We start from the raw sequence: 72,089 nt of genomic DNA on the forward strand, positions 1-72,089 counted from the left end.
AAAACAATCTTGGTAACAGTTGCTAGGTTGTTATTAAGAACTAAATCAAACAAAAGCCTAGCAAGGTGGGAACATTTCCCGTATCTCACACAGCTTGAAAACTACCTAGAGAAATCTGGTGCCTAAAGTATAATGTTAATGTCTAAACCTGGGTGTCTAAAGGTATGGCAGAAAGAAAAAAAAATCTTCTTTGCACCCACACTAGCACTAGAGCACCATGGTATCAATTTCATTTCAGTGAACATCTCTTCTTATAACAAATCCCTATTATCCTTCCTCTTTGGTCACTGAGCTAAGAAAAAGGCCAACTGGTTCTCAGAGAAAAATGAAAGCCTGTCAAACACAGAACACTTTGATCCAGTGAGAAGATGGTCAAGGCGGCTCTTAGTGTGTTGTCCAAATGCCATTTTGTTCTCAGCAGTTAATATTTATTATCCCACAGAACATTCAAGCAGCCTTAGAAGGACTTACTAACCAAGTCATGGTCCTTCTCTCTAAGTGTCTCTATATGAAGGAATCATTTGACTCCTAATCCCTCTAGAGGAAAACTTTTATTAGGTGGATCTCTCCTTCTGTCATATGGGTCCCATATTCAAGCTCCTCAGGTCTGGTAGATAGAATCTTTATCAGCTAAACCATCTCAAAGGCCATGTTATAATGTACACATTTCAAATCCTAAGCTTTAAGTATTTACCATCTTGCCTTGTCTATTCAGTATAAGGATTAAAGTCAGGGCACCCTTCATTCTAGCCAAGCATTCTTCCAACTTTATCTCCATCCGAATCATCTATTTTATTGATAAGATAATATAGTAGTAACTTATAAGGGCACTTGTCACTTTGCCGAAGTAAACAGGTTATGTTATTTAAATCAAGTAGCAACTTAAATTCATATGCCTTTGTTATCTTTTTGCTGAGTATAAAAGATAAATGGTTGTATTAGCATGGTTAATTTTTGTTCCATAATTTTTGTTCCATAATTGAGAATATATGTTATAGTGTAATTATTCTAAGAATAGAAATTCAGTGAAGAAAATTTTATATAACACACAAACACACACACACACACACACACACACACACATATATATATATATAATTTTTTCCACAAAACATACATTATATATGAGAAGAACTACAGTAAATTTTGAGGATGAAAGCAATGACAATATGTTGGCCAAATTATGAAGGACCTTTTCAAAACTACACTATTTATTTTTATAATTTGTCTATTATGCTTGATTGATATAGAACCAAGTTGAGGAATTCTTTGTGTGTGTGTGTGTGTATGTGTGTGTGTGTGTGTGTGTGTGTGTATGTATGTGTGTACACATGCATGTGTTCATCCATGAATCTGACAGCCAGATGTGAGCATTAGGTAGACATCTATCACTTTCTATACTTCTTTTTGAGAGAGAATTTCTCACCAATCCTGGACATTAGTGATTAGATCAGTATAGGTGGCCATTAAACTCCAGAGTTTTGGACACGTTTCGCTCCCCAAATGTGAAGATTACAAGCCTGTTCCAGAAAGCCTGGTTTATAAGGTACTAGGAATCACACACACATACTATAAAAGTGATTTGGTAACTAAACTGATTCCTCATATCCTCAAATAAATTCTTTCTGAGAAAAAACAAATACCAATGTAGTTTATATGTTATCTTGGAAATCAAGATTGAATTTTATTAAAGAATCCATTCTGTGTTTCAAGGCCAGTATCCCCTTTTTCTATCTTTCTTTACTACTTTGGTTTGGAACGATCAGTTAGACCACTTTTTAAAAAATGCAGATTTAATCTGTGACATTTTATTTGTGTTATTAGATTTCATTGGAATTAATCTTCACTGGAATAATGACAGAGAATCATTGCCTCTACATTCTGACCAGAGTCACCTTCTATTTTCTTAGCTTACATGAAATAGCTTGAAAATCCCGAGTAAAAAGACATTCCTAAAGTACATGTTCACATATGTAATGATGGATAAGTAATTATTTCCCTAAAAGATATATGTCTACCCCAGAAATGAGTCTCAATCATTGAATCACATTTAAGAAAGTTATAACACAGAGATCAAACAAATATTCATACTTATATGTATATATATACATATATATATATATATATATATATATATATATATATATATATATATATATATAATGTACCATAAACTTCAAATACTTTATTTAATATAGGTTCAGCCCCTATATATGAAAAAATAAGTATCACAAAAAAAATCAAGAATTCACTGTGATGTTTCTCCTGATAATCTAATGTTATACATTTTAATGTTTTACTCTGTGTGCTTTATTTGAAGATTCAATGGGTTAAGACTGTAGTCAAAAGGAAAGTTGAGATAACCACATCTATTCCATGCAGAATAAACTAGAAGCCCTTGATAGAACTTAGATACCCTGGGCACAACTGTGATATCAGGCATAGCTAATAGATGGTAAATGGGGAGGGGAAGATGGCTAAAAGGACAGCATCAACAAATTTGTACATATTTCAGTAATGACTTTATTATTAAAATGATAAGCACAGATTAAAAAGTGGTTGAAGTTTTGATTTGTTTTGTTTTTTTTTAATACTGATTGATTCAAGTTGCTTATAGCTGTTAGTGAAAGATTCTGTCATCCTTTCCACTCAGAATTCATTCTTAGCATTCATGGAAGTGAGATGACAATAGGCTATATTTTATCCCTTCCATAAACAAAACCGTGGGTGTCATGAATAATTCAATCTATGTTACTTGATTATGTTCATATTATTTATACATTTTTATATCATTAGACATGAACTTTTTCAAGATTTTTACCAACAGCATTTGTTTTGTATATTATGATTTATATCTATCAAATTGTAATAGTCATTATTCCTTTAATAATTAATATCCTCTCAATAGTTATTTTTTGATTCCCTGAGCCATATCATGTAAGCCAATCTAATAATCCCCCTTTTTATATACAGTCATTCTACCAATTTTGTTTCTCTAGAGAAAACTGATTACTTTAGAAGGTGTCTAAAAACTTCAAAAGTACCTCTCCCTTGATGAGTTCTTCCAAGTCAAGATCGAAGTCTAAATGTGGATGTTGCGAGAACATATAGCAGAATTTGTAAGTCCTCTAAATGTAGACACCTACCATCTATTCTAGCATGTTTAAGATGTTGTATATGTATCGCAGATATATCTAACTTGAAAAAAAGACAGGGCAATGACAACACTTTGAGAGAGGAGGTTCAGACATCATTTTGTGACCATCACTTGAAACAATAAACAGTGTGCATTTATTGGGTAGATTGTCCTGTTCTGTAAACTGTACTACCACCTTTCTCCTGCATTTGTAGAAAGTGTATCCTGTGCATTTCAAAAATCCTTGTCTCTGATCCTTCTATCATGCTGCTAATTCTACTGTTAACACGAGAAACAGAGTTCATGAGCCATGAGATGAGCATTTACTTAGTATCCTGGCCTCTGAAGAGCTTTATGTCTGGCTCAATATTCTGCTCTTTTTACTTTAAATTTAATACTTTTGAAAGAGAAAATGTACATTTTCATCTTGCACTGATTCTTGAAGCTTATGGGTTGATCCTGCTTTTGCATCACGAATGAGCTTTCTGTTCCTTACAGTATTCCATTTGGCAACTTTACATGCATTTTTTGAAAAGACAGCTTATATATCACTTTGTCTCTGAAAATTATTCTGAGTCCAAAACTCCATCTCTAGAAGAAGCTGTGGAAATGTTTTCCTAAGAACCTTAACTTTTTTATCACTTATAATCAACTTTGTAAGAAACTATTTTACTAAGATTATTTTTGTATTCAGGTCTCTTCACAATAAGATGAACGTTAAAAATATGATTTATTGATTATTATGGACTTTGTAAAAGTTCCAATATGGCAGGTAAAGCATAAATGTATTAAATATCTAATTGAACATAACCAATGAGTATATCATCGCCTTTGAAATATTAAGAGCATATACCTTAAAATTATTTTTAAATATTTTTATTTACATTTCAGCTTCCATGCATGTATACCATGACACACATATGATGGTTAGAAGGAAACTCTTGGAAATGGATTCTTTCCTTATATCGTGAATTCTAGGGCTCACTTAAGATCCCAGGCCTTTGTAACAAGCACCTTTCAATACTAACTCATCTCACTGGCTTACCACTGTAGATTTCAAAAATTGTTAAATACTTTGGCTAACTCCTTGCTTGCTATGTTATTGTCAAAATAAACACACAGTCCATAATATTATCACTTGAAACTGAACTCTAATTTTTAAGCTTGTATCACCTGAGACAACGAGAGCCATCAGCTTACCTTTTCCTGGAGCATTTTTCTGTTTGTCCTCATTGACCTATCTTTCTGATCATATTCCAAGCTTGATCCAAATCCTTCAAGAAGTTTCTATGGCAAAAGAAACTAAAAGTCACAAATCCAGAGAAGTCATATGTGATCATGATTTTTAACTATTAAGCACAGTCAATAAAATATCATGATCCTTTAATTTAAGTTGCATTACACACATCTATTATGTTGGTTGTGGCAAGATGTGTGCATATATCCAAACTCATCAAATTGAACTTATAAGTATGTAAGTTCTTACCATACCAATTAAAACAGAAATAAACTACTAATATATTCATATAATTCAGTGACCCTTAGATAATGGATTCCAATGAGGAAAGACATATATCTTTCAAATAGATATGCTTCTTTATTTTTTCCTGATATACTGGGAAATTTAAGAAGATAATAAAAAATCTATTGATTTAATCTGGGACTATGATAAGGAAAGAGTCTAACCAGCTAATCAACTTAGGCCACCATTAGGTACATTAAATAAATATAGTCACAAAGCAAGTATAATGGTTAAATTGTTGAGCTGTCAAAATGATGGCAAACAAAAATGAGATAGATTAATTAATCCATAGCTAGATTGGTGAAGAATTTGAGGAATAAAATTAACATAATTAATTTTTCCTAACTAACCTGGTGAAGAATTTGAGGAATAAAATGAACATAATTAATTTTTCCTAACTAACCAATATAATCTTCTATGCAGGGATTGTCCTTTTTTTTTTTTTTTTTTTTTTTTTGTAGTTCCTTTCTGTCACTAAAAGAAACCATTACATGACAATGCCCAGTGCTAATACAGTTGTCCTTTCTGAATTCATCATATTTCTGGTATCTCTTCTTGCTTCAAAATGTTTTATTTCTGACACCATGAAAGGTCTAGAGATTGTCTCTTAGTCAGTAAATCTAAATTCAAGTCTCTTTATCTTCTCTTATCTATACCTCGTTGATAGGACTAAGGTATCATACAACAAGCCTAAGTGAGCACACTTAAAAATTAATTATGGAAAAAAACTACAAAACTTTGAAGCAATTTACTTTCTTTTGTATTGAGTAATTTTTGTTGACAAATCTATACACGTATATAGTACAATGTTCACTCTTCACCTTCTAACCTCTCTTATGCACACCCACTCTTGCTACCCTCTGCCCCTCCTTCTCCTGCCATAACCTACTCCTGAAATGCCTCTTTCAATCATTAATAACTTTAACTTTGGTTCTGTGACCTACAGATCTTTAACCAGAGCCATTGTTTGCCCTTGGGTTTGGAACTAATTGAATGAGTGTACAGCTGAAGACAATGGCTGCCCTTCTGAGGATATCAGTCTTGGGTGGTTCATCAGAGATAGGTAGGGCCCTTGGAATTACTAAAAGATACGTATTTGGCTGCTGACAGTCTTAGTTTTGTGCAGGCATCTGCACTTGCTCTGAGATCATTTTAAAACTTCTTTCTTATAGTCTGAAGGGAGCATTTCAAAGTTCTTCCTATCTCCAAGATCTTGTATTATTTCTGTGTCATCTTTGACATGTTCTTGGGGGCTTTAGAGGGTTGTATAAAAAAGTCCTGTTAAGGGGAACAAAATACTCATGGGAGGAGATACAGAGACAAAGTGTGAAGCAGAGATTAAAGGAAAGACCATCCAGAGACTGATCCATCTGGGCATCCATCCCAAATACAGCCACCAAACCAAGACATTATTGTGTATGCCAACAAGCCCTTGCCGACAGGAGCCTGATATTGCTGTCTCCTAAGAGGCTCTGCCTGTACCTGACAAATAAAGAGGTGGGTGTTCTCAGCCAACCATTGTACTGAGCAAAAGGTCCCCAACAGAGGAGCTAGAGAACGAACCCAGGGAGCTGAAGGGGCTTGCAGCCCCATAGGAGGAACAACAATATGAAACAAGCAGTACACCCAGAGCTCCCAACCAACCAATGAGTACACATGGAGAGACCCATGGCTGCAGCTACATGTGTAGCAGAGGATGGCCTTGTTGGACATCAAAGGAAGGAGAGGAGTTGGTCCTGAGAAGGCTCTATGCCCCAGTATAGGGGAATGCCAGGACAGGGAAGTGGGAGTGTGTGTTGGTGAGCATGTGGAAGGCAGGATAGGATAGGGTGTTTTCAGAGGGGAAACCAGGAAAGGGGATAACATTTGAAATGTAAACAAATAAAATATCTAATAAAAAATAGTCCTGTTAAAGGGAATCATGCAGCCTTCACATATTCTAAACTCCCTGGGTATTCCAACTTCCCTTATGTTTTCCCTTCATCTGAGAAGCACCAGGTCCTGAGTATATCTTTGCAAGTATCTGCAGAAAGCAACTGTATTCTGCTTTAATTGATGCCTGATATTTTTTCCTGACAAAGAAGTTTTTCCTTCCTTAATTTTCATTTTACAATTGTAATTTTTTTATATATTCATTTACTGTCCTGTAAATTGGGACCATGCATGTTCCATGGCACATGTGTGGAAATCACAGGAAAAGTTCATAGATAGTTCCCTCCTTCCATGATATGGTCCTTGGGACCAAACAGGGGTCTCAGTTAACAGAAATGTAGGGCTGTCTCTTTCTCTTACTAAAGCACTCTTCTGCCTGACATGTGTTTCTAACAGGTCTTTCCATTTTCTGTGAGGCTAAACTCTGCTTTTCTTTTCAATATTAAAATGTCTAGCTACATTGTCTCCCATGGGAAGAAAACATCAGAGAATAAGTATTATGTAGCAACAAATATGTGTGTCCTTTACAGGGAATAAAAACTGATGGTAATGTCAACATCTGGTTAAAGAAGCAGGTAGCTTCCTGTCTTATTTTGCATTTAATCCATCAAAAGAATTCTTTTTCTTTCAACACAATTGGAATAATTTGATAACTCACTGTATCTTCTATTGTGGGATATGATTTTCTGTGTGTATAATAAGAAAGAAAACTCACTTTGGAGTTGAAAAGTAAATTATTAGGTATGCATGGTATTTTGTTTTCAGGGCATAAATGAAATATAATTAGATAGCAGGTTACTTTAATAGCATTTAAAACTGACTGAAAACTCATTACAAAGAACCAAGTGGTCAGTTGCTCTTCGTATTTTCATTAAAGCAAACTGGCAGTGGGAGGAAAAAGTTAAAATAGAAACATTATACAAGTGTGGTCTTAAAATAACTTTAAGGGTGGCATATAGAGAACATCAGATCCATTTATTCTACACTTGGTGACCATGTGTCACTGTGCCTGCAGAGGTTCTTCTACCTTGTCATTCCTGCAAATGGAACTTTTAGGTTGCTGGGCTTTGTGGTAAGTGTCCTTACCCATTTACTATCTCCCTGGTCTGTCTACATTATAATCCTATGAAGTTATATTGTGTTGGCTAAAATGAAATGATATCTGAACACAAGTAAACACTCAGCTTTGGACACATGAATAATTTACTTTTTAAATTTGAAAATATTTTATTTTTCAATATGCTTGTAAGTAACATGTGAAATCCATTATTCATTTCCATAATGAAGGTTTAATGGTCATATAAGGTTAACTGATAATTTGGAGTTCAAAAAAGTAAACAACAGCTGATCACCAGATCTAGAAGTAATATGACTTAATTATATCCTATTTATTGACTTCAGTATATTAGGCAAAACCATCTGGAAATCCATAACACAATGTAGTCAGCTCTCAATCCATAGGAAGAACTTCACAGATACCTATGCAGCCCAGTAACTCAGGAGCAGCTGTCATGGGTAGCCACTTGATAGGACTGGGAAGAGAATGTAAAGCCTGCATTAATTCCGTCTGAAAGCCTAGATAGAGAGAATTTGTTCTGTTTGGGGTCTTGTCTTCTCATAAAGTCTTCTGAGCCTCACAAATCCTAGCATGTGCCTCACTGCTACTGAGAATAGAATTGTAGAATTGTATTCTCTGCATTTCTCCAAAGGGATCATTTTAGGCTCAGATTATGTCCTTTGAGGATTTGATCTTGTATATCCCTCCTTAACTCTCCAGTTCTTAGGGGCTCCTGAAAGGTTTTCCTTGATGTAGTATTATTCAGGGCTGCCTTTTCTGCACCAAGATTGAAAGAGGTCACCTGGAAACAATTCATTGTAAATCTTATGTTCTCTCTGCAGGCATGTTTTCATAGATCCTCTACCTTTTCATTACATAAAACAAGTCATGTCTGGTTTTGATTTAATAGGACGAAGAACAGCTCACAATCAATAGAAAGGAAATAAACAAGATGGCCATTCATAGAAACAATCTTAAATCAAGGTCTCAAAGACAAGATTTCTCTCTTCTTTTCACTGAAATGTATTATTTAATTATTTAAGGATTGTTTTAGTCTATCTTTACAATCACACTATGTGAGACTTTAGTGTTTATGTTACTAATTTTATTCAGATAAATTATTTAAATATTTTGATGTAGACATCCCTACAAAATGGAGTCTGAGGGAATAGAATTGTTATTTGTCATTTGCTAAATACAGTGTCAAACTGTAATTTAAGATAAATGCCTGGAAGACAGCTCTGCATTCATGAGAGTATTTTTAGAAGTGTTGAATTAAATTTCATATTCTCAACACTTCTGTAATCTTTCCAGGAAGCATGAACATGTGAGAGACACAATGTGGACAGAGCTGTGATGGTTTTGGAAGCTAAAGCACAGTATGATATTATCAAGGGAATTCACATGATGAATAATACTAATAACTAGAAAATTCATCAGCAGGGATGTGTCAAGATTTGGGATAATACTAACATTTCTGAAACTACAGGTGAATCAAAATAATATTTTCCACTTAAAATGTGCCTATTGTGTGTGAGGGACCTGCATGTGCCCAAAAGCACAGTTTGAGGTCATAGGACTTGAGCAATTTTTGTCTATCATGTAGATTACAGGAAATGACTATATTCAGTGAGGCATCTTTCTGGTTCCCAAAATTTAATAATAAATTAAGCCATCTTAGAGTTTTATTTTGTACATTCTAGAAAAAATAAGAAATGGGTTTATATGGAGCAATACTTTCTTCAGAATGTTAGATACACATGATACACACACACACACACACACACACAGAGAGAGAGAGAGAGAGAGAGAGAGAGAGAGAGAGAGAGAGAGAGACTATTCCTGTTCATGTATGTGCATGAGTTGCATATAGACAGATTCAACCAAACATCAATCAAAAATGTACATTTAAAAACTTGTGTTTTGGCATGGGAATATAGCTCCATTGTAGAATACTAGCCTAGTACTATTTAGATTTGCAAAACCAAACATTAAAAGAAATGTCTAGCTCTGGAAATCTCAATACATATTCCAATAACTTTTATTTAAATAATGCATTGGCATAATATTTGCATTTTAGTAGACATGTAAGTAATCTAGAGGTGATTTATGGTTTATGGAGAATGTAGATATGTTCTGTGAAAATACCACATATTTTATGTAAGGGACTGTAGCATGCTTAGATTTTGACATCTACAGAGCATCCTTGATGAAATGATCTATGAACTTTAAGTGCCAGTTTTATACACTTTATTATGGTTAACTTGATGTGTCATTTCACCAGAACCACAGGGTATGAACTTTATTCCAAAATTTTCAGGGAGGAACATGTTAGGATGTTAACATGTACTCTCCACATGGTCATGGAACAATTTCCTTAGAAAAAGAGAGCTCTTCATCAGCCTGGGAACAATTTAAGTCAGAAACACTGCTTTTCCGGGTTTATCTGAAAACTCAGATTTTGCAGAAACTTGGAACTTTGCACCCTCCATAATCTTTCTTATAAGATCTATGAATAATATCATCATATATGTATGTATATGTCTGTCTATCTTCCTAGGTATCTATAATCTATCTATTCTGAATATTACAAAATGTGTAGAGTGTACAAGATTCAATCTGAGTTATCAGCCATGAGTGGATACATGAAGAAATCTAGAAGAATGTGCACAATGGTATGAATACTCAGCCATCCCCACGAAAATATTGACATTTGTCCGTAATATGAGTGAACTAGGAAGACGGGATGCTAAGTAAACTTGCTCATGTGTAGAAAGACCAATACTGTTCAATCTCCCACATGTGTGGAACCTTGCAGAACAGATCTCAGCTATAGGGAGAGTAGGATCACTGTTGTCAGAAGCTGTGGTGGGGAGTTAGTATGGAGGGATGTGGATTAACTGGTAAAGAGTTTCAATTATATGGAAAAAGTAATTTTTCAGATCTACTACAGCATCAAAAATATAGTTAAGTCACACTAAAATTGTTTGGACATTAGAACCTTAATATTCTCACCACAGAAGTATGTGAGATAGTTGCACTGTCAACACACTTGACATGATCCTCTCAAATTACACACACACACACACACACACACACACACACACACACACACACACACACACAAATATTGTATTGCATACAATAAATATGAACTGTTCTTTGTCAAGTTGATTGTTTCATCAATACCTGACAGAAATCTGTTAGATATAAGAGTGAACACTTTATTATCATTTGTTTACTACTCTGTAAAACATTTCAATTTTGTCTTTGAAAATACTATTTGAATAAAACAATATTCTCTAGAAAGTGTGAGAAAGATGTGGAAGAAGGCAGTTTGATAAGCACAGGTTGCCCAGTTCCTTACCCCAAGCAAGGGGAATAGTCAGGACTAAGTACCTTATCTTCGCTGAAAACACCTGAAGATTAGGATTTGGTGCTTGTGAAAATGTACTTATACCAGGGAGAGATAATACATGCACTTAGAGGAGAGTGTTAAAATGCACACAACCATTGCGAATGGTCATTTGTAGGCTAATGCCCTGGAAAAAGAAAATTAATGTCAATTCTACTGTGTTTATCTACTCCTTCACGGCTAAAAACAAACCAGAAATGCAACATGTTAATTTTCTTTAGCTGCCCAAACCAATGTTTCCACTCCTCACACATATTTCAGCTGCTTAAATGGAGTTCACACAAGTTTTGGGATTGGCTATATATTATTTTTCTTGGACTTTATTATTAAAATTTATTATAAGTTAAGAAAGTCTGTATATATCATAGCTTGCAGACAGATGTCAGAAAACAATAGGCAGGGTTCAGTTCTCTCATTCTGTCATGTGGTTCCTAGGGGATGACAAGTTCCTTTACCTACTGAAGCATCTCTCCAGCCCACTGTTTTCAATGAAGATACCTCTGTTGAAATTGCAATGATATTTGAAATCGGAGCAAGTTAGAAGTGCTCCCTAATTTTCTGAGGAACCACCAAACTGACTTCCAGAGTGGTTTTACCGGCTTGTAATCTGCCAGCAATGAAGGAGTGTTCCTCTTTCTCCACATCCTCTCCAGCACTTGCTGTCCCCCGAGTTTTTGACCTTGGAAATTCTGACTGGTGTGAGGAGGAATCTGAGGGTTGTTTTGATTTGCATTTCCTTGATGATTAAGGATGCTGAACATTTCTTTAAGTGCTTCTAAGCCATCCGGTATTCCTCAGTTGAGAATTCTTTGTTTAGATCTTTAACCCATTTTTAATAGGGTTATTTGGTTCTCTGGAGTCTAACTTCTTGAGTTCTTTGTATATATTGGATATTAGCCCTCTGTCAGGTGTAGGGTTGGTGAAGATCTTTTCCCAATCTGTTGGTAACTGTTTTGCCCTATTGACAGTGTCCTTTGCCTAATAGAAGCTTTGCAATTTTATGAGGTCCCGTCTGTCAATTCTTGATCTTAGAGCATAAGCTACTTGAGGACCCAGAATTGCCACTCCTGGGCATATAGCCAGAAGATGCTCCAACATGTAATAATGACATATGTTCCACTATTCATGGCAGCCTTATTTATAATAGCCAGAAGCTGGAAAGAACCCAGATGTCCCTCGACAGAGGAATGGATAGAGAAAATGTGGTGCATTTACACAATGGAGTACTACTCAGCTATTAAAAACAATGAATTTATGAAAATCTTAGGCAAATGGATGGAGCTAGAAAATATCATCCTGAGTGAGGTAACACAATCACAAAAGAACACAGATAGTATGCACTCACTGATAAGTGGCTATTAGCCCAAAAGCTTGGAATACCCAAGATACAACTCACAGAGCACATGAAGCTCAAGAAGAAGAAAGACCAAAGTGTGGATACTTGATCCTTATTTTAAAGTGGATCAAAACACACCTGGCTCACAGTCAACCAACAGAATGAACATAGTGCCCCCAGTGAAGCAGCTAGAGACAGCACCTAAGGATCTGAAGAGGTTTGCAGCCCTGTAGGAGGAACAATAATATGCTCCAACCAGTTCCCCCAGGGCTCCCAGGGACTAAACTACCAACAAAAGAGTACACATGGAGCTACCCATTGCTCCAACTACGTATGTAGCAGAGGATGGCCTTTTCAGACATCAATGAGAGGAGAGACCATTGGTACTGTGAAGCGTCAATTCCCCAGTTTAGGGGAATGCAAGTCAGGAAATTGGGGTGGATGATAAGCAGGGGGAGGGGGGATGGGATATGGGATTTTCAGTGGAGTAACTTGGAAAGGGGATAACATTAGAAATGTAACTAAAGAATGTAGATAAATGTAAAAAAAATCTAAGAAAATAGTGCTTACCAAAATACACGAAAAAATTCATATTTTAGCAGACTCACCCCAATAAAAATATAAGACCAGACACCACTACCTGTGTTCATTTTACATCATTGTAAACAAACCAGTTCATCTCTATTTTAACCACAAAGAAGAGTCCTGCTTTGATGTATAATTTATCTGTTATCAATTCTTTGGGCTGCCCTTTTACAATTTTTCTACTTGTTATTCCATAGCATATCTGAATTACAAAGCAGGCTCTGATTCCTGTGTTGACTTCTGATAAGAAAAACAGATGAACCCCTGTTCCCTTATATAGCCATGCTCTTAGTCCTTACAAGAGACAAAAGAGAAAGTTGCTGTGAACCAGATACGGATACTTTTCTTCCTTCATTTCTGACCTTGCTGAGTTTTTCTCTTGGGATCTTAGGAGTCCATCATCAATTTGTTTGTCTTGTAGAAATAATAAGGCTTCTACTGTTTGCTTAGGATTGATCACTTATGCAGTTTGTTCTCAGGATCTCTCTTATCAGACCTGGATATCATATAGAACACACCAGAGGATATGTGGCACACTCTGACGAAAACAGTATTCGCCATCATGATCCACCATTAATACAAGATAAATATACAGGAGGCCCATAAGTTCTTGACATTGGGAAAAACTTATTTGCTCTTTGTGTGGTGAACAATTTGTTGCCTTAATAGCATTTTGGTTCCCATCATTGATCTCTGAGAACAGTTTGGTCATCTCCTGTGGCATCTCTTTCTAAATAGTTCAGCAATGAGTAATATTTCTAAAATGCACATAACTTACTCACAGTCAGGTTTGCTGTTTCTCAGAATCCTTTAGAGGAAATTACCTCACAAATACACAAAGACTGGAAACAGTTAGAGATTTCTGGTAATATATTAGAACTGAAATGTCCCCTAAAGTTCCACATGGTAAATTTATGTTCAGTGACTGGGTGTAGTGATTTGGGGAGGTAATTAAACTTCTAAGATGTGGTACCTGGCAGGTGATATTGGGATACTGAGGGCAAGGTTTGGAAGATAAGAACCTTGCCAAGTTTCATATGTGAATCTGTTCCTGTTCAGTGTCATGTGACAAAGCAACTGCCTAAAGTTACCATTACTATAGACTGAACTGCTATTGGCACCAGCCCCTCCCTAAAGGAAATTTCCCACCTCTAAATCAGGATCAGAAAACATACACAAAGCTTCAAGAAAACTGTAGTGAATAGAATTCCAAAATGTAGCCTACACTCATATTTCAGAGATGGGAGATCACAAAAGCAGACAACCTGACACATCTCACATCCTGCATTTAGAAAAACAGCTTCTAGCCCTGGAAAATCCAAGTCTTCTCCTATGCGCCAGTACAAAAGCTGATTCTCAGATGCCTATAGGCACTGTCTTCTGTACTGGGATGCAGAGGCACAGTTTGAAGATGACAACTTCAACCTCTGATTGAGCTGAGTGTTCTTTCATTTTTCTCTGCTTGCTTATTACTTGTATTCCTTACCGTGGTTCACAGAAAACTTTATGAAACTGAGTCAAAATATACTTTTCCACTATTAAGTTGTTTCCATCAGGTGTTTGGTCCCATTATCACAACTATACCTAATGTCCACCCTGCCTCCACTCCAGGTCATACAGACTTATAGCTTTAAGCTCTTTAGGAGACTAATGGACAAGGAAATATTGGTAGAGATGGAGAGAATAGAGGCAGCTAGATTTCATAATATCCAGTTTGTGTGTGTGTGTGTGTGTGTGTGTGTGTGTGTAAGTGTGTGAACACACTCACACACACACAAAGAAAGAGAGCAAGAAACATATAGAGACAGATGCAAAACAAGACAGAAACAGAGACACAGAGAGACAAGAGACAGACACAGAGAGAGAGAGAGACAGAGAGACAGAGAGACAGAGAGAGAGAGAGACAGAGAGAAAGAGAGATCTAACACAAAGGCATTTACCACCATCTCTTTGAGATGAAACACACACGGTTTCAATACTACATTGGAAGCACATATTTTATATTTGTTTTCTTTTACCCTACTTTTATTCCAAATAAACTAACATTTTATTAGAAAAATAAATTTTCAGTTAATTATATATATATATATATATATGTTTGTATTTGTATGTATACTTGTAAATGTACTTATATGATGTCTATGTACATGTGCATGTATAATTTATGTACACTCAATGCTCTTTCCCTTTCCTATAAATTACTTTTACCTTCTCAAAACACCACAAAATTCCTGTTATCACAGATAAATATTATAAAGAAGATTATAGTCTCTCTAATTCCTCTTTAGAATATGAAGAATGGTGATAATATGGAAGGAATTAATAAATGTCAATATTGGCAGTAGAAACCTGCATACCAAAATTTATTAAATGTATTTTCTAATATGAATTATATTGAAGAGCAAAAAACCATTTTGTTCACTGATTTCTCACATGAAGAATGGAGATTTGATTTAATAAAAATATCTACTTGCTGTAGAATCACAAACCTGGAATCTGACACTTCAAAATCTTGAATCAGGTGACCAAGGCAGGAAGATGACCAGTTCCAGTTCAATCAACTTAGGCTGTCTCACGGAAAGATGCACAAAGCACAGACTGCCCCCCCCACACACACACAACATACACAGACACAGACACACACACATACACACACACACACACACAGAGAGAGAGAGAGAGAGAGAGAGAGAGAGAGAGACAGACAGACAGACAGACAGACAGACAGCAGGGCAGGGTAGAGACAGAGAGACAGAGAGAGACAGAGAAACAGAGAGACAGAGACAGAGAGAGAGCAGGAGGGAGAAAGACAGACAGAGAGAGACAGAGAAAGAGAGACAGAGAGAGAGACAGACAGACCGACAGATAGACAGAGCGAACAAAGGAAACCCATGAAACCTACTAAGATGATAGATACTATAAATGTATTTTAAATAAAACATATCTAAACTCAGCGATGCCTCCTCTACTATATTTTTCTTTTTGCTTGTTCTCCAATTACACCTGCAATACTTCCTACATTTTCTAATTTACTTTCAATAATGAAACTGCTATTCTGGAGTGATCTATCACACATTTAATAAATATCGAGTGCTTTGTTCCTCTAGATTAATTTTATTTATTTGCTCAAGAGATAAATGAGCAGCCTACCTCTGCACTTATTTTGCAATACTGAGAAATCTCATGAATTTGCTCTGAAAATGTAAAGGAGCTATTGTTTCCAGCTGTAAGGACAAGAGGAAATAAGTTTGAATGTTTTGTTTCTGATCCCACTGTTCTGAATTCCAGTGATTTTTTCTTTGTCTCATTTCCTGAACCCCATTACCTCACATGGTTTAGGGTTACTTTTTCTATAATCTTTGAGTTTGCTGCCTCTAGACTTACTATAGCTGCTCAACTGCTCAATATGCCCTCTTTTGTTATTTGTCTACTTAACATAGAGAAGCTCAGATAAATGATGCAAATAACCCCAATAAAAATACCTCAGACTTGTCCAAAGGATGCCTTTGAGTTCTGACTCAAGATCCTTCTACATGAAAAGGAAATAGTATATAGATTAGTTTTTTTTCATTTCATTTTATGATTTCCTGCCTTCTACTCCTCCTGAGTGAAATAGATTTTTTTTGTTCCAGGGCTTTGAGGTGTGTCGTTAAGCTGCTAGTATATGCTCTCTCCATTTTCTTTTTGGAGGTACTCAGGGCTATGAGTTTTCCTCTTAGCACTGAATTCATTGTGTCCCAAAGATTTGGGTATATTGTGTGTTCATTTTCATTAAATTCTAAAAAGTCTTTGATTTCTTTCTTCATTTCCTCCTTGACCAAGGTATCATTGAGTAGAATATTGTTCAGTTTCCACGTGTATGTGGGTTTTTTGTTGTTTTTGTTGCTATTGAAGACAACTTTTACTCCATAGTGATCTGATAGGAGGCATGGGCTTATTTTGTTCTTTTTAAATTTGTTGAGGTTTGTCTTGTGACCAATTATATGATCAATTTTGAAGAAGGTACCATGAGGTGCTGAGAAAAAGATATATTCTTTTGCTTTAGGATAATATTATATATATATATATATATGTTAAATCTAATTGGTCCAAAACTTCAATTAGTTTCACTGTGTCCCTGTTCAGTTTCTGTTTACTGAACAGTCCACTGAGGAAAGTGCACTGTTGAAGTCACCCACAATTATTGTATTAGGTGCAATGTGTGCTTTGAGCTTTAGTAAAGTTTCTTTTATTAATGAGGGTACCCTTGCATTAGGAGCATAGATGTTCAAGACTGAGAGTTCTTCTTGGTGGATTTTTCCTTTGACCAGCAAGAAGTGTCACTCAGAGTCTCTTTTGATGACTTTGGGTTGAAAGTCAATTTTAACTGATATTATAATGGCTACTCCAGCTTGTTTCCTGAGACCATTAGCTTGTAAAATTGTCTTCCAGCCTTTTACTCTAAGGTAGTGTTTGCCTTTGACCCTGAGGTGTGTTTCCTGTATGCAGCAAAATGTAGGGTCCTGTTTATGTGTCCAGTCTGTTAGTCTATGTCTTTTTATTAGGGCATTGAACCCATTGATATTAAGAGATATTAAGTAATAGTGCTTATTACTTCCTGTCATTTTTGATGTTATTTTTTAAATTTGATTGGTTATCTTCTTTTGGATTTGATGAAAGAAGGTTACTATCTTGCTTTTTCCAGGGTGAAGTTTCTGTTATTTGTTTTCTAGTCCTTCTTTTTGTACAATATATATATAGGAGGTGCATGCATGTCCAGTATATGAGTAAAGTTCAGGGAACAATTTTAAGGAAGCAGAACTTACTCCACAACTTCCACCGTGTTAATAGCTGAGCAGTATGCTGTTCTACATTTTGTCTTGTTAAGTGACTAAAATGGGGCATGATAGCAAAAAACATCCATATTGAAGTGTGGCCCCAAAGTATTGGTATGCAAGTTCAAGCATAAACCATTGGATGTCCATTGGCTGGATATCAATCTTCTCTCCATTGTAGCCTCCAAGCTAGTAGCATTTTATTTAAGTGATTCAGTATGAGCTTTGCCAGAGTAGACAGTGTCAAGTGAAGTTCTTGACCTATTTGGCAGAGAACTATTAGGTGAGTGATTCTTCTGTGTATTCTGTGGATGTGTGGCAAAATCAATCCCTTTACTCAATCCCAAGTGTTTCATTTAATCTCCAGAGTAACTTCAGTAGCAGACATCTTTTAGATATATGCTATCTTCTGGCTCCTTTCATAGTAACAGGCTAATGCTCTATGTGGATATCCAAATATAATATGTGGATATTTTAAAATATTTCCACAGTCCAAAAACTGAGAATTGTTCCTGTTTATCTGTTTTACATCTTAATCAGTTCACTAGCTAAGAAATTAAGATTCAAAGGCATAGTTAAAATAGATATGAATTAGCATTTTAATTATACACAGACTATGCACCCTTAGAACCTGTTGAGGGGAGAAAGCACTTTGCTTGCTGTTCACACATAGTTTGATTAAAGTGTCAGTTTTTGCAGCTTGTCTTTTACTTGTTTTGTAGGTCTCATTTGAGCCAGAGGCCTGTGGCTGGGCTGCTCCTATAATCTGGTATCTAACTGGGCATAGATCGGTGATACTGAGTGCTAAATGCTAGAGAAAATAACGCATGCCTGTGGTTGCTTGTCTGTCAAAAGCTAGAAAAAAAAAAAAACAGTGTAACAAGAGACCACATAAGAAGACTCACCTTCTTCCCGGTAACAATGTTTCAAGAGTGTTGTTTTGGTGATCTAAGCAATGGTTTAGACAGTGAGGTGACTTAGCAGATTATATACACATACCTATTAAGGGCCTTGATTTCTTGGATTCTTGGACACACATAGTAGAAGAAGAGAACCAAGTTCCACAAGTTATTCTCTGACCATCATCAGAATAACGTGTGTGTGTGTGTGTGTGTGTGCATGTGAGATAGCTGATAGTTTGTCAAACCACAATCCAGTAGAGTGGCTACTCTAGAAATATTAGAATTTTGTGTCTGGTTCATTAGCATCTCATCTTCCATCTACAGAGCTTAGCTGCACTAAGTTTGTGTTTAGAGTAAAACCATACTGACATTGTCAACAAGCTGTGGCCGCTGCATCTGCCAAACACTCACTACAAGCACAGTAAATGTACCCAAGTTTTCATACAGAGCCAAAATTCCTTCTCCATCTTTCTGTCAGATGGATTTTCCAGTAATGTTCACTTGAGTCAAAGTAGGAAATTCTACTGCTGAAGTAATAAGTAATTTTAAACATAAGGTAAATTTCACATCATTTACATACTATTTATGAATTTCTGAAGAAACACTTTAAATGTCTTTAAATCAACATTTACTCTGTTACACTATGCTACTTACATATTGTCAATAGAAAAGTAATAGATCCATAGCAATTTATTTCTTATGATCAACAATCCTTGAAACTGCTGATTTTATATAGACTAAAGCATTATTAAAGTGTTTTTTAAGATTACTAGGACAGAGGAGTAGGAGGAGCTTGATCCGGGAATGGGCAGAGGGAAAAGGGCTTATGGGACTTATGGGGAGGGGGGAACTGGGAAAGAGGAAAACATTTGGAATGCAAACAAAGAATATAGGAAAAAAAGAACCAAAAAAAATCATTGATTACTTCCTGCATTTTAAAACATTTTTTTTCTAAAAGAAATGCAAGAACAAAAATGGAACAGTGACTGAAAGGAATCGCTGACCAGTAACAGCCCGACCTGGAATCCATACCATGGATGGTTACCGTACTCTGACACTATTACTGATGCTATGTTGTGCTTGCAGACAGAAGCCTGGCATGGCTGTCCTCTGAGAGGCTCTATCATCAGTTGGCTGAGACATGCAGACACTCATAGCCAAGCACTGGCAGAGGTCTGGAACTCCAAGGGAAAAGTTAGGATAAGGATTGAAGGAACTGAAGGATTTGGCAACCCTGAACAGTGTCAACTAACCATGACCCCTGGGAAGGCCCAGAGAGTGAGCCACCAACTCATACAGGGGCTGCTCCCAGGTACCTGGTAGCATATTTCTGCCTTGTATGACATCATTTGGAGAGGATGTACCTAATCCAATAGAGACTTGATGCCCCAGTGTATGGGGAAATGGGGAGGCCATGTGGGCATACTCTCAGAGGCAAAGGGGAGGGGAAATGAGGGCAAGAACTCTGGGAGGAGATCAGCAGGAACATTTGGAGTGTAAATAAATAAAATAATTGAATAAAAGAATAAAATTAAAAAAAAAACAAATTTTATGAATACAGTGGGAATCTTCGTCCATTGTCAGCAGTTTATTTAACTCTTATTTATAAACAAAGCAAACAAACAAACAGATAGAAAAATCTCTTTGGTCATTAGTGTTACAATGATCAATAGCAGGGCATTTCAAAACAATTTAAGTACATTTTATATTTTGTAATTTTGGAAAATTCCATCAGTGACCACTATATTTATGTTACCATTATCCACTCCTCTGCCCATTCCAACTTCTCTCATTTCACACCAAGTCCCTTTCAAATGAATGATCATCTCTTTATATTTACTTATTGTTCACATACACATACACACAGATACACACACACACATATACACATACACACATACACACCACACACACACAAAGTTGACTCTCCATTTACTCTTGCTTTTGTACTAACTTTATAATATATTTTTACTATCTGTTCTTGTATTCCTCCATTTGTAGATTTTATTTCATTACCATGGTGTCTTTAAGAAAACTAGTATAGGGTTCAAAATATGGCACAGATGCTCTTGCAGAGAACCTGTGTTTTTCTTCCAAGGACCTGTGTGGTAGATCATGTACATCTACAATATCAGTTTTAAGGTATTCAAATCCCACTTCTGGTCTCAGCAGATAATGGGCACACATATAGTATACAAAAATACATGAAGACAAAATACTCATATACATAAAATAAGAGTAACAGATCTTTAAAAAATGTGGAATATTTTCCCTAGAAACTAGGGAAAAATGAGGTGGAATCTTTGACATGACTGATTTTAATGTCTCTAAGTAATTAGTTAAGTTGTGCTTGTCTCTCCCATTACAAGCTTATTACACAGGCTGATGAAAAGATGACTGTTGTGAATGGGTATTTAGGTCATTTCTGATAAAGTTAAATGTGGTTGTCATTTCAATTGATCCATCTGCATTTTTTCAGAGTGTTCATCCATCTCTTGGACTACTACATTCAATAAGTCCTACAGGAAATAATTTTAGAGAAAATGCTTTCTCACATTAAACGGCTTTGGATTCTTATTTCCTGCCAAGATATATAAGAATATATTTGATAGTGTTAATTTCATGCTTCATAATTATTGAGTTTCCTTGGGAAATAAGTATTTAACTAATTCTCAAGTAAATGTATGGGTTCTTTGTACCACAATGGAGACAATTAGTACTAATAACCTTGTTATTGTCTTGGTTTTATATATATATATATAATTATTCAATATTCAGTATCAGATTATAAAGTTATTCTGTTATTGAAATATTAAATATGCTTCAAGAACAGTAGGAAAAATGGTTCTGAATATGATAACAGTTTATTAAAATGCAGAGTGATAGATTTAACATACATCCTATTTATATTTTAGGAGAGAAAATGTTAGAAAATAAAGGGAAAGCTCATGCTAGGAATAGGCCATTTTGTTCATTTATCATAAAAGGAGAGAAGATGCCCAAGGGCAAGAGGAGGAGTCTTAATCAAAGATAGAGGGAGAAACTGGGAAGGAAGAAAAAGAATAGGTCTTGACATTTAAGATAGAAATAAAGTATTTCAAAATTATCACAAAGTTCAAGAAATAGAAGAAATGTCGCTGGCATCACAAACCATAAGAGGAACTATAGAGAAAGAATGAAAAGAATGCAGGCCACGCCAGCAGCATGCAGTTCAGTCACACAGCATCAGGCAAATGTCAGGAGACTATCAGATTGAGTGGATCTGATGAGTATCACTAGGAATTTGTCAAGCTGTTGTGCTTGGCTCTGGGAGGAAAAGTACTAACCACATATTTAGTTTTGTTTGTTTTGCATTGCTTTGCTCTGCTTTGCCTGCCTTGTGTTGTGTTGTTTTGTTTTGTTAATATTGCAAAAGTAGAATAAACCCTTTTGCTAAGAAAGTTTCCAAAGGGACAAATAACTACTATGAAAAAGAAAATGAAAAAGAAAAGAAGGGAAGGAAGGAAGGAAGGAAGGAAGGAAGGAAGGAAGGAAGGAAGGAAGGAAGGAAGGCAGACTATTGATGGTGATCCACCTTTTGTCCTAGATTGGCTGAATAAGCAGGAGGAATTTAACAATGCTGCAAAATGGTAACCATACATGGGAACGGTGAAGCAGAAATAAAGTATTACCTGAGCAGAGGCAGAGAAGTGACAACGGGGCCATGACATTATACTAAGGGCAATGCGTTTTCAATAAACAAAATATCTGCTGCTTTCCTTATAGACTGAATTTTATTTGCAAAAAATGGTTCTATAATTAAGAAAGCTTGCTGCTGTTCCAGAGAATAGAGATTCTGTTCTCAGTACCTACATTAAGAGGATCACAAGCCCCGTGACCTCAAGTCCTGGGGCCTACCACCCTCTTCTGATCTCCGGGGAAATTTCATGCTTATGGTGTATACATAATACATTGAGGCATAGACAAAATTACACAGAAAAGAAAATGCTTATAAAAGACTTATTTTCATTATTCTCAAGCAAGAGAAAACATGGAAATATCCTAAAAGCAATAAATTGGTATGTTGAAGCAAAGTTTACTCTTTGTTATATACCCTGTCCATAGCTGCACAGAGGAAGATTTGTGGTTATAACTATGAGACAGGACATTGTAGTATGTACCTGTCTATCCCTTCTGAGACACCCTTAGCATTCTCAACTGTATCCTTACGGGGAAATCTCAAGCCAAATGCCGATGCCAGGATGACTCTATGAATACAGAATGGACTTGATGAATAGGTCTGGCTGCACAAGGCAGGTTGCGTCTCAACTGGGCTCTCCCTAGAGGAAGCCTGTAATGCTAATCCTCCCTCTTTCTAGAGCTTGTCCCAATGTCAAGCTCTAGTTAATATACACACTTTTACAGTCTCAGAGCTTACTTCCCAAAGAGTCTACCTTGAGACAGTGTTTAAAGTGTAGGATGTGTGGGATTTCAATATAGTTCAATCTTCTTATATCTGTTGAGCACTGTTTGGTGAAAGATTATATGGTCAAATTTGGAGAAGGTATGGTTAGGTATGTAAGGTATATTCTTTTATTTTATGATGAAATGTTCTATAGATATTTGTTAACTCCATTTGGTTCCTAACTTCTGTTAGTTTCACTGTGTCTCTGTTTAGTTTCTGTTTCCGTGATCTGTCCATTGATGAAAGTGGGGTGTTGAAGTCTTCCACTATTATTGGGTGAGGTGCAATGTGTGCTTTGAGCTTTAGTAAAATTTCTCTTATAAACATGGCTGCCCTTGCATTTGGAGCATAGATGTCCAGAATTGAGAGTTCTTCTTGGTATATTTTTCCTTCGGTGAGTGTGAAGTGTTCTTCCTTATCATTTTTGATAACTTTAGGTTGAAAGTTGATTTTATTTGATGTTAGAATGGCTACTCCAGCTTGTTTCTTTTGACCATTTGCTTGGAAAATTGTTTTCTAGCCTTTTCCTCTGAGACAGTGTCTGTCTTTGTCACTGCTGTGGGTTTCTGGTATGTAGCAAAATTTTGGGACCTGTTAACATATCCAGTCTGTTAGGCTATGTCTTTTTATTCGGGAATTGAATCCATTGATATTAAGAGATATTAAGGAAAAGTGATGGTTACTTCCTGTTATCTTGGTTGTTAGCAGTGGAATTATGCTTACGCATCTAGCTTCTTTTTGGTTTGTTAAAAGAAGATTGTTTCCTGCTTTTTCTATGGTGTAGTTTCTCTCCTTGTGTTTTAGTTTTCCATTTATTATCCTTTAAAAGGCTTGATGTGGGGAAAGATATGGTGTAACTTTGTTTTTGTCATGGGTATCTTGGTTTCTCCATCTGTGATAATAGAGAGTTTTGCTGGGTATTGTAACCTGTGCTGGAATTTGTGTTCTCTTAGGGTCTGTATGATATCTGCCAAGGATCTTCTGACTTTTATAGTCTCTAGCAAGAAGTCTGATGTAATTCTGATAGGTCTGCCTTTATATATTACTTGATTTTTTTCCCTTACTGCTTTTAATATTTTTTCTTTCTTTTGTGCATTTGGTGTTTTGATTATTGTGTCAGGGGGAATTTCTTTTCTGGTCCAAACTATTTGGAGTTCTATAGGCTTCTTTTATGTTCATGGGCATCTCTTTCTTTAGGTTAGTGAAGTTTTCTTCTATAATTTTGTTGAGGACATGGCCCCATTCATCACATCAAGCAATAAAACCGTTTCCATTGAAATCGTACCCATGCACTGACTCTTCCATTGATTCCTGTCACCAAGGTAGCCTTTTATAGAGTGAGAATGAGTCTCTGAATCAGCTTTGTGCTTTCCATCCTCTTATATTTTCTTTATGAATATAATGACACTTTATTATATGTATTTGTTTTATAAACATTTTGTTTTATTTTGGCATAGTTTTGAAACTTATGCACATGACATTGGTTTCTTGATGCTATTCATCATTTTATGCTTGTTAGTAAGACAACTGGAATTACAAGGAAATACAAAGAAGTCCTCCCATGAAAAAATACAGAGATAATAGAATAATTAAACAGTACTAAGAAAGGGCAGGGGATCAACAAATTCTACCTGAAAGAAGTTTTGCAAATGCGACACCAACTACTTAATAGATCTCCCCACCTTTTTATATCATCCCTTTCCTTTTTGGATGCTGTAGCTTAACTCATGTTTATATACTGTTTCTGCTCCATAATGTTCACATTTTGTTTATCATCTATGTTCGAGTTATATTTCTTAACCAAATACTATAGCCAGATGGCAGATGGGATCAGTCTTATTGAAGAAGAATCTGTACTAATGTCAGCCTCATTTTTTGATTCAACAAATTGAATCAAAATGCATAGTTATGTTCATATATATGTGTGTTCATATATATACACATGTATACTTACATATATATGTTCATTTATAAATTATAATGTCCATAGAATAGTTATAAATGGAATGAGAATTGGAAATGTATATGAAATGGTATGGTCATTCATAATTTTATAGTAAAATAAGCCATAAATACAACTCTGAGTGGACCTGATGCAACTTTTTAATGCACTAGGAAACTGAATGGAGAAGCTGTCTGAAGAAAGCATTATAACCTATGTGCTCTGCATGTCCTATACTACAAAGAATGTTGCTCTATGTTGAGTTACAGAGTTAGTTCTGGTTTCTCATCTTAGGTTCAGGTTTTCTATGTCAATATTTTAGATATCTTGCTGCTTCACTGCTTGTGTGATGCAAAAATTCCTACTGATAATTGCAATGCAAGAATAGCTGTGGGGTTTAGTCAGTTCTAAAAAGATCCTTCTGATGGCAAAAATGTATTGAGTCCATATGAAAGAGCACGGTCTGCTCTAAGTCTGTGTTCATTTGCATAAGTGCAATTCTTCATGAATAGTGCTTTTTCAATATAGTTGGAATTCATACAATTAAAATAATAAGTGCCAAGTAATAATCGCCAAATTAAAATGGATCAGAATTAATCATGTAACTCAAATGCATTTTGCCTTAAGAACTATTATATATAAATATATATGTTACTAATCAGCAAAAATTGAATTTTATTCTTATCATCATATGTTGGATATTACCCATAACTGAGAACTACAAGTTGAGCTGAGGCAGTTCAAGCCTTTAATCCCAGGTCTCTGAAGGCAGAAGCAGGTGGATCTCTGAGTTTAATCTGGTCTGCAGAGTGAATTCCAGGACAGTCAGGGCTACCCAGAGAAACCCAAACTGTATATCTAAAAACAACAACAACAACAACAACAATAACAACAATAGAAAAAATAAAGATCTTGTAATTTGAAAACAATCACACATTAACATTTAAATCCAGAGCCAACTTCTTATGGCATACTGAGTCCTATATAAATGGTTAAATAAAGAAAACCCCAAAAGATACCATTAGTTACTTAGAATTTCTTAAGAATCCAAAATGAACTTGCTATTCTGGATCAAAATGGCCCCAAAATAGTGAAAATAAAAGCTCTCATGGGCGTCCTGGTTTGAAGAAATATTATAAACATTTTATGTAGCTCAATTTAACATTCCTGCATTAGCTTCATTGTGTGAATGCACCGTTACGTGGGCCACTGCTCTGTACGGTGTTCCTAGTAATTTTATTTCACAATGGGTAGATATGACTGCATAGTTGTACATCAATATATTTATACCTAATGCAGGGGATATTGTGGGCTGCGCTGTGTATGCCTCATAAATCAATGCAAATGAGGCCACATTTATGCACCATTTACAGTGACGTTTTGTATGTCCTCCATCCAAATAATTGCACCTATTATGTTGCAGGTTTTAAAGAAAAATCACATCTTATCTACTGTAGAAAATGGCTTTCTAAGTAGATAGCTGATTTTTGAACCAAATATAACATGCAGCCTTCAAGTTAAAGCATTACCCTTGGATAAGCATTAGGACCTAGGACCACAATAGCTCTAATCAATTTTATTCTTTACTCGTAGTTTACCTAAAATGTATTATAACCACATACTCATGTAAACCAGAGTATAAATGCTGAAACTCAAATATTGAAATGCCCACATAAAACAATTGGTATGAAAGCTGTAATCTCTGCCTGTAAACTTAAAAATGTAGTGACACTCTACCAGTAAATTCAAATATTTTATCTCACATCTCTCCTCAATTAAAAATAACTGTTACAAAAATATTTGTTTTCATTTTGGTTACACATTGAACATTTTTTTTATTTTCAAGATTAATTTACTTTCTTTTTAAAATATGTATTCTTTAATCGTTTTCACAGTCTAGATTTTATCCCCCTCCATGTCCACCTCATAGTGCTCCACATTCCATACCTCCTCTTCCCATCCCCAAGAGGATGTCCTTAATGCCCCCCCCCAATCCACCAGCCCTCTCCATTTCCTAGTGCTCCAAGTCTCTTTAGAGTTAGGTGAATCTTTTCTGAGTCCAGACCTGCCGGTCCTCTACTGTGTATGTGTTTGGAGTCTCATATCAACTGGTGTGTGCTGCCTGATTGTTGGTCTAGTGTCTGAGATATCTCAGGGTTCCAGGTTAATTCAGACTGTGGGTCCTGGTGTTGGGGATTTAGTTCAGTGTTAGGCAAGTGCAAGGCCCTGGGTTCAGTCCTCAGCTGTGGGAAAAAGGAAAAAAAAAAAAACCAAGGTAACAGACTGCTGGTCCTCCTACAGGGTTGCCCTCCTCAGTTTCTTCCAGCCAGCTCTTCCCTAAATCTACCACAGGGGTCAGCAGTCTGCATCTGGCTCTTTCTTTTCTTTTTTTTTCTTTTTTTTTCCTTCTTCTTCTTCTTCTTCTTCTTCTTCTTCTTCTTCTTCTTCTTCTTCTTCTTCTTCTTCTTCTTCTTCTTCCTCTTCCTCTTCCTCTTCCTCTTCCTCTTCCTCTTCCTCTTCCTCTTCCTCTTCCTCTTCCTCTTCCTCTTCCTCTTCCTCTTCCTCTTCCTCTTCCTCTTCCTCTTCTTCTTCTTCTTCTTCTTCTTCTTCTTCTTCTTCTTCTTCTTCTTCTTCTTCTTCTTCTTCTTCTTCTTCTTCTTCTTCTTCTTCCTCTTCTTCTTTTTGCATTATATAGTTTTTTTTTAATTTTCTATATTCTTTGTTTACATTCCAAATGATTTTCCCTTTACCAGTTGCCCCCTCCCTGTATGTCCCATAAGCCCTCTTCTCTCCACCCATTCTCTAATCACCTCCCTCCTATTTCTCTGTCCTGGTACACCCCTACAATGCTAGATCAAGCCTTTCCAGGATCAGGGCCCTCTCCTTACTTCTTCATGGGAGTCATTTGTTATGCTAATTGGGTCTTGGGTAGTCAGAGCTTCTGGGCTAATTAATATCCACTTATCCGAGATGGCATTCCATATGTATTCATTTGTGATTGGGTTACCTCACTTAGGATGATATTTTCCAGTTCCAACCATTTGCCTAAAAATTTCATGAATTCATTGTTTTTAATTGCTGAGTAGTATTCCATTGTGTAAATATACCACATTTTCTGTATCCATTCCTTCACTGAGGGGCATCTGGGTTCTTTCCAGCTTCTAGCTATTATAAATAAAGCTGCTATGAACATAATGGAGCATGTGTTCTTATTTCATGCCGGGGAATTCTCTGGGTATATGCCCAGGAGAAATATAGCAGGGTCCTCCAGAAGTGTCATGTCCAGTTTTCTGAGGAACCGCCAGACTGATTTCCATAGTGGTTGTACCATCTTACAATCCCACCAGCAGTGGAAAAATGTTCCTCTTTCTCCACATCCTTGCCAACACCTGCTGTCTCCTGAGTTTTTGACCTTAGCCATTCTGACTGGTGAGAGGTGAAATCTCAGGCTTGTTTTGATTTGCATTTCCCTAATGACTAATGATGTTGAGCATTTCTTAAGGTGCTTCTCGGCCATCTGAATTTCTTCAGATGAAAATTCTTTGTTTACTTCTGTACCCCATTTTTAATAGGGTTATTTGGTTCCCTGGGGTCTGACTTCTTCAGTTCTTTGTATATATTGGATATTTGCTCTCTATCGGATGTTGGGTTGGTGAAGATCTTTTCCCAATTTGTTGGTTGCCGTTTTGTCCTTTTGACAGTGTTCTTTGACTTACAGAAACTTTGTAATTTAATGAGGTCCCATTTGCCAATTGTTGATCTTAGAGCATAAGCTATTGGTGTTCTGTTCAGGAACTTTTCCCCTGTGCCCATGTCCTCAAGGGTTTTTCCCAGTTTCTTTCAAGTGTTTGTTGGGCCTTTCAGAGGACAGTCATGATAGGCCCCTATTTGTAAGCACACCATAGCATCAGTAATAGTGTCAGATCCCCTGAGCTGGATCCCAATTTGGTTCTGTTACTGGACCTCCTTTTCCTCTTTTAATTTTATCAACCTAGCTGTAACTCTCATTTATATGATTGGCTCATGATTTGGAAAAAAACAAAATGCAGGTGTAATTCTAGCTCAAGAACTTCAAGAACATTAACATTCTTTTTATATTAAAATTTCCCACCATTTTATTTTAAGTGAAAAATAGATTTTATGTCATTACCATTAGGATAGAAAAGAATAAAGCCAAATTGCATGTGTATCCATTCCTGTTTGCAGGGTATTATTTATGTAATGAATTAATGGAGCATAATTTAATTCATTGGGAGATCAAGTGCACATTTCTCATGAGTCTAGGGTATTGAGATGACAGAAACCTAAAGTATAAATCTCATCATAGAATCTTCCACAACTTAGCCTCTTAAGCCCAGGCACAGCTCCTTCAGTTCCTGACAGTAGTGTATGGGTAACATTTGAATCTGAGGACTGAAAGTGATCACTGAGTAAAACTTACTGGTGCCTCATCTCCTTTGTTGTAATCACTCACCTTTGATATTTCCCCATTTACTTTGTAAGTAAGACAAATGAAGCTGTATGTTTTGTGTAGCTTGATCTTTAGCAGTGGTGACACAAGAAAGATGATATCACATCCAATCACTCTGAAGATCAAACTGAAAAATAAAAGACACATTTGCCCTTGGATATTGGTAAGTATATCCTGGTAATGCTGGTATGTTTGTCAGATATAAATGCATTACTTAACCAGCACTACATTATTTTATCAATATTTGTATCAGAGAACGTTGGGTCCAGGATTTAGCTGCCTCCAAGAATGCAAGACACTGTGCCATCCACAACATCTCAGAATCTTAACGGCAAACATTATGGTATTAGGAATATATGATTGTGTCTCTAAGCCTGATGGTTTTGTTCTCTTGTATCTAAAATAAGAATGCTTAGGCACAAACATAATAGATGCATATATATCACATTAAAATATACAATGTATATAGACATATACATTCATGATTTTATCTTATAGATAAACTCCAAATTACATGTTTATAAAATTCCATGACATCATAGACCAAACTTAGTTGATTATATGAATATTTTATTATATTTTTTATGGATGCTTTTAGCTATCTGGTGATAGGTATTATAGGTATTTCTGGTGGACCAAACCACTAGGTACAGAATTTTTAAAGACAGCTTTCTGGATTATAATTTAAAGAGATGGGTTGTGTATTGAAGTAGCAATGCCAAAACACAGCTCAAGCCTAGAATAAGAAAACCCAACATAATATTTTATTTTAGGAACAGCTTAGGAAAGAAGTGACATGTCAATGAATGGTGGTGTCCTAATTTGGAATTGCTGAAAGACAAACGTAGGTTATAGAGTCTTCATGACAAGATTGCATCTCTCCATGGCAAAACTAAATTATAGTGAGGTTTTAGACAGAAAGGTGTATTGATTAAATAGCAGTATTAGCAGTATACTTTTGGCAGGGAGTAGGATGAGCTCCAGATTGGAAGACTGATATTGATAGATGGGAGATCACTGGTAAGCAGTTGAAATCATCTAAATAGGAAATGGCAAGGGCACATACCACAGTGGTAACAGGAGGGATGGAGAAAAATAAACGTACCTGAGATAGATGGAGAATATGCAGCTGACAGCACTTGGTCATTCTTTAACTCCTCCCAATACCCGAAAATAACTCTGATGTCTTTGGCCAGGGGCTTAGAGCTAATGATGTTAGTGAAGACTGGCAGCTAACTTTAAAGTAAAAGAACACTTAGACAAGTTAAAGAATACATATTTTAGTCTAATTTCTGTTTTAAGTTTGAGAAAATCAAAATATCTTAAGGAAAGATCAGGCAAAATGATGCTCAAGTATGATGTCATATTGCCAATACTGAATGCAGGGCAGTTTTTGTGTACATGGTGATTTAGCAAAACCCCAAGGAAAACTGTCTGAAAGACATTCCTACTAGTTGTCTGTCTTAAAGATGCATATCTGGACATGGTGGCCAATTTCCAATAGGGGAAAATTTAATTCCACTGTTAGTTTACTTCTCCCTTGCTTCATCAAAAGCAGTTTTTCATCTTTAGTCACAAGAATTAATTTAGACTCAGATTTTAGTGTCTATTGCCAACTCATTAAAATACACAAAAAGGAACCTTGCAACAGTTTACACTCGTCAGCAATTCTGTTTCATATCCAAAATTTGAACAAAAGAAAAATTACATATTTTTTGTCCAGGCTTACCATTTTTGAAGATACTTCATAGCTGCTATGGAAAATAAAAGAAGCCGCCCAATTCCTGGTATTTATGTTCTCAATAGAAAGCAGATTGCATTCAATTTTTCACTTTTTGTATGACTATAATTATTATCATTATTCTTTTTCATTTTGGGAAATGTAGGTATTTGTTAGGAACTAAGTATGTTTGTGGATCAAAAAATATTTGTTCTTTCCATTAAAATGACTGCTAACATATATAAAATGTCCACCTAGAATGAGACTATTCCTTTTAAACAAAACAAATTCAGTTGTATTTGGTATTTTAAACTCTAGATAAGACTAACTACAAAGATTTAATACATTTTGAGATGATACTTCTTAGTTTAAAAATATATTTGACTATTTCCTATGAAGCACCACCTCTAAATAGTTTCATCAGTCTCAATAATAATTTTTATTGTTATTTGCTGAAGTGATCAGCGGATAGAACTGCAAGCAATATGTTAATGAATGGTAGAGACATTCTATGGAACTAAGCAAATATGAAAAATAAGATTATCAGGATCCTCACATACTCTTCATTATTTAGCAACATCGCCAGCATAAACTTTGCTGTACTCTTGTCATGCATGAACTACTCATTTCCCTGAAACGGTGGCAGGGTGAGGTTACGTCATTTGCTTTGCCCATTATGATGATGAAATACCCAGCAGATACAACTTAATAAAAGAGGTTGTTTGTGCTCACATATTAAGCATACAGCCTATCATCCTGAGAAAATGTTATTACATATGAGGGAGCTGGACACATCAATTCCACAGTGAGAAATGAGGTGAATGTGGACACACACACAGCTTACTTTAAACTTTTTATGAAGTCAAGTGTCTTATCCTGTGGAGCAGCACCCTTCATATGGAGGGAAGCTCTTCATCCTCCTTCATGAAATATTTCTGAAAACCCATTCGTTCACACATCCAGAGTTGTGTGGTGAAAATAAACGAAGTCCACATAAAAATCAACTAATGCCACCACAAGAGATATTTTGTCACTCTACGATATGATATCTTTACTATGATCCTAATCAAATCCTGACTTATACTTTAGGATTACATTTCCTATAATCAATTATTTTCAATTCATAAATTGGAAAAGGCAAGTTTTAGTTTAAACACCTCACTTCCAGAAGATCCTGCTATACCACTCCTGGGCATATACCCAGAGGATTCCCCACCATGTAATAAGGATACATGCTCTACTATGTTCATAGTAGCCCTATTTATAATTGCCAGATGCTGGAAAGAACCCAGGTATCCCTCAACAGAAGAGTAGATGCAAAAAATGTGGTATATCTACACAATGGAGTACTATTCAGCCATTAGAAACAATGAATTCATGAAATTCTTAGGCAAATGGATGGAGCTAGAAAACATCATACTAAGTGAGATAACCCAGACTCAAAAGGTGACTCATGGTATGCACTCACTAATAAGTGGATATTAACCTAGAAAACTGGAATACCCCAAACATAATCCATACATCAAATGAGGTACAAGAAGAAAGGAGGAGTGGCCCCTTGTTCTAGAAAGACTCAGTGAAGAAGTATAGGGCAAAACCAGAACGGGGAAGTGGGAAGGGGTGGGTGGGAGGACAGGGGGAGGAAAGGGGGCTTATGGGACTTTCGGGGAGTGGGGGGCTAGAAAAGGGGAAATCATTTGAAATGTAAATAAAAAATATATCGAATAAAAAATAATGAAAAAAAATAATAAAAGACATGAAAAAAATAAAAAAAAAAAAGAAAATAGAAAGAAAATCCCAGAAAAAAAATGGAGCATTATATCATCATATAACACTAGGGTAACATAACCAAGGACCTGAATTTGAAGAACATAACATCACATTGAATTTAAGCAAAAATTAAACCATTTAAAGTATAACATGATTGAAAAATTAAATTACTTTGTCAATATGTTATTCAAATATATATAATTTCTATTTTATAATAGTGAATTAATCCCATTTACATTTTAGTGAGAGAAAATAGTATGCTTGCTGAAAGATTATTAAGGCTCCTATTTAATAAATCATATAAGAGTAATATATTCTTATGGTTGTTTTTTAATAAATGGAATGTGTAGAAGTTATCTTTATAACTTTAAGTATAATATATTTAATTATAAATGTAATTATAAAATGATTATTTCACTGAGATATATGAGTAATTTAATATATATCTTACTATATTTTATAGTTGAATATAAGGGCTGGGTATTTAAGATTACAGTGGTCTTTCCTTAAAGTCATATAAACTCAACTCATTCTTTCTGCATGGCTTATTAATTATTTTTCAGGCTGAAATATTTTAAAATTAAAAGAATCACGTAGATAATGCATGAGTGCTCATATATTCCATCTTTAATTTTAGAATAGAGATAATAATACTTAGAAGGGTGATCAATATTGTAATTAAACAAGACAAAGAGTTCAAAGTTTGACAGGGTAGATCCTGAGTGCCAAACAGATGCTAATAGACCTCACAAAAGCAACAGCTCTCTCATAAGTATCTTATTATCCAGATGAGTGAATGGCATAAAAGGTGGTCTTCTACAAGAATGCTTTGTTAGAAAACCACTGGATGTGTGAACAAGTTTAAGGAAGTTCCTCACAGAATTTACAATGTTTTCTTAAATTCTAGTAATTTCGTCATCATTATATCACTAGCAAACTCTCATGCAGACCTTCCAAAGCCTGAAATGCAAATCAAAACAACCCAGTCAGAATGGCTAAGATCAAAAACTCAGGAGAAAACAGGTGCTGGTGAGAATGTGGAGAAAGAGGAACCCACCTCCACTGCTGGTGGGGTTGCAAGCTGGTACAAACCACTCTGGAAATCAGTCTGGCAGTTCCTCAGAAATCTGGGTTTGTCACTTCCAGAGGACCCTGCTATACCACTCCTGGGCATATACCCAGAGTATTCCCCAGCACGTAATAAGGACACATGCTCCACTATGTTCATGGCAGCCCCATTTATAATTTCCAGAAGCTAGAAAGAACCCAGGTGTCCCTCAACGGAGGAATGGATACAAAAAATGTGGTACATATGCACAATGGAGTACTATTCAGCCATTAGAAACAATGAATTCATGAAATTCTTAGACAAATGGATGGAGCTGGAGAACATCATACTAAGTGAAGTAACCCAGTCTCAGAAGATCAATCATGGTATACACTCACTGATAAGTGGTTATTAGCCTAGAAACTTGGAATACCCAAGACGTGATTCACATATTAAATGATGTCCAAGAAGAATGGAGGAGTGGCCCCTGGTTCTGGAAAGACTCAGTACAGCAGTATAGGGCAAAACCAGAACAGGGAAGTGGGAAGGGGTGGATGGGGGAGCAGGGGAAGGAAGAGGGCTTATGGAACTTTCGGAGAGTGGGGAGCCAGAAAAGGGGAAATCATTTGAAATTTAAATAAAAATATATCGAATAAAAAACTAGAGAGAGATCTAAGAGAAGAGTGAAAAACAAAGTAGGAGAAACATGGTAAGAGACAGAGAAAGACAAATTAAGCAGAAGGGAGTATTGAGACTACAGACTAACAGGCAGCTGAGGACGGTGATCAATAGTCTTCAGCTCTAATTAAGTTTTTAGCTGGCTTGACATTTTTGCCTACAAGATACAAATATCCTCTGAGCTGAGCCTCTTTGATTCTTTCTCCCTTTAGTAACAGGATTTGTCATGAGATCTAGGTATTAGCCCAACACGCAGAAAGACAGGTTAATTGGGCTAAACATTTTTAAGTTTCCCTATACCACTGAATTGTCTAGGCATCACAACCAATATCTACTATTCAACTTAAGGCTGAGTTTCTCTTCAGTGGTAGAAGTCCAGATGTTTGTTGCTTTCCATCATTAGAGGGACTCGTACAAATCTGCAGGTGTGGTGACAAGCATGAATTCATCACAAACATAACCATAACAAAGCATGAACAATATATATTCATGTAGGACAGGTGGGCAATGGGGACATTTGAAGAGGAATATTTGCTTCTTTTACAATGTTTCCAGTGATTTCATTATGGTGCTTTAGGTCTATAGGTACCTCTTTTTTCACTTTATATATGTATCTGATATATGGAGTTAAAACATAACCAAACACAGAAAATTTATTTTTATTAAAGGTAAACTCATATTTTTGCACTTCAATTAAAATCCTTGCAGTTTATTAACTCATTTAATATGTTGTGAAGGGGAATAAAATAACCAATAAGTCATAGAAATGGCAGTAGGTTATTTTTGAAGAATAAGCAGGGGGCTGTACTAGGGATGAATGCTTTGGTGTGATCTCAGGATTCTGTACTCCCACGGCCGATTAGGAGAGTAACCCAAGCTTCTCACCTTTGGTTTTAGTGGAGGCTGCAGGATATGACTCATTATTGCTTTTAGAACAGAAAGCTTCCTTGGGAAAAAAGTCACAGCACTATTACCGTGGCAACAGACACTATAAGGATGAGTTATCTACTAGTTGTTCTTCTGGTCAATAAACACATCCCTAAAACTCCCCAGGAAGGAAGGCTTATGAAAGGCAGTTTTACATAAAAATGCTTCTTCCTCTGAATCACTCTTCAACAAAAATTATTTATTGTAGCAAAATATTTATTAAGACATATTCATATTAACTAGATCACAGAAACAGCACAATTTTATTCAATTTTGTTGTTTTATTAGTAAGATAATATATGATAAATTTGTTCTAGTACTAAAAATAAAAAAGAGAAATAGATATATATTCTTCAATCTTTGTAGTTCTTTCTGTCATAAGTCATCAAGTTTATTAGTGGCATTAACAAGTAAGTTTCAGACAGCTTTTAAATATTTTATAACAAAAGAAAATTTACTTTTTTAATCACTTTAGTAGTCTATATTATTAGAATTGAAGTTATATCTATACAAATTTTAGAGTGCAAAAGGACAATATGTAACAAGAGGAGGTAATTAGACTTTGTTATGAAAAAGTTACAGTTTCATCTTGCTTCTGGAGCTCTGTGTAATAGTGGTGGGTGATGACTATTTCCATGTGTATATATTATGGTAAATTTTTATTCTGTCCCAGTACTTCTTGAGAATTTAATGATGACATGCTCATGCAAATGATAATGATACTTTATTGATAGTCTATGCTACTGCTGGCAGAATGTTAGCTCCCACTTCCAATTCTAAAAAAAAAAACTACTAGTTTCCAAATTTTTACTATTTCTTCTAACAAATATATAATGAAATATGGTTCTGAAACTTAGTATTGATTACAGGGAAGAAATCAAATGATGACAAATTTGAATCCAAGATTGATCAAATAAGAACTATAGGCCAAAAATTAATACTTCCTTTACAACCTTAATGTCCTTAAATGGCATTACTTAATAATAAAAAGTTGTAATCTAAATTCTACATTTCCTTGTGTTGTTATTTTTATCTTCATAACCAAACACATGAGGGTAACAATGTAAAGATTTTTAAGTCGCAGTTTTGAAGTTTAAATCCATGTTCTTTTGGATTTATGCATATGCTTGAGCAAAACTTCATAGCAGTTTGAACTTGTGGCAGAAGATATGGGAGAGTAAGTAGAGAGAAGTAAAAGCTGCCACTAGATGGTTCTTTCCTTTTTGTTATTTAAATTTATCTGTGCAATAGTCTCAGTAAAGCTTACCATGCAAGGAGCTAAACTAGCTTAAACTAATTATGGAGAGACAAATATTCTAGAAAATGCTGTTTAAAATGAGAAAAGATATCTGAATGAATGGAATGATTAATTAATTTTTTAAATAAATAAATAGATAATAAATAAATAAAATGACCAGATAGATTTTTCTCTAAAGTAAAATCCTTGAGAAGAAAATGTTAAATTATCCAATTGTGTGGAAAATATTTAGACATATACATTTAGATGTACATGACTATATGGCTCATTCACATACATATATGGGGAACAAATATAGAGTTCGCCTCTGTATGTTTGAGTTCTATAGCTGTGAACTTACCTTTCAATGTAAAACATCTTGTATTTGTATAAAACATGTGTATTCTTTCTTCCTTTTCCTCATTCCCTGAAAAATATGATTTGCAAGGTTTTTACCATATGTTTTACATTACCAATTATATAGATATGTTTAAATGTACATATAGGAGCATGTTTAAATTCAGTATAAATATGATACCACTGAGGACTGATTATTGAGATTTTAGTTGGATATTATGTATTGAGTATTATATTTGGGATATTGAGTATTAGATACCAAGTATTGGGTAATATTTAGAGTTAGATTTTGGAAGGTTCACAATAAGTTGGCCACAATCTGTGACTCAACACCATGAACTAATGGCATCAGTTTTAACTTAAAATACCTGTGATATTCTGAAATCCATATATAAGAGAAAGTACTTATTGAAAGAAATCTATATAGAATATATTATATGTGTATGCATGTGATTCAAAACAAAATCACTTATAAAAGTATTTAGTGTCCATTATCGTCTAAACTAACAAAAGTATATAGTTTTTTTTCTATGCAATATCATTTTACACTATAGACCATACAAAATAGATTTGAGCAAGCACGAAGACCAATACACATTGTATTGGTGCACATCTTACAGTGAAGTAAATAGCCATAGGTATTATCTTCAGAGGAAAAGCTGAACACGTAGTTTCAACACAGGTCTCAATTTCCAAACTCATTCTCTGGTTTCCTTGTGATTTGTAGCTTGGAAAAGTTATGAACATGATGTAAATATCCCTCTCTATCGCTGTACCAATTTTTCATTCCACACAGAAAATTCTTAGAACAAGTACATCTTTAGCAGGTGCATCATGTGTTTTATAAAGTGATCCCTGACAGCTGGATTGGCTCCAAGGGAAGACACTCAGCAGACCTCCTGCTTATCTTAGGCTTCTTGGGGGTATACTTCAAAGTATCTTTCTATCTGAAAAAGTAATGTAGGCTGGCACCCAGATTGACAATCTAGTCAGAATAAAAAAGATACCAACAAATGGAGTTTTGGCCTAACAGCTTGGAGGGAGAACCCTGCAAATCTAAATTCATAGATCTCTTTCCTGCAATCTATTCTGAGGCTATTTATATAAAACTACAATTTGACACAAGATTGTTGAGATGTAAAATGTTGGGACATAAAATATTGATAGTAAACTTAAAATTCCATATTTAAATTGTTTAATATTTACAAAAACTACACATTTTAAAATGTTTAGATCTGCTTCAATTATAGGTGGAATTTTTAGTTTACATTTAGCAAATTTTCAGGATAAAGGAAACACGTACTTTATCCTGGCACAACCAGGTATCTCATTACTGAGTCAGTAAAGCATCAAACTCTTTTGATAAGAATAAAAATAGTGTGCAGCAAGCAAAGTGTTACGTTACAAAAATTGACACATGTACCATGAAAATGGTTATGAAAGCATAATTAAAATATTTGTTTTAAAAGCACAGGGTTTGTTTCATTAATAAGGCAGATTCTTTGTTAATTATCTGTTTCATTATTGCCTCGCCCGTGGTGAGGAATTCACCAGGCCACTTATTCCTTCACCTTTGGATAATGAATGCTCACTCTTGAATTGATTGCATTCCACAAAGCATCCAGCTTTTCTATATTCTAATACTTAAGAAATAGTTCTTACTCAGAACCATTTTTGAAATTCTCTTTATTTTTATCTTTATTTTAAAGACAGCCTAAATTAAAAATAAATCATATGTTTAAAAATACAGTAGAAAATAAGAAATCATGTTGTGAGCAGACTTTAGCTATATGGATATATGTGAGTGGCAGGGAGAGAGCTGCACTGTGAGTTTTGACAAGTGACCTTACAAGTGGCAGTATTTGTTCAATTGTGGCTTGTAGGCTTTTGTGATCTTGTAAAAACTGGGAGAATAACCACTAATTATTGTCTATTTTTTTTTTGTAATGAACATGAAGTTTGGCAGTGTTCAAATGTTTAAACAGAGCTGGTGATTGGACAGGAAAGAGTCACCATTACCATGAAACGTTTTTAAGATTCTAGGCCCATTGAAATGTGGCATCATATATGCTGACTTGCAGTGAGAGAAGTAAGAAGTATTGATCACCTTGCTAGGGATTAATTGTGCTTACTCTTTGTACCACAATATTCACAAAAATGGATTAAATGTGGGGAATTCTACTATAAAGATAGTAAGAATAAGAAGAGAGGTCCAATGACATTTTCCCTTGGCTGTTCAATTATAGCTATCAACAGAACTGGACGTGCCTCAGATATTTCATCCTGTCTAATCCAGTCCATTTCTTTTTTTGGTGTGCGCTTCTGTATGCATGAGTAGTGTATGTGTGAGTAGTGTGTGTGTGTGTGTGTGTGTGTGTGTGTATGTAAATGTTTGTGTGTTCACATGTTTATGAATGCATGTGAAGGCCACGGGTCAATGTTAAATGTCTTCCTCAGTACCTGTTCCTCATTAAATTAAGATGCTTTGATTCAACTAGGCTAGCTGACCAGTGAACTCAGAGCATCAGCCTTTCTCTCTCCTTCATAGCCCCTGGGGTTACAGATGTTTGCCACAACACTGGATTCTTTTATGGGGATTTTCACTCAATTCTTCATGTTTATGCAGCAAGAACTTTATCAATTAAACCATCCTGTAAGCCAGGAACTTAATCTTTTTATGGCCCCTGCTATAGAGTTTCATATCTGCAAGGCACAGCCCATCACAGATAAGTATTTAATATAGAGAGGAAAGTTATGGTCATTTTGTTTCTACTAAATTAATGGATGAGACAAATAATTAGATTTAAGAGTTAAAAAAGGCGCAATTCAATTCAGATGTATGAATGAATATTTTCCTTGTAATAATTAATGTTAAGTAGACTAAGGGGACAAAAGGCAAGAACTATGTCTGAAAAGAAAAATTCTCTGTGTCCTAATCTCAGCATCTAGGTAGCTCAAGTCCGATGGTGCAGGTTCAATAGGCAATGGGAAAGGAATTCTCTAGGGTGGCTGGACTCTCATTCTGGCTGCCAAGGTTTCTACTTACTAGCAAAAAGCCTATGCAGGCCAGGGAGGTCACAGCCTGGTCATAGGATGGCCATGATGGTATCAGACCTCAGCATGCCAGCAGCAGCCTGCTGTGGGCAGTTTACAGTGATGAATGGGACAGAGCTGCAGGGCCAGGCCAGGCTGCTGCTCTGGAGGCAGAGTCCTTTGGGAGAGCCAAGAAAGGAGCCTGACAGATGGGACTGAGCCTCCAGCCTCAGGGACCCAAAAGGCTCCATCTCATTTTCCCACATCTGTTCTTGGCTCCCCAGCCGTTTTTCGTCTGTGCATTCCATTCCCTTCATCTGCATGCCAAGGGTCTCTCTAAGAAAACACTGATTGTTTTCCAGTTGTGTGGTGACTTAACACTGTGATTTGCATTTAGCATTATTTTACTGTGGGGAAATCAGAGAGAGACAGTTAAATGTCTTTATCATGTATCACCACCAATGTGATATATTAGAAATTAGGGTCAATTTTTTCATTAGGGAATAACATTTTGCATTTCCCTCTTTGATTATTCATTAATAAATAAAAACACGATTCCAGTGAGATAATTCCCTGATTAATTTCTTCCACATCAAAAGGTCACTAAAACTGATATAATATCCTGGCATGTAATTTCTAACTTGTTTTAAGGCCAGACGATGATCAATACATTAATTTCATTAGAAATATCATGTCAATTATTTGTCTTACTGATGCAACACAGTTTCTGACAAAAGAAACTTCACAGAGGCTAATTCTATCTCACAATTTGAAAGTACATACATGTCCTCCATGCCAGGAATTCTTGAGAGTAGAAGAGTGAGACAGGCATATCCATCATCAGGAAGCAGGATGTTATGAATACCTGGCTCTGATTGCTTGATTTTACCAGAACATTGATGGTACCACCTATATGTAATGTGAATATTCTAGACATTATTCACGCTGCCTAGGCAATCATTCACAGTCATGCTCAGAAGTGTACCTTTACCATGATTATAGATGTTATAAATTTTATAATATTTTTAATCAACCATTATTGATTCTCACAAAAGTTATAGCATTACACAGCTTATTCTGATGCCCATACTCAATATATCTCTAAACAAATAAGGTAATTGGTTAGTTGATAGATATTTAATGGATAGCTGATATTGGCCACAAAAAGTTGTGTAGTGAAATAAGTGTAGCCTGTTATCTTCTTATGTTAAAATAGAGTACCATGCTGAGGATACTTGGCTGTCTCTTACTGGAATGACTGACTAAATAATGATAATATAATTAATTTTGAAGATATTTCAGGATCAGTATACATAATAGAAAAAAGTGAAGGGAGACTAAAGGAATTTATCATCATATTTCTCTTGGTACGGCGCGAGAAAGGAAAATGGGAAGGCTCACACTGGAAATGCATGGTCACCATGAGAATGAAGACTAGATTTGGGAAATATACTAATGCTATCAGTAAGACTTGGAGTCCAGTGTGAACCAGGGATTTCCCAGATTAATGTATCCTGAACAATTTAACAGAGACAATAGATGGTAGCAAGCAAAGTGAGAACAATATTAAGAACGACATACTTGCAAAGGAGGATATAAACTGGAAGCAGATTTAAAAACTTAGCTCAGCTGCTCCTGCTATGCAAAGTTTTGGAACTTTTATGTTAGTGGGCTATTGTCTGTGAATTGCATAATGTAAACTTTTGACTCATTTCTATAGAATATATTTCTCATGTATGATGTTCCAGGTAGTTCCACATACAACTCCACCCATCTCATGGTGCAGTAACATCATACTATTCTGCTCAAAGGTATGTGATTTAGTATGATGAGCTGAGAATGTGCTTAGAGGCACTCAGCTTTTTCAGCAGGGACTCAGTAAAGTCACAGTCAGAATGCTTTGTCTTACTATTTGCCACCTTGGGTTTTTTATATGATAATTTCCTCAGCTTTTGAAGGAGGCTTTCTGAACCTCCTTCTCTGCCACAGCTTCCTGACTTACAGAAGTTTGGTACTAAGTAAACTAGGAAATGTGTGAATAATTCTAGATGGTCAGAAATCTGGGGCATAAATAAAAGCTATAATGCAAAACAAGAAATACCGATAAGGTAACAAATTCACTTTTCTTTATTATAATGTTACCTTGGATTAGCCCTATCTTAGAGTTGGTCAGAAATGAAAGAGATAGGACATATTAGAGCTCCTATATTAGGTCATTAAATATTAGTAGAGCTACCAAAATGTATCAAAAGAATTGTTAACATGTTTCAAAAGTGTTGTGTTTGAGTGTCTAAAATCAAATAACAGTTCTCTAAATTCCACATACTCTCCAATGTCTCTTTCAAATTTCTTAAATCTTTAGTTTTAAAACTTGGAAAAGTGAGATTTTACACCCCCTGCTCCCATTATCTTCACACACTTCATCACATGTGTGCAGGCTATTTTATAACAACTTAACACATGCTAAAAATCACCTTAGTAAAGTGAACAATTAATAAAATACTTCCATAAGATCAGGCTGTAGACAAGTCTGTGGTGCATTTTAGGTTGGAAAGGCCAGCCCACTTATGTTGGGGCTACCCATGGATTGTTGGTCCTGATTCTATGAAAAAGAATTCTGAGAAAGCCAATAAGCAGCCTCACCCTGGTCATATCCTCATCAGTTCTTACCTCCAGCTTCCAGCTCCATTTGAGTTCCTTTATTGACTTCCTTCAGTAGTGCATAATGATGAGGAAGCATGTGCTTGATAAAACCTTTTCCTCCCTGAGTTCTGTTTGCAAATGATTGTGATTCAATGTTATTGAAATTTTACCTAATTATATTTCTTCAATTGAAAGACCATATTCAATATCACCCTCTGCACTTTACATATGCATACAAATATACAAACACCCACAGGAATGAACACATGTACATGCATACGTACATGCAATGCACATACACATACACATATACACTATTCTGTATTTGTCATGACACTGTATACTTGGTAGTAAAATATTTTTTTCATTCTGTCTTGTTGGCTGGACTTCCTACTATGTAAAACATCTCTATATTATTCAGTATAAAATATTATAATGGAATGTACTCACCTAGAAATGTGGCCATTTTTTTGTTAATCTTATCTAACATACCATTGTTTCTGTAGTTTACATTTATACATCTATCAACAAGAGCATAAAAATTTCTGAAACACAAGAAAACTTACAAAGGCTATTTTGGCATCTTTACAAATGTAAAACCTATAGTCTTCTGAAAATAATTATATATGCAAGGAAGCTAGAGTGGCTTTTGGTGAATGAGGTTGTCTTACATTCAGGAGTCATGTGATGGGCCCTGTTACCCCAGACATAATTTTTTAAAAGAAGAATGAAGGGGAGGAGGACAAGAGAAGTGAAAAAAGGAAAGAAAGAAAGAAAGAAGAAGAAAGAAAGAAAGAAAGAAAGAAAGAAAGAAAGAAAGAAAGAAAGAAAGAAAGAAAGAAAGAAAGAAAGAAAGAAAGAAGAAAAGAACACAGAACACAGGCAGGAGTGTTCATGAAAAAAATATGAATGATCCCAAGAAAGGAGAAATTGAGAGGGATATTTTTGTTGCTTTAATGTATTTTTTTGTCTCATGGGTACATTTTCAACTCACATTAGCTGTTCAGACTAGAGTTTAAAGCCCCTAGAGATCGGATGGTGTCTGAGATGAAGGGTACATGTGGAATTCTCATACAAGTTAGCAATGTTGGGGAATAGGAGAAGGTCAGACATCCATTCCTATCCTGCAGGCTTCCTCCTGCTTAGAAAGCTGAGGTGGACAAGGGTCTCCTCTGCACTTAGAAGATGGGATGGCTTCACTTAAGGCCACAAAGTAAAGAAACTTAATACCAGCTTGTTAACATGAAAAAGAAATTATACATTCTTACTTAACTTTGTGAAGAAAAACTTAGGAATGTTTTCTAAGAGCAGGGAATGCATAGATTTGTTTTATATATATATATTGTTTGGTGGATGTTGCCTAGAAGCTTCCACACAGCAGAGAAACTGACCTGTGAGTTGAATGCTAAGATTCACAAATTACAATCACTATAGAGAAATACAAAAGCATATTATCTAGTTGTTGTTTTTACTCTTTCTTGATTCCTAAAATAGATCTCTGAGTAATAAAATCATTCTAGGTGCTTAAACCTAAGAAACAATGTTTACTGAAGCATGAAAGTTAGGATTTTAACAACTGGCATTAAAAAAAAAATCAAACCAACTATTCAAACAAACAAACTGACAAACAAGCAAGGTCTCAGTAGTTTTGTCCTGTAAAACATGGTACCATACAAGTGACTAGAGACATTTGAAATCATCTAGCACATATGGGAAGAAAGGGAGCCAGGTAGTAAGTAAGAAGGAAGTTAGTGGGGGTGGGGAAGATATGGGGAAAGAAGCAAAGCATCTAGTTAGGGAGGAAGGCAAAGTGTGAAGAAGGAAGCAAAGAAGTGTACAGACAGGGAAAGAATCAATCAATAGCCGCTTATACCCCATCTTAGAATAGAATGACTTGACTTAATCACCAACACACCCATCAGTGCTGAAGGCCTCTCCCAATTCTGAACAGCATTTATGTTAGGTCAGACATCATGAATGAATTCAGCCTTTAAGAAGAGGATGGAGTCTTGCCTGGTTCTCTGACCATCCCATTAAGGTGTATACTCTGTACATTATACTGCTCATCTTTCATAGAACAGGGGTAAGGCCAAATGCTGCAGTGAAATTGCTCTGTAGCAGCTTTTTAAAATGTGTTTCAGGTCCCCAATGGAGGAGCTAGAGAAAGGACTCAAGGAGCTGAAAAGGTTTGTAGCTCCATAGGAAAAACAACAATATGAACCAACCAGACCCCCAGCAATCCAAGGGACTAAACCACCAACCAAAGAGTACACATGGAAGGACCCATGGCCCCAGCCACATATGTAGCAGAGTCTGGCCTTGTTGGACTTCAAGGGAGGAGAGGTCCTTGTTCCCGAGGACTCTAGATGCCCTAGTGTAGGGGAGTGCCAGGACAGGGACGAAGGAGTGGGTCAGTTGGTTAGCAGGGGGAGGGAGGATGTGTTACGGGGTTGTCAGGGGTGGGAACCAGGAAAGGGGACAACATTTGAAATCTAAATAAATAAAATATGTAATAAAAATAAAAATGAATAAATAATATTTTAAAAAATCTGTGTTTCTGTTGGAGCCCCAAGCCATTTCCCCTCTAAGCTTCCTCTTGCTTCATCTTTGTAAGGTTTTATTTGAAGTACTTGGTTCCCAAATATTTATTGTGCTACTGGCAGTATTAATGGCATGCAAACAAGGAAAAGTAAAATTACATAGTGCATGCCTAAGTAATCCAAGTGCATACTTCTAAAACTGAGTCACATAATTGGAAGGGCCATTTAGATTACAGCCTCTTCAAATAAAGGAATTAAAGGAACAACAACATTTTAGCACCTCCTTCAGTGTGAATTTTAATTAGCTTGCTGAATGGAGTACTTTTCATTTTTGTCACCTATAAACTTCTGTTTGGACACATTTATCATCTGATATTGATTTACCAACAATAAAAAAAAAGTCCTAAATTTGTTCAATGATGTCAAGCTGTGCCCTGACAAACAGCCCATTTTTGTTGTTGTTATTTAGCACAGGATCTCAGAACATGAGAAAATTATATACCTTACAGAGCAGTAGCTCCAGGTGGAGAAGTATAAAATTAACACATTAAAATATATTTGTTTTCATGCCCTATTAAATCACTTTGAGAAAATTTGAAAGTAAATACTGATAGGTTTGGAAAAAAGTCTGTAGTCATTTCTTAGGCAGTGTTGCTTGGAACGATTTCAAAGGAGAGATCTGGGAGATGAGACATTACTAAGAGATGGAGAATGATGGAGAATCTAGAAGGGGAAAGGAAAGGAAGAACTCATGTTAGAAAACATTCTAATTATGTGGTAAAGGAAAAAAAACACATTTACTAGGATAAATGACAAACATGTATTATCCCAACACTCAAAAGGTAGCAGCAAGAAGATGAAAAGTTCCACCTCAGCTATATAATGGATTCATGGCAAGCAGGCTTTGCATGAACAGTCTTGAAGACAAACTGAATTCAATTAGAAAGCCTCAGAATGTGTATTTTACCACCAACCCCTCTAAGTGAATTCTTCCCTAAAGGCACACACCAAGAAAGAAGGACAGAAAACAGTTGTTGTTTTCTTGGAAAAAGCTTACCATTGTGATTTGCGAAATTATCCTTGAATAAATGAAACAAAATACGTGGAAACAGGAAGCACTGGTAAAAAGTGATAGCATGGCTTCCCGCTAAAGACAATGAGTGCCAGCTTTAAATGTCTGTTAGAAAACATTTATATGTATGCAAATATACATCTATCACACATACGTGAAAATGAATTAATCTTGATACCCTATCAACAGAGAATATAAAGCTTGACTATCAAACAGAGAAAAAAGCCCCCCAGGTGATTCCTATAGTTTGAAACCTATGAAAGGCTGTAATAGATTAATGTATTCTGGCTTATCCAATTTAATTTCTTAGATAGCATTTTGTTATGCTGATATAAAAATGTTAAAATATAGCCAGTTTGTACTTAATACATCTAAAGAACTAGAAATAGATGATTTAATTTCATCACTTATAAAATAATAGCAATATAATAAGGGGAACCCAAATATTTTCATGAACTAGTGTGCTTGTGTGTGCATTTAGGATCTTCATAGAACACTCACAAGAAAGGTAAACATTACGACTTTCTAATGACCAAACGATGAGAACAATTCATCATCTATTCAGCCTATCATCTATTTAGTAGCATCCATAGAAATGTATGTAATTAGATTGAAGGGGCCGTTCCAGACAGTGTAGAAATAGGACCATACCTTGATAAAATTCTGGCCTGGCTTGTAAAAGGCACTGTAAGTCAGCAATCTGGCAAGACAGGCGCATCTCCTCTCAGATACTCCTTACACCAACATCTTTTATTATTTGCTGTTTTAATTAGTTCTCTGTGTGTTTTGTACAATGCATTTTGATCATATTACCACATCCCCAACTTTCCTCTGCACACCCACATTTATATCTACTTCTCTTCCCTTTTGTTTTTAACCCACCATGTCCTTTTGTTCTGTCCACATTACTTTGGATGTGTTGCATTCCATTGGAGCATTGTGAGCCTACCAGTGGTCAAACCCTTAATGACAAGATACTCTTCTTTTTTGAACACCTATCAGTTGCCTCAGCAAAGGTTACAACTTCATGCCTGCCTCATCTGCCTATGATAGGACTTTGTCCATCAAGAGCTTATATAAATTTTGCATGCTGTCATAAATTTTATGAGTCTTTAAAAATCTACTGTATTTGTATGTATTTTATTTTCTGTGTATGTATGCCTTGAGTGCTTGTCTATAACCACCCTTTATAAGTGTTGTTGTGGTTATAGACTTTCTCACAGAAATTTAAACCCTAAGACAGCATGATTCCAAGGTATCCAACAGGTATATACATGGTACAACACACAAGCACTCAAATCATGGCATAGTGTTTCTTAAAGAAAGGTTTTCTATGCTTCATCAACTTTGAATTCTGTATCATTTATATAACTCTGTGATACTGGTATGACATATGTATAGGTAAGGTACATGTTTCATTGAAATCTGTTTGGTTTTTGCAGCTTTCTGAAGCAGGTACAGAGAGGTATGTTTTCTATGCTTATGACTGAATATTACATTTAATAGAATAACTTCTTCCTTATTTCATCACTATTAATAAACATTAAAAGAAATTATATGCTTATAGCATATATAGTCACCCTACAAAATCTTTCCAAAGTTCCACTGTGCAGGGTATGTAGAGAAATACAAGTCGGAAAATTGTCTGTTTGCTTAAATTATATCTTTTGTGAGACTATTTTGGATATGATGTATTAACTACTGTCAAGTATATAATATAGTTTTAAAATGTTTAATTAGAGAGGTGTCTAATCATCACCACTAAAAATTTTAGAAAACTTTCATTATCTAACCAAAGCAAAACCCTAGCCATCTGCAATCATGCCTAGTAACGCATTCTGTTCAGCTCACTGCTGCCCTTCATGCACATAGTCTTCCTGGTTTCACTGTCTTAGACACGTAATGTAATTCCGTGATGTGTTTGACATGTGGAGACAATTTCAACTTCTCTTTACACTGTGGCAAAAATCTCCAGTTCCTCTGCTTTCCTACTTTGTGTGGGCATCAACTCTAAGGTTCATGCATTTATCAGTTGATGAACATTTGTGTCTTTTCCTTTTGGGAGCCATAATTTATAATACCTCTGTGAATATTCATTAAAATATTTACATGCATATGTGATTTGTGATCCTCAGGTGTGCATACATCAGAGAATTGCTCATTCATCTAGCAAGTCTAAGTGCAAATGTTTAACTAATTAGGCTATTTTCCAAAAAGGTTAAACTATTTTTACATTTATAGGATAATTGTATGCATATTTGAGTTATGTTGTATCTTGTTCAGAACCAAAACTATACAAGGATTTTTCATAAGGTCTGATGAAAAGAACAAAAGGATCTAGTTCTGTTTCCTTGCCCAGAAGTAGACTTGGCAAGGCTGCTCTGGGGTCAGGACTAGAAGTGTAAAGGAGTTACAGTTTTGATTCCTGACAACTTGGCCTTTTTCAGTAAAAAGAGTGGAGAATGAAAACCACAGCCAATATGTTCTTGGACTCTGGGACCAGTGAGATATCCTGTGTTCCCCTTATGCAACACTACTTGATTAGCCTCCTGATGACTTCATTTCTTGTATGACATTTTGTACTGATTCCGTCCCATTTCTACCCTGGAAATGATATAAATTGTTGATCTTCTTAATAAGGTTTATTTAAATATGACATACTATATATAAGTCCACTCATCAAAATGTTTTCTACTTGCTAATCATCTGATAGACTAATCCTCTTTGTCATGATTTGGGAAAAAATCAATAAAATCTTCTAGTCTGGAACAATATTCTCTAGGACTTCATATTATTTGCCATGTTATCTTTTTACCCTTTTTCGTAAATTGATCTTTAACTGATGTTTATACCTGGTGTACATTAGTAGAGCATTATAAAATGTTTTAAAACACATTTGTGCTTAGTAATGTTTAAATCAGGTTATAGATCTTTATTTTGTCAAACTGTATGTTTATCTTTTACACTTATTTTCACTTTTGAGATCATAATATAATTAAATCATTTCCCCTTCAAACCCTTCCATATGTTCCTCCATTTGCCCTCTTCAAATTCATGGACTATTGTTTAATTACTGTGTGTATGTGTGTGTGTGTGTGTGTGTGTGTGTTATCTACATATTTATTCCTGAATACATAAATAAAAATGATTTAGTCTGTATACTGTTACTTGCTTACATGATTTCAGAGATGACCATCCAATTTTGGATAGCAAGATTGGAATGCTCTTTCCTTGGGATGACTGTTTGTCTTGCTTTCTGTATTGCTTAGTTGTCTATGGTTCTTAGTTTAGGGTTGAGTCTCCTTAGACTTTTATCTTCCATTACAGCATGTGTATTGTTGTTCAGTGTGTTCAGCTCATGTGTATGCAACCATATATTTATGTCTTCGTAGGCAGAGCTCCTAAGATTATTAGAGACAACCTCACAGCAAACTACCTAATCATCTCTATTCTTAAATCTTCCCTCCCATTCTTCCAAAAAGTTCCCTGAAAATAATAACATTCAGGAGTTGTATGGTAATTCTATCCATTAGAACTTGGCTCCAAAGCTATGCATTTGTATTGGTGGTAGTTTTCCGCAACATGCTTCTTTTTTGGGGAGGGAGGGGGGTTCGATTTTGTTTATTTCCGTTCAGGACTGAATCAGTTCATTGCTTCTTGTGACAGAGTGTGGCAGGATATCATGAAGCAGGTGTAGAGCAGGTCTTTTGCCTTTTGGCAGAATGTGAAGAAAAGAAGAAGGGGTATCTCACCATTCCTTCAAGGGGATGTCTTCAGTCACCTGAAGATCTTCTAATAGATCCACATGTGAAAGTCTCCATCCATCTCTCCTAGTGCCTACCTAGACTAAACTAACACACAAGCTCCTAGAAGTCGTTAACTAGATAATGCAGGAAGTTATTTTAAAATTTTAAGTTGTGAAGGGAACAAAGTAGAAAATCACAACTGTGCTATGGCTCACCAGAGTTCCAATTTACAACTATACTATAAACTACAGTACCAAAGTGACTTCCATAGTCTACCAACTGAATGGCAAGTCTGCCTATGTGAGTTGAAATTCCCTGCTCTGGTGAAGCCCTTGTAAGGCCATGTGAGAGTACTGCCTGGAATATTACAGTAGCCCCAGATGCATTTGGATCTCCTAGTAGCCTTCAATTCATATTACTAGAAACATTTCCTTTCTGTTTTCTATTTTGCAAACTGTGAATTTAAAAATACCCTATAGACTTAGGATGAGGGCTAAGTGAGATGATGCTGTAAAGGATTTGATTATTATTTAAAACTGAAACATCCCACTGTGGCTTGAGTTATTAATGCGCATGGCTATCCACTCTGGACCTTGAAGTCTGGACATATACCAAATTAAAAGTAGCGCTAGAACACACATAGGGTAGTCACATCCAAGTTGGCATTAGCAGTGTCTTCTTTCAACATCTGTGTATGAAAAAGAAATTGAGTATTTATATTATATTTACAAAACAATAGGTAAATTACTATAAAGATGAAATTAATCACTTATTCTTACAGTAGAATTTGAAGTTGTAACACATTTAAGCAAAAGATTGATTATAGGCATCTTACCAAGGAAAACAAATAAGTACAGAATGACTGACTTCAGCACCATCAGATCTCCATGGTCACCAAGGGAGCTTTGTGACCAGCATCTATTCCTCAGGCATGTGTAGGAGTCAGTGTTTCATGGAAACACTGTTAAGTGTCAGATCCCTCATGGGAGACTTAGGGTACCGAGCTGATATAGAAGCACACACAGAGACACTGTTGACTACCTGCTGTAGTTGAGGAGCTATTGGCAACTCATGGCTGCTGGGGAAAAAAAGAGTCAGATTTCTTCACCTTTGGAAGCTACCATACTCCAGTCAATGATCCTACACCTATGCACATGCAGGAAACACTAAGTTGACTTGGGTTTTAAAACAAAGAGCACACTAAGATGGAAAGGGAAAAATGATAGGATATGAGAGACAAGGAATCTTAGGGAGTATGGGTGTGGATTTGATCAAAACATATTAGAGAATGTAATAATATGTAATGTAAAAATATAGTAATAAAACAATAAATGATAAAATGATAAAATAAAAGAACTATAAAATTACAATAATATAAATCAAAGCCCTTTCCAACTGGAATCATATTTGTCACCAGAGATCTGAAGTGCATTGTCCTTGTGTTCCTGAGTCTTTTTTCTTTGCAACACGCTTCTTGTATTGCAAAAAGAAGTTCCCTTGAAGAGGGGTGAGAACTAGACTTACCTGTGGGTATAATAATAAATACTTGCAATGTAGATCATTACTATCTGAGTTTAGTAAAGTGGTAGTTGTATCTTCTCTTCAAAGCTCTGTGTATTTTTCTAGTTTTGTTTTGTTTCATTTTGTTTTGTGTTGTTTTATTTTATGTTGTGTTGTTTTGTATTGCTTTGCTTTGTTTTTGGAGTGCATAACATTGTTTTGTTTATTTTTTAAACATATAATGCATTATTATCACTAATCAGTTCTGTGTATTCAGAGCTTCTTGTTACCAATAAAATATGTTGAATAAATCCTTGCAATTTAGTGACTAATTGCTCCTATTTAGCTATATATTAATGCTCATCATCAGGTAGCCCTTGGCCACTCCCATTGCCCTCTCCACCACTTTTGATGGCTACCATATTACTCTCAGCTGTGCTTTGGATTTTATATTTGAGTAAGATGTGTGGCTCTTGGCTTCCTTTGTCTGGATTATTTTACTTCAAACGCTACTATGCAGTTCTATTCATATTTTCACAAATGGCAGTACTCTAGTTTTTTCCTGGTTACTGCAGTGAACAAGGAGCACAGATAATCAATCAATATATGGAGTTCAGGTTAGATGAGGCACAGTTGTCAGAACGCTGAATCCTGTCTTTGAAATTTTCTTAAACTCTATATAGTTTTCCATGATGGCTTTATTAATTTACATATCTACTAGAGGTATTGTAGGAGTACCCTTTCCTCACATCTTTCCTACAAGCATTAACTACAGGTATTATCTTTAAAACAGTCATTGATCCTGTGGTGAGATTATAGTGTTTACTTTGTGTTCATGGGATTATTTGTAGCTCTGAATCTTTATGATCATATGTTTATTTTTTGCTCCATCTGATTTTAAGACAATATCAACTTATAAAACTGATAGTATTATTCTCTGCTTATGAAAGCCTGATTAGAAATATAATAGGAAAAACATTCATGATAATTATAATTCAGTACCTAAAACTTTACCTAACAAATGAAGTAGGAAAAAAAAGTGTCGCTACCTTTAAATGATGTAAAATATAAAATAAGTGATGAATCATTCTCTGTTCACAGACAGCTAACTTCAGATTCGAATGTTGGCTATATTTTAATTAATCTAATTATTTAAGAGTTTATAGTTGATAGAAACCTCAGAATCCACAAAATAAGAAAACAAACTTTGAAGGAAATAGCAAGGATAGGGTTGGTTGAAAGTCTGTGCTTATTTAAAATTAGGTCTATTTGAATATATTTTTCAAGTGCCTTATATATTCTGGATAGTAACTTCTTCTTATTCTTTTGGGCTAGAGCAATCCTAGTTTATGCAAAGTGATATAGTTCATTGTGGATTTGATTTGCATTTCTTTGAAGATTAATGAAGCTGAGTACCATTATGGGAGTTTTACCAATTTGTAGACTTCTCAAGGGAAAGATCTTTCCAATTATTTGCCCATTTGAAGTGTTATTATTTGTCTAAAATAAATATATGTTCATATCCATTATTATACACAATGCATGTTATATACATTATTATAATCATGACATGTATTTCTGTCATTCCTGTGATTTCTTACTATTTTCATCACTTTATTATCTTTCCTTGATGAAAGAAAACATTTTTATTATAGCTAATATTCATCTTTTGTTGCTTAATGTATATATGCTTTTAAAATCTGACATAAGCAAACTACTGCTTAATTCAATATGTAAAAGTTTTAGTACTCTTACTTATACATGTTCTACTGTGTTAACATATGTTCATTTTCCTGTTGAATTTGTATTTCTGAATCTGGTAAATTCAGAATCATTTATGATCTATGGGAATATTAGCTTTTCCCAAAATCATTTATTTAAAAAATTATCTTGTACTTTTGTTTAAACCTAAATATCCAAAAATGCTGCATTCTTTGATTTCATTTCTATAATTCAAACCTATGAACCAATCCTCTTGCAAAGATGCACTTTTTTATTACTGGGAATTTTATATTAAGTTTTACACTTTGGAAAGTATAAATTTCCTTAAGATTTTTGTATTTTTCAGTTGAATTCCGATGTCACTTTAGTTTGTATCTAAGTGCACACAACAACCTCAAGTATGCTGAATCTACAGGTGAATCAAAGGAATATGCTCATCTTCTCCTCCAATTCATAGAATGGAATACTATTCAATTTATTCAAATATTTAAGCTCATTCAACAGTGTTTGTTTTTTTAGGAGTACAAATTGCACACTGAATGTATGTGTGTGTGCACACGTGCATGTGTCTGTGTTTGTGAATCAGGGTGTGTTTGTATGTGTCTGCATCCATGTCCATGTGTGTGTGTGTGTGTGTGTGTGTGTGTGTGTTTGTGTGTGAATTGCTTATTATTTCCACTTTTAGGATTAATGTAATTGTAGAGGGGCTGGGCCTTCTCTCTTAAAATGAATATAGTTCAAATTTCATTTCATTATCTCATTTCAATCAGCAGAGTTGAGTCTGCTCAATCAAAAACAAATCAGAATGGAAGAAGGAAAAGCCAATGATAATCCACTGATTATCATAGGAAGAAGAGTGTTTCTCAGATCATTTGGAAAACATATAACCTATATTTCCTGGAGCAACTCGATGGCCCCTTTTCTCTCTTCTACCTTTGTAACTCCCATTATGCACAGGTAGAAAACTTACTCAGTTTGATTTTTGAGCCAGTTAGTTTTTCTTCCTTTTTCCTTTTTGTTTCTCATAGATTTACTAACCACATCAACAAAGTTATCTATTAATTGTCTGCATTTTGAGACATGTATGATCATTGGGGATGGAGGCTTTTGTAGGCCTCTCAATGATTTAACTAGACAAAGTTTTTGAGGAGTGCCAAGCTTTCTCTGACATTCTGAAAGCTGTAGACTAACAGATTAGATTGTAGGTTGTTTTATTCTACAGTGGACTTGGAATAAGACAGGTGAAAACGGCACATGCTAAAATGTCACAAAGCTAACTGTTTAGAGATGATTTTGTCTTAAGCAAACATTGCTGATGACTTGCTATCCTTTTGTCAGTTTACAAATATTGACACTGTTGACCCTGAAGTACTTCATACCAGTTTTCCCCTTGCTTTCCTTGAGGAGTGGATTCTCAGAGCTTTTACACTATTAGTAAGTACAATGGACCAGTGAACCATTGATCAGCAATGCAGCTTCCTGGGTACTAATTCTTCCTTGTGTGTACATCTTTACTGCTGCCATCCCAAAGATCATGTGAGTTCTTGAATATAATTTATTTGCCATGTACGAACCACTCTGTTTCTGCCCCTATTATTACAAAGTTTTAAGTGAGCTTTAGAATGATGGTTTGAGGTACAGATGGCCTATTTATGGCTAAGCACTCTTCAATGGTTATTCAATACTTGGATTTTCCATCAATCTGTGTCATCACACCCATTTAATTAGTTCACAAAGAAGTTCTCTGTCGATGCCTGAGTGTTTCACTAAGTTGTAGCTTAGAGATATGTGTTTAGAAGGCAGGAAACAACTGGTGTACATTTCACAAATTAAGTGTAGTAAGTTCTTCCCTGGGCCTATGAGTTCCTTAGAGATGATGCTTGGCTAAGTTTACTGCATCAGGCATCAATTTAGTCCATAAAACTGGCCTTCAAGCAAATCAGAAAGTGGAAATCACACACATAACATTCATGACAACCATGCAACCATGGATATATATTACTATGTGGTTCATTACTGTAGTTCACAGGATTCATAGGTGAGTAGCACTGATGATTTTTCTTTACAAACAACCTAAATACGAACTTCTATTACTGTGAAAACTATCCAGCTGGGAGGATGCATATAGACCAGGAGTAATTTGATTTCTCTATCCACTATGAATTGTTTAAAGGAAATAATAGGTCCTTTGACATATTTACACTACTTTTCCCACTCTAATATTGCACACTGAGGTTCCTAAGCTAATGTCACTAAGTGCAAGAAAAATCAAATATTTATAATAATAGAAAATGATATGAAATTCCTCTTTGAAAAATCAGGAGAAAATTCAAGTTGATTAGTCCTCTGCTAGTTAAGTCCCAAATATCTCATTAGTCTACACACTCAGCAATTTTTTTACTAGAATCTCCAGAAATAAAGAAAATAAAATTTAGCATGAGAGGTGGTTTTGAAACATCTATAGCTGTCAAAAAGTCATGGCTTTATTTCTTTACTTTTATTTGTTTTCTTTATGGCACAGCTGATCAAAATGAATATTGTCAAGAATGTTCCTTATTATTGTTCTCAAAAGAGGGAAAAGGCAGTGTTAATAAAATGATAGTATATAGTTAAATTACTTTGCAAACTTTCTTCAAATTGATTGTCATGTAGATCAAATGATAATCCAGAAAAAGAGATGGACATTAACACATCTAAAATATCAAATGAATTGTTCTTAAAGGTCAGTACTAAATATGTGAAATAAAGATTCTGAGTCAAATATGAAAAGGTAAAAGCAACAATAAGAGGATTCTAAAAGGCAGAAAATTTTGCCTTTTAGAATTTTTATTATTTTACAGGTAGGTTTTCCTACATTTTATAATATAGAAAATGTCACATGATGCTTAAAATAGTTGAAGTCAATGCTTATTTTCAAATATATAAATATTAATAATAATTTGTAGGTCACATACATATAATTAATTGGCAGGCTTTACATCCGACTTTTCACAAATACTGGACCATTAACCAACACAAATTAAGTTTTAAACTTTTCTGGGAATTGGTAGTACAAAGCACAACAGAAACCTACATAACACCCCAATTGTCCTATATTTGGACATAGAGACAAATTATAGGAAAGAAGTCTAAAAGATCTTTTATTAAAGGAAACCTCCACAGCAAAACAAAACCCTGTAGAACAAAGATTCTTGTCATGATGAGTGTGATGCTTATGATGCCCACTACTTAAAAAATCTAAGCCAAGTGTCAATCTGTATACATTATTAACACAGCAAGAAAAACAATAGTTTCCTTTCTATAAGAAGAGTCTTGGACTAAGTCTATCCAAATAATATGGTATAAGAATAATACATACTCAGAATAAATGCTCACATCCCTTGTGGATAGCTAACTTTCCTATAGTGCTATTGAATCCCATGATCCTGTGAGTGTGTGTGTGTGTGTGTGTGTGTGTGTGTATCTGGCTTAGTTATTAATTGTAAGATCACAGGTGATAGATTGTGCACATGTATGGGTAAGATACGAGTTACAGAAGCAGATACACACACTTCAATAGCATCACTGAAAAGTCCACTAAGGATGGACAACAGCCTTAGTAGACTTTTCTTGCTGAGTAAAGTGTAAAGTCAGCTCCTCTTGGAAGTGTCTCCTCTCTGAATCAGTTGCTAACTGTACTCATACCCTTTGGGAGGAAACTTGCCACCTGTTATCTTTAAGAATCTCAGATAATCCTTTTAAATTTCCTGATTCTGATTCTTATGGTCTCCCCTCTTATAGTTATAAAAGAATATGTCGGGTTGGTGAAGATTTTTTCCTAATTTGTTGGTTGCCGATTTGTCCTTTTGAGAGTGTCCTTTGCCTTACAGAAACTTTGTAATTTTATGAGGTCCCATTTGTCAATTCTTGATCTTAGAGCATACACTATTGGTGTTCTGTTCAGGAACTTTCCCCTGTACCGATGTCCTCAAGGGTTTTCCCCAGTTTCTTTTCTATTAGCTTCAGAGTGTCTGGCTTTGTGTGGAGGTCCTTGATCCATTTGGAGTTGAGCTTAGTACAAGGAGATAAGGATGGATCAATTCGCATTCTTCTGCATGCTGACCACAAGGTGAACCAGCACCATGTGTTGAAAAGGCTATCTTTTTTCCACTGGATGTTTTCCACTCCTTTGTCGAAGATCAAGGGACCATAGGTGTGTGGATATATTTCTGGGTCTTCAATTCTATTCCATTGGTCCTCTTGCCCGTCACTGTGCCAATACCATGCAGTTTTAAGGATCTGGAGGATCCTGCTATACCTCTCCTGGGCATATACCCAGAGGATTACCCAGCATGCAAGTATCTGTAGTATTGCTTGAGGTCTGGGATACTGATTCTTCCAGAAGTTCTTTTACTGTATTATAGTTTTAGCTCTCCTGGGTTTTCTGTTATTCCAGATGAATTTTAGAATTGCTTTTTCTAACCCTGTAAAGAACTGAGTTGGGATTTTGATGGGGATTGTGTTGAATCTGCATATTGCTTTTGGCAAGATGGCCATTTTAACTATATTAATCCTGCCAATCCACGAGCATGGAAGATTTTTCCATTTTCTGAGGTCTTCTTTGATTTCCTTCTTCAGAGACCTGAAGTTCTTCTCATACAGATCTTTCACTTGTTTGGTTAGAGTCACACCATGATACTTTATATTGTGTGTGGTTATTGTGAAGGGCATCCAATATATACAAAGAACTCAAGAAGTTAGAGCCCAGAAAACCAAATAACTCTATTAAAAATGGGGTACAGATCCAAATAAAGAATTTTCACCTGAAGAAATTTGGATGACTGAGAAACAACTTAAGAAATGCTCAGCATCATTAGTCATTAGGGAAATGCAAATCAAAACAACCCTGAGATTTCACCTCACACCAGTCAAAATGGCTAAGGTTAAAAACTCAGGAGACAGCAGGTGTTGGCAAGGATGTGGAGAAAGAGGAACACTCCTCTACTGCTGGTGGAATTGTAAGATGGCACAATCACTCTGGAAATCAGTCTGTCGGTTCCTCAGAAAACCGGACATGACACTTCTGGAGGATCCTGCTATACCTCTCCTGGGCATATACCCAGAGGATTCCCCAGCATTCAATAAGGACACATGCTCCATTACGTTCATAGCAGCCTTATTTATAATAGCGAGAAGCTGGAAAGGACCCAGATACCCCTCAAAGAAGGAATGGATACAGAAAATGTGGTATATTTACACAATGGAATACTACTCAGCAATTAAAAACAATGAATTCATAAAACTTTTAGGCAAATGGTTGGAACTGGAAAATATCATCCTAAGTGAGGTAACCCAATCACATGGAATGCAATCTCTGATAAGTAGATATGAATTAGCCCAGAAGCTCTGAATAGTAGAGGCACAATCAGCATAACAAATGACTTCTATGAAGAAGTAAGGAGAGGGTCCTGATCCTGGAAAGGTTTGATCTAGCATTGTAGGGGAGTACCAGGACAGAGAAAAAGGAGGGGGGTGATTGGAGAATGAGTGGAGAGAAGAAGGCTTATGAGACATAAGGGGAAAGGGGAACTGGGAAAGGGGAAATCATTTAGAATGTAAACAAAGAATATAGAAAATAAAAAATAAAAGAATATGTCAATTCTTAATTTTCCTTAAGGCAGGAAAATATAAAATTTATTTACTAGTCTTGAACCTCAAATACTTTGTTCATCATAAGTGATTTAGAGAGGAAGGACATCACATACACTTGGAAGAAAGCATTACATGCATAGAATGTAAGTGAGAATGAGCAATATAAACTTAATTGTGTGTGAGATTCAATTATGTTCTAGTTATTATCTGCACCGCGAGAAGAGGATAAGCAATATTTATAACATGTCAAGTACAATTATAGCATGAGCCATATTTGAAATCTGATTAGATGGTTAGATTGACAGGAGCACACATGTGGTGTTCTATAAATTTGGGGTGAATTGTCCTTTATTGCCTATCCTGCAGCATCACCAAATATTGACAGTCCAGTAGCTACTTTTCTCGATAACAGTGCAGTGCCATGTTTGCTGTTCTTACTTGTATGCACACATTTTTATCTGTAGGAGCATCAGTCTTTCAGGATAATGATTTTTGTTGCTACTACATGTACTGGGTGGTACCTGACAAAATGATGGGGCATAATAAATATGGGTTATTGGTAAGTAGTGAACAGAGTTAATGGTAATGGGATACTCTTGTAACATTAGAAAATGTTGGGAAATTTGCTTGTTGCAAAAGAAAGATTCCACCCATCCCACAGATCCTACTAGGAGTAATAGTATCTTCTTGGAAAATGATTAATCATTTGAAATTTAGAGTTCAAGAAGAGAGGTAGGAAAGATGCATTATGGATGACTTCAAGGGTTTGACTTCTTTGATTGATGATTATGTATCTCAAATTTGGGATATATATTTTTAAAAGCTATATCATGTTTAGCATCATTATATAGTATTTTAAATTTTAAATGTTAAAATCAGGTTAATATAACATGGTGGCCTGAAGCATTCTTCATTCCACCAGCCTTTCACAGTACGCTATAGACAGAAGGTGTAGTTTTCTGCTTTGTGGAAATTCATCATGTGGCTCACGATCACAAATCTTTTGATGTAAACTGTCAGAAGTGCATTGAAATGTGACAGTCTTCCACACATATACTCAAATATACTGAGGCCAAAGCATCACATCCAAAAACAGTTAAACTCACAAGAGAGGATATTGACTGACAGAGCTCACTAAAACTGCCTGGAATCCCAAAATTTTGGCTTTTGAATATCACATGTATAAAGAGTTCTTGATAATAAACTTTTGGCAATTAGGAAGCCCTGAGAATCATGTGATATTGATACTATATATCTTTATTTATATTTTATTTCATTACATTTAAAATTCTCTGAGGATTTTAATGTAGAATGTAAGAAAAATTACAATTAACTTATTAGATTTATATACATTAGACCTGGAAAACATGAATGACCTTTTATTGAGAATCTTGTTATATCAACACAGGTCAACCCCCTTGTACTAAGTAGTTCAATGTGTTTGCACAAACAAATATAAACATAATATTTTATTATGCCACATAGATTGTAACATCTGATAAAGAACAATAGACATAAGTAAAGAAGGAAATAGCTGTGTTGAAAATATCACTATTTAATTGAAATCTATTGATTTTAACCCCATCATAGAAATATAGTTTAGTATTTGTACATACTAAAAAAATAGATGGTGATTGACACAAAGAATTCCAAGTGGCCTAGTATAGAGAATAACAGATTGCTGAATGGATGGGCTATATTTACTACAACTCTAAAAGCTCTAGCCAAAAGCTCAGGCATCAGTATGGAAGAAGGGACAGAGGAATTATCAAAGCTAGAGGCAGTACATGACTTAAGAAAAACTGTCTCACAAGAGTTGACAGAACATATAAATTCACACAAGACCACAGCATGCAAGCTCATGTCTGACAAAATTCTAGCATTCACGGAGGAGAGGGGCATGAATCCCCACGTGTAAATCCATAGCAACTCAAAATTGCTCATTTAAAGAAGGAGACCAGTTTCTCTCAGAGTGTAGTCTCTTGTAAGTTGAGCCTACTACAGGGGAAAATGGAGCATCCATCAACATGTGGGTCACACAAATTGACCTTGAATTCAAAAAGAAATGCAAAACAGGGTGGGGGAATGAAAGGAAGAGAGGATTTGGAAGAGTTGGGGTGAAGGCAAATGTGTTAGTATGATCAACTTATATCATGAAATACTTAAAGTATTAATAATTACTTTTCTAAAGAAATCTTATATCCAATAAGAATTACATTAAAGTTCTGCTTTAAAAATATATTTGATTTTATGTTTTGAGAATTCCAGACATGTATGTAAGGCAACTCTCACAGCTTCCTGTCCTCTTATTTTTTATTTTCCTTCTGTCTTTAATAAAAGACTACATCTAATTGATGGTTCTTGTATAGACAAAGATACTGGCCATCCATTATAGCATTTGCAACCAATTGGAGACTTTTTCCTGAGAGAAAGTGACTCTTCTTCCTCCATTAGCCATGAGTAGCTCCTCAGCTAGGGTAGTCATCCCCATGTCTTATTCCCCCCACATTATAGAGTGTTGACTAGTTTGAGCCCATGCAAGTCTTTCGGAGGCACCAAAGTATCCATAAGTTCTTGATTGTAACTGCACTGTTTAATCCAGAGATACTATTCCAGTGTCTTTCCCCTACATTTTTGTTCATTTATTGCATCTTGACTGCATAATTATGTTATGAACTATTTTTGCCATTGTAAAACTTGCAGAAGGTGATGAATATCACTATTTGTCTATTTTGGAATGAATAATAAATCAATCCCTTATAGCCATTTTACTTAATGGAGGAAAATTAAAAAGAATACAACCATGGCTTCTTTGGCATCTGATATTTTCTGATAACTTTCAACAGCTAGCATCTGTGCATACACCACAAGTTGTCACTCCTTCTTAAGCACAAAAGGCATTTTAATGAGATGCTTGCAATATATAATGTTGCCACATTCAATATTTCAGTGTCTCCTTTCTGGAGAGCTGACATAGAACAATCTTGTCTGTGGTTATGAATTTCTATATAGATACACCATTAAGGCTTTTGTCATTTGTAAAATATTCTGCCATGCTGTACACAAAACTATCAAATTTTATTATAATTTAGTTACATCAAGTCAAGCTTCAAATTTCTGACTAGAAATAGCAAACTTCAAAGTGTCAGAGCTCTAAACTCTATTAGCAATAAAGTTATCATTATTTGGCATATAACTCTAATGATTCTGATGACTATATCTCACAGACCCTGAGGGAACTACAGACATGTTTATTGAAAGCTGTGCCTCTTGGTTGAATATAACATCTTTAACAGCCCAGTCTAGAAATAAAAACACATGTAGAAATCCTTTCTTCTTCAATTTGAAGGAACTGAGGACTGGGAACTCATGTCCTGATCTACATACTCAGCCTACACTATACAAGTCTTGAGGTAAGAGACATGTTAGAAACATGTTTAAAATGGCAAGTAAAATATTTAAGATGTTAGAGCAGCAGGCAAGACAGAGAATTAAACTACCTGAGTTGTGCTTTACTGACTTAAGGTCAATGAGAGGATTTCTTTAAAATTATTTCCTATGCTAAATAGAGTAGCTAACACAGACATTTAGATGACTAAACATTTATATATTGTACTGGAGTTTCAGTACAATTTTCTCTTAAATACTGTTTTTACTGCGTAAAGTTGATGATCCTCTCTCTGTTAAACACAACAGCATGTGTCTCCGGGGACAACAAAAACACCATGCTTATAATTACATTTTAAAAATTAATTTAAACTGCTAGATAGATGATTCCATGCATAAGCGTACTTTATTTATGTGCTTGAGACATTGAGCATTGACATAACAAGTGTGATGTGGTCTTGTACATGCCTATACCATAGAACAGAGGACAGCAATGACAAAAGAGTTGCTGGGACTTGTTGGTTTCCAGTAAACCTAGGCAAAAATCTCAGGGTTCATATTTGTGGAGAGACTATCTCCAAGGAAAAGGCTGTGAGTAACAGAATAGGACACCACACACCCTTTCCGACTTTTGTGCACACACAGGCATGTGTAAACTCTCAGTCTTGCACGCACACAGGCACTCACACAAATATGCACACACACACACACACACATACATACAGTAAAATACAGATTCTGTATAATTAGATAAAATATTTCTCTTTCTGTCCTTTCTTTACCCCCATGTCTCCTACCACTGCTGAATCCTCATCCTAATTTTTTGTTTCCTTCTTTACAATACAGTTATGAGCATGCACCATGAAGCACAAATATAGCATGTCTTTAAAACTGTCATAAATGCAGAAGGGAATAGCACAATACAAGAATAAAGCAAAGAATATGACACTATTATATTTTTCCCCTAAATAGTTAATTCTATCATTATGGTCTCAGATTATGAAAGCTTCAAGAGATAATTGGCATCTCTCAAACTAGTGGCTATATCTGATTCTTTTCAATTCATTTATAAATATAATTACTTTTTCTTTAAAATTTCCAGTCATTAGCATGGTAGGCTTAATTAATTAATTTTCTATAGATAATACACACAATACCACAATATTCCCTATAATTTTACTTTTACTTTATAATTTTTTACTTTTTTTGCCTATGCCATTATCTAATTTGTTGATTAAAAATATGGTTACAGGACTTTAAAATCTCCCTCTTGCAATCTTCTGAATGCTAAATCTTAAGCAGTTGTTAGGATCTGAATGCATATGCCTTTGAATGACCAGAACTCCACCAAACTGTTTGCTATTCTTCTCACAAGAGTATCATGTAGGTCTGTCAAATCTTGGCTGAAACATAGACTTGCAATGTGAATGGCCCATGTGAGGCCCATAAAGAAAATTCAGAGCACTTAAAAAGTTGCTATGAATCTGTAATCCCATCACTTTTACTTATGTCTGGTAAAATATCTGCTATTTATCTTATCTCAAGTCATTTTAGAGAGTTTAAATATGGGTGGGGAATACCTTGGATGATCATTTCTCATTCATAGAAGTCTCCAGGTAGGCATCATCAGAGACATTTGTCACTTTTCTCCTGCCTCTGCCCTTGTGTGACAGCAGCATATTTGCATGATGGTGTCTAAAAGGTCTCCATTATTCAGGGAACTTTCCAATCTGGGCAGGTTGTTGAAAAAAATTTTCCTTCATGCCAAATGAAAGCAGTAGACACAGACCTTTTATCTGCTTTATTTTTAACAAGCTGTCAATCAATATACAATACAAATACTCCTATAGTAGAATATATGCTACAAATGACCCACTTTCAAATTTCAATGCCTTATAAATAGGAGGCAAGAACACAGACTTGGGTGTCATTGGATATTATTTGAATAATTAGACACTTGAGGAGTTATGAGTATGACAAAATATAGGTAGAGAAATATATGAACTTTTGACAATTGATGGTGACTCACAGAGTAAAATCAGTTTTAATCTAGAATATGATCTAAGAAAGGCTACATATTCTATGAGATGGTCCTACAACCATGTCCACACAGCCACACTTAGTAAACCAAATATATGAAAGCATAATATATCATCTTGGTAGGAATATTAGCGGGGGATAGAAAAATTAGAGAGGAGATATTATAAAGCAGATCTTTCAAAAGACATAAATCTACATTTGAAATTCTCAAAAAAATAAACAATTGTTTAGAAGACAAAAAATGTTAGGTGACACATTTTTAAAATAAATTAGAAAAAAATATAATGACATGAAATTCTTCACATAATATGATTATCAACTATATAAGTGGGAAAGACAATAACCAAATTCCCCTGAATTCTGCATGAACATTTCAAATATTGCTGGATTTTAATTGGAGTCCTCATATATTGTCATTTGCTCTTAATTGTAAAGATTTATGGGCAAAGCAGAGAAACTCAGAACTAATGAAAATTCTAGGTATTTGTTATAGCAAATAAGATATCAAGATCTGGCATTTTTTATTTATTTAAGAAAGAAAATTATGGGAAAGGTTGATTGTAGTTAAATATTATAAATGTGTTTTTAATCACTAGGATGGAAGTGGCAGGGTGTACATTTGGTAATCCTGTAGTATCATTTTTCAGTTTGAGGCTTCTGCTTATTATTTAAGCAAACTGAATATCTTTGATTTTCAAAGAAATAAATGATATTTTTCTACTTGTCTCTTTGTTTTGAAAAAAAGTAGTTAGTACAATCAATGACACCACATATCCAGGTCCCACTATTTATACTGGAGAATTGCAATAAAGCACCAATAACATAATTATTAAAATTAGGTTTACAGAGGCTGGAGAAATAGTTCAGTAGTGAGCATTGTCAGATCTTTCAGAGGACCTGGATTTGAATCTTATCATCCATCTGGTGGCAGAAATGGTCCAAGATTCTAGTGCTAAGGGATCTGAAGCCTTCATAACACTATACACATAAGACATATGTGTATTGCACAGATATACATACAAAAAACAGCACCCATACACATATATTTTAAATGTACAATAAAACTAGATTTAAACGGCTATGGTTCCTTATCAAATATAAGTGCCAATATGAGATAAAGATATGCATATATAGCCATGCATTATTTATAAACAGTGAAAATATGAAAATTAGTTTGGTTTGTTTTCATTCTATCATGTTCCTATTTGTCTATCTATCTAACTATCTATCTATTTATCTAGATATAGATATAGATATAGATATAGATATAGATATAGATATAGATATAGATATAGATATAGATATAGATATAGATATAGATATATCATATCGATCACATTTCTATCTTACATACATATTGTAGGAACAATTTATATTTTCAATGCAAATAAGAGTTTTGCTGTCACAAACTTTGTGAACAGATGTTTCTTCTCAGGCTTTCAAAGACAGTTTCAAGGTGTTTGTGACATTGATAGACTTATGAAACAGGTGACTTCAGAGTTGTTGGCATTGTTTTAATGTCTTTGGAAAGAAAACCTTTTGCTTCATCAATACAGAGTCTCCCATTAATATTTCAGTTTACATGGATATATCAAATCAGACCACCTTGCTCACTAGAACACACTAAAGTCATATACAAACAATAGACTGTGGAAAGCCTCATTGGGGACAGAAACAGTATAAACTAGCAATACCTTATGCATTAAACTTCCATTTTAGTGCAGGTGTTACTTTATGAATTTAAAATGAAAAAATGGTAGAGTTGAAAACTGGAAGCATGGAGAATAAGTAGGAGTCAAGATAATAAAAGGACCCACAGATTCACAAGAAAGGCAGCGCATGTTGAAATATTCTCTGCCTGTTGCTCTTTCTTTTCTACTATGAATACAAGTAAAGTGGCAGCACTCTTAGAGATTTGAGAGTACATTTAAACTTAGAATGGTTTGTTTAGTGTATATTTAGAATTTTCTATTTAGTTTTCAGTGATTTGACATCATGAATAATTCTATAGTTAAAATATACTGAATTGTTCAAACAGTGTTTTACATCATCAAGTTGAATTTTCAGAAGTAAGATTTATGAAAATTTAAACATTTTGGTACTTATTCCATACATTTACAACCTGCTTTATAAGAAGTTATGTCAATTTATAAGGAACAAGTGAAAGGTTCCTTTAGTGATAAATTGCTCTCACATTATTTACAAAAGCAAAATCACTTTACTGCTTTAAGAAACATGTTTTGTAGTCAAGACTTGCTTAAATATGTACACATTCTGAGAAATGTGATGATGGGTGATTTCATGTAGGTGAACATCATTCAGAGTCCCTATACAAACTTAGATGCTGTAACTCTTGGACCCTGTTATGTATTCTATAACATACTGCTCAACTATAAAACTTGTGTCTACTAAGAACTAAGACTAGAAACAGCAGAGCAATAGACAATTTCCATCTCTTTGACTTTTCCAATTATTAACATGACTCCCATAATTTCAACAACTCCATAGTTAAAATGGATATTTTACAATCATATGTAGATGACTAAAAAATTGTACCACATATTCCAAATCCATTCTTCAGTTTAGGGACATATAGATTGTTTCCAGGTTCTGGCTATTAAAAGAGGGTGCTATGACAATAATGGAGCACACGTTCTTGTGATATGGTGGAGCATTTTGGGGTATATGCCCAGGAGTGGTATAGCCGGGTCTTTTTTTTTATTGATATATTTTTATTTACATTTCAAATGATTTCCCCTTTTCTGGGTCCCCACTCCCCGCAAGTCCCATAAGCCCTCTTCCCTCCCCCTCTTCCTCCATCTACCCCTTCCCACTTCCCTGTTCTGGAATTCCCCTATACTCTTGCACTGAATCTTTCCAGAGCCGGGTCTTAAGATAGAACTATTTCCAATTTTCTGAGGAACCACTGGGAAAATTTCCAGAGGGCTTGTACCAGTCTGCAACCCTACCCACAATGGAGGAATATTCCTCTTTCTTCACATTCCTGCCAGCATCTTCTATGTCCTGAGTTTCTGATCTTAGACATTCTGATTGTTATAGTGATGTAGGGTTATTAAAGATCTTTTCCTGATCCGTAGGATGCATTTTGTCCTATTGACAGTATCATTTACAGAAGCTTTTCAGTTTTGTGAGGTCCCATTTGTCAGTTGTTGATCTTTAAGCCTGAACCATTAGGGCTCTGTTCAGGAAAATTTCCCCTGTGCCAAGGTGTTCTAGGCTATTTTCCACTTATTCTTCTATTAGATCCAGTGTATCTGGTTTTATGTGGAGGCCTTTGATCCACTTGAAGTTGAGCCTTGTACAGGGATATCAATATAGATCAATTTGCTGTCCCTCAACTGAAGGCTAAATGCAGAATATGTGGTATATTTACACAATGGAATGTTATTCAGTTATTAAAAATAAGGATATCATGAAATGTGCAGGCAATACATGGAACTAGAAAATATCATACTTAGTGAGGTAACCCAGACCCAAAAGGACATATATAGTATATACTCACTGATGAGTGGATATTACCCAAGAAGTTCAGAATACCCATGATATAACTCACAGACCATATGAAGCTTGGCAAGAAGAAAGACCTGAGTGTGGATGCTTTAATCCCATTTAGATGGTGTAACAAAATAATCACAAAAGGGATGGAGTGACCTGGTGGGAGAGTGGAGGGGAGGATAAAAGGGAGATAGAGTCATGTATGGGGCAAGACTGTAGAGAAGCCCAGAGGGTCATGAGAATGAATAGAAATATGAAGCAGTATGGGTTGGGGAAGGAGGGATCGGGCCACTAGAAAGTCCCAGACACCAGGGATGTGGTAGAGTCCCAGGACCCAATGGGGATGACATTATCCAAAATGCCCAACAGCAGGGATAGAAAACCTGCAGAGATCACCTTCAAAAAATAGACATGACCCCCCCCCCCAGCTGAGGGATGGGGCTACCCACTCATCTCAAAACTTTTAACCCAAAATTGTTCCTGTTTAAAGAAAATGCAGGGGCAGGAAAAAATTGAGCAGAGACCGAAGGAAAGGCCACCCAGAGACTGTCCCACCTTGGGATCCATACCATATGCAGACATTGAACCCTGACACTATGGCAAATGTCAAGATATGCTTGCAGGCAGGAACCTGACATGGCTGTCTTCTCAGAGGACTCTGCCAGCCTGTGACTAGGGCAGATGCAGAAACCGCCAGCTAACCATTAGATTGAGGCCAGGAACCCTATGTGGAGTAGTTAGGAAAGAACTGTAGGACCTAAAGTGGATTGCAACACCACAAATAGAATAACAGTATCAACTAACCACACCTCATAGAGCTCCCAGTGACTAAGCCACCAACCAAAGAGCACATGGGCTGATCTGTGGCCCCTGCTATATATGTAGCAGAGGTCTGTCTTGTCTTGCAGGAAAGAATGTGCATGGTCCTGTAAAGACTTGATGCCCCAGAGAAGGGGGTGCTAGAACGGTGAGGTAACAACATATTAGATGTCAAAAACTTCTTGATGAGATAAGATGAAGTAGAAAGAAATGTCAATCAACATGGAGTAAAAGGTGAGATTGATGAGTGCTTCCGGGCAGCCCTGACACTGATGACTGGCTCTAGGCAGCCCTGACACTGATGACTGCTCTAGGCAGCCCTGGCACTGATGACTGCTCTAGGCAGCCCTGGCACTGATGACTGCTCTAGGCAGCCCTGACTACCTGAAGTCAATCTATGCTTCCCCAAGGAAGGAAATGAAAGTCAGAAAATTGCCCTCTCTGGTTTCCATTCCTGCATCCTGCATTAGGTACCCATTCCTAGCCACAAAAACCCACACTGCACAATTAATTCATTCATTCATCAGTTAAGTAAATAATTAAAAAGAAAAAAATAATTTGCAACCCAGAAAATGGAAATTAAATCATTAATTTGGGAAAAAAACTGATATTAGGGGAAAACAAGGTATGAAACATTTAAGAAAACAAGACAGCACCGGCTCAAAATATTGCATGAAAATGAATATTAAGTTATACTAAGCTGAGAAATGAAAATTAATTATACTTTGATTCCTTAATATGACAGCTGATTTTAATAATCTCAATAGACAAAATAGATAATTTAGCCTTTTCCCTTTTATGGTTGATGGAATTTATGTGTGCAGTGTTCTTCAGTATGTGCATAACAAAAATCTAAATTTTAATGAATTTGGCTTTCTGTGATCAGCACAGATGATAAAAGGATCTGGTGGGAGGGCCATCTTCCCAGGAAGAAGACTTCTGCTTGTAATGCTGGTCAAGTGGTTGGTAAGTCAGTCACAGATAGGTCTCACCCCAGATACTTTAAGCCATATTTCTTTTTTCTTACATTCTTCTGATGCCAAGAGAATTATAGAACACATTTATATCTCATATAAATATCAAAATAGGATGTTTTTCCACACGGATTTATTCTAGAGTATAGGTAATGGCACAGTATTTGTTCCAGTAGTACATTTTTAGAAACTGAAAATCACTTAAAACAACTAAAAATGGCTAATTCCACATGAAAGTAAATTTAAATTGTGTTATAGAACCTCCTGCTTGCCTAAACTAAATTTCTTCCTATTTATCTGCCTCTCAATCAGATTTCCCAAAATGCTCCCTAATCTTCCATCTCCTGACATAAGGCGAAAGTGAACCAATAAAAAAATAGAAGTGGAATAAGTCAGCCATCTGTCATAACCTGTTAGACTTCTAAAGTGATGGTTTATAAATACTACCCATAATCCTATCTGTGAGAACACACAGGTACATGTGCAGGTTGCAGGCACAGTCAAGGTAGATAGGACTTTTAAGGCTGAGTCTTTAAGAATAAATACTAATAGACTTGCATCCACATACAGAAGAGAGAGTTTGGCAAGAGGATCAGCTGCAGAAAAAGTTGAAGAAATAATGGAATGAAAAGCACATGGGGAGTAAGCATCACAGGGTATAAAATAACTCTATTGCACATCACTGAAAATGCCCAGTTGTGGATTGTTGAGAGGAAAATTACAGTCTTAAAGAAAAGGTGACTGCTCCCCAAAGGATAGAATGTATTGCAAAGCACAGACTTATAAACTCTGTTCCTTGCAAGAAATGAGATTAGACTCTCTATTTCCGCACTCATCATAGCATACATCACACAGCACACCAAGTGTTGAAAACCTTAGCAACATTCTTCTTCATATCCAACATTCTCTCACTCACTTCTTCCAAGTGTCCCTCCCCTATCCCATCATCACACTAAAGAACAGTTCTCAAAGGATGGTAGACTCCCTTCTTCACTTTATGGTGCACAAGCTTACAGGACACACCCACTTTTGGTTGTTCCTTCTACCCATATATGTCTTCAGATCTCCAAGTTTCTAAGCAACTTTCAAATTAGACCATGTAGTAGGTATTGCTGGCCAGCAGAAAGACAACAACTGATATAAGTGCTTGTGTGGAGTTGAAATGTGATTTAGAAATCTGAAAATGTTACCTGAAAGGTCTCATAGGTTTTTGGATAGTATCAGACTTAAGATATAGTTCAATTTGTAAATCAATTTAAGAAAATAAATCAAAATTCTGTTTAGGATATATCCTGACTAAAGTATGTCAAGATGTGATTCCAAAATTAGATTTACATTTTATAAGAAGGTTGAAGAATTATCAATTAGTAACCTTCCTAAGTTTGGTGGATTTCTGGTATCAATAGATTTCTGACAGGAGTTTTGGGAAGGGATCCCTTCCTGGTAGGTTAAAAAAGGGAAGCCCTCAAGCTTAAGAATAACAATTATCGTGACTTTCATTTTACAATCATTTCCACTTTGTCCATTGTTTATAATATAGTTATGTGAATTATGTGCTCTGCCAAGGAAGCAGCAAGAACCTCCCTGACCTCGGAAGCTTTGGCAGCAGTGCCATCACAGCTGCTTGCTTGACTGAGAAATAATGTTGATATAGTGTTACTCCAGTCTATTTTTGACAGGCTCTGCATTCATCTTTTGCATATGTACTAGGTATATAGAAAAGAATTTGTCTGGGTTCATGTAAGAGATGCTCCTGACCCAGATGAAAGGAGCAATAGATAGAAAGGGTCTGTTTATCTAAAGTGCAGGCTTTGCCATCAGAGGAGGAAACAAGGTCGCATATGTGACCCTCCCTGGCCCCTGAGATTGTCATAACAAGGCCAGATTCATAGACTCAAGGTATTTGTCAACAATAATGATAGAGCTCACTGTCAAAGTTCTACATTAAGACAGTCTATGCTCGTTCATAAGTGTTGTTTCAAACTGCATAGATTTTAAATTCTACTTCTCGTATTTATTTATGCAGAAAACTTGGGTCCATACTTGAGCAATATGCTTCCTTAAGGATATCAAGAAGTTGGAATTTAAAATTTAATTCTTTTGAATCATGGAGCATAGATAATAATACTAAAGATGATAAGGCATAAAGATTATAAACTTCAAATGGATATTT

This window comes from Apodemus sylvaticus, chromosome 2 (assembly GCF_947179515.1).
Source record: "Apodemus sylvaticus chromosome 2, mApoSyl1.1, whole genome shotgun sequence".
NCBI lineage: Eukaryota > Metazoa > Chordata > Mammalia > Rodentia > Muridae > Apodemus > Apodemus sylvaticus.